General features: G+C 45.3%; 1 protein-coding gene across 1 annotated transcript; it reads left to right on the top strand.

Annotated features, from left to right (window-relative positions):
- Nucleotides 1-5169: 5169 nt before the first annotated feature.
- On the top strand, nucleotides 5170-58809 carry fam131ab (family with sequence similarity 131 member Ab). The gene is made up of 5 exons (XM_056610465.1): nucleotides 5170-9942; nucleotides 33606-33699; nucleotides 33975-34157; nucleotides 50011-50142; nucleotides 55365-58809. Exons 2-5 carry the CDS (start codon nucleotides 33630-33632, stop codon nucleotides 55946-55948), a joined length of 969 nt encoding a protein of 322 aa, XP_056466440.1. The 5' UTR covers nucleotides 5170-9942; nucleotides 33606-33629; the 3' UTR covers nucleotides 55949-58809.
- Nucleotides 58810-72089: the final 13280 nt, after the last annotated feature.

The raw sequence follows: 72089 nt of genomic DNA on the forward strand, positions 1-72089 counted from the left end.
CGTTGGCGTGGAGTATCCAATATTTACGACGGAGAGTGGAAAGCATGTGATTCCGCCCACTGTGGCCGACCATTTCATGTATGTGACGAAGAATGATCTTAGAAACATGGCTGGATTTGGGCAGTATGGCTGGGTGCTTTGTTTCTTCTGGAAGAGCTGTTCTGCTCAGCCTCCCACCAACTCTCAAGACACCATCTACTACAACTGGGTCAAGTTGGACCAAAGAACTTGTCTTTTTGACTGTGCCTTTTACCAATGAAGCCAGTTCTTCTGGGAAGCTTTGTTTTTGCACAAAGCATATAATGGCCTTTTCTGCCTCAGCCATGTCTTCAATAGCAAGCCTTTGTGTCTTAAGGCTGGCTTTGAACTGCTGCATGTGTTTGGCTACTATGTCATCTTGTTTGCTGGAGCCTTGGTGCATGGCAAGCGCCTTGGCTCGTTCCTGACGCAGTTGCTTAAGCAGGTCTTTATATTTGAGGATCCATCCCACTGCTCTTTTTAAGTCAATCCAGCTTGAGAAGTAACTTAGGAGGATAGCAGTGGGAGATTCACTGGGCTGTAGCACTGCTGCATAAACCGGTACCACATTCCTTACTTCTGGATCCTCTACAGAGATCACCCCGATCAGCTTGTTGGTCAAGTCTGGCCCTTGCAGCAATTCTCTATTCAGAGAGGTTCCATGAAACGTCGAAGCACAGTCAAACACCACACGTAACTTCTTTTTGCGTGGGTGGTAGACCCCATGATGTGGTATGTACCACACATTGCCACTTTTTGTTTGCAACTCATCTTGGGGTATGACCTCCGCATATCCTTTTATCAGCACATCCTGCATGAAATCCTTATATTCTTCAAAGAATGTTTGGTCTTTGTTAAACCTCTTAAGCAGCTGTTGTGCTCTTTGTAGGGCGCTGTGCCTGTTATTGGGCATGTTGACACCTGGCTCACGAAATGGCAGCTTGAGGTAGTAATGTCCATCCTCTAGAACTGCTGAGTCTGAGACTATGTTCATGAACTGCTTGTCCTCCACAGACATTTCTTGCTTTTCATAATGTTGCTCAGCAAAATCTTGATTGTACTGCTGGTTTAGAATATCTTCCAAACTGGAAATGTGTATCCTGTTGACCAATACAGGATGACAGTCGCTCGTGCAGTCCTTGTGACCAAGTGGGCCATTTATTACCCATCCTAGGAGGGTTTCGACAGCAAACGGTCCATTACCTTTGCTGTTAATGACTCTCCATGGTTCCAACACTTTAGGAGCGTTTGCACCAATCAGTAGCCCGATGCTGGCTTCGATTGGCTCCAGTTCAACATCCTTCAGGTAAGGCCATTCTTTGAGGTCCTCTTCTGTAGGTATGTTGTCTTTGCATACAGGGATTGACTCTTGTGAGAAAACATCTGGCAGCTGAATGAATGTGTTACCTTTGAGCCCAGCCACTTCCATTCCAGGGATCTTATAACTGGTCACAGGCTTCTCCTGGCCCATAGTTTTGAGCAGAACCTTCACTTTCTTTCCTCTGGCATTTAGCTCTGTCATTAATTCTTCTGTGCAAAAGGTGGCGGTGCTTCCTGGGTCAAGGAAAGCGTATGTCTGCACAACCTTTGTTCCTTTGCACAGCTTTACTCGAACAGGAACAATAGACAGCTTACATGCATCGTTACCGGCCCCAATAAGGCTGCCAGCATCCAAAGAGACAAGGCTTGATGTGACCTTCGCTGATTCCCCAAAATCTCTTTTGGTAATCTGAGATTCCACCTTCTCTTTCAAGTTGAAGTGCAGAATGCTTGGGTGGTTTTGGTAGCAAACTTGACATGTCATTCTGTTTTTGCAATATCTGCTCATGTGCCCTCTTCCCAAACATCCAAAGCACAGACCTTCACTTTTCATAAACTCCACCTTTTCATTATTGTGTTTACTTTTTAGGACATCACAAAACTCCAAAGAGTGGTCTTTGCTACAGTACAGGCAGGGCTTCTCAAGAGTGGTTGAGGTTTCTTGTTTTTTCTCCTTTTGGTTGAATTTGGGTTGGTTTGGTTTACTTTCCTTTTGCTCTGAACGCTCTGACATGGTTGCAACAGTTGTAGCAAAACTACTCCCCCTACTAGCTGGTTTATAAGGTTTTTTTTGTGCTGGCCTTTTTGTCTTTAGCACACATTTGTTATCAGTCACATCATGTATGTCACCAAAAAAAGGATCCAGAACGACTCTGGACTGTCTTTCCACAAATTCAACAAGGTCTTTAAACTTGGCTCGCCTTTTGCTCCTTTCCTGAACATCGCAGCTTATTGTTCTCCATCTATCTCGGAGTTTAAAGGGTAATTTGGATACCATTGCCCTCAAGTGAGATGGTGTCTCCAGCTCTTCCATAAAATGAACTTCTTTCATTATATTGAAGCAGCTTCGCAGAAACAGCGCATACGACCTTAACGCTGGTCCATCCTCTGCTTTTATTGGAGGCCAACTCAGGACCTTATCCATGTGTGCTGATGTCAGCTTCATTACATTGCCGAAGTGCCATTCAAGTTGCTCTTTTGCTTCTCTGAGCCCCCTTTCTGGGTCCATGTGGAGGAAGCTACGAACCAGCAGGTTGGGTTCTCCCTTTGTGTATTGCTCCAAGTAAAATAATTTGTCCTGTGCATTGTCCACCTTGCGCTCTATTCCTTGTTCAAATGCCATAATGAACGATCTGTATTGTAGGGCATCACCATAAAATGTAGGAATTTCTCTGGAAGGAAGTAAAGCTGCTTGGTGTTGCTTTACGAGCAATTCAGTTATTTCATTTTTTTTTCTCATGACGTCGGTGAGACCATTCTCATTGCTTTTATATGAGTTTCCATCTCCTTGGTCATGATCTAGGTTTTTGCTTTTAAATTTTGCTTTAAAAGGAGGAGCTTGGTGAGAAATGTTTGATTTCACAGAGTATTGAGGTTTGGGAGGTTTTTGGTTTGTTACTGGAATCAGGTATTCGGTACATGCTCCAGACATTTCCAACTGATGTATTGGTGATATGCTTTCTGATTTTAATTGCTTTGATGTTGATGGTTTGTGATTTCTTTGTGTGGTTATTGATGGTTGGGGTGCTTGTCCAGCAGCCAATGACTCACTCTCCATGTAAACATTAACTTTTGCTTCTGCAGCAGCCAATACAGCCTCTATAGCAAGCCTTTCCCCCTTTGCTATTATTTGAGCTTGTTGCATATCCAGAGCATGTTTCATCGTCAATGCTTGCACTTTAGCCATCAGAGCAGCACGTTCTGCCTTAGCCTTTAAACAAGCAGAGGACGCTCCGGAGGCGGAGCTGGAGGAGCTGGCTTTCCTTGGGGCTTTATTTGTTTGAGATACGCTGTCCTCTGGTCCCACAGCTTTATCTTTATGCCCCTCATCCACCACGCCTTTCATTTCAGCATCATCATCGTAGTCATCATCATTATTTTCCTCTTCGTCCTCAACCTCCTCGGTTATTTCCACACCATCCATCCATTTGTTAATGCCGTTTATAAACTCTCTGAAATGGCCGATCTTTGGCTCAAAGCAGTCCGTATTATCTGCCTCCTTTTCCTCTTCATTTGAAAGGAGGTTTTGCACGGTGTTTTGCGCCTCAATAAATTCTTCCACATATTTATTGAAAACCTCTGCGTGTTTGCGAACATTTTCGTTACTTTCCCCAAACTCCAATGAAGCATTGATTTCATTATTTTTACGCGTTAAAACGCTGAGCTTTCCCCTGCGCGATGCGATTGCCTTTATCAAAAGCGTTTCATCTGCTTTTCCAGTGACAGACATTGCAACACAGGTTGTGGTATTTGATTCACTTTGAATTCACTTTTAGACCAAGGCACACAAGAGACATCCAACACTTTTATTCGGCGCCGTTTCCTTGTTACTGACAGTAACACTCATTGCGAGAATCCATCTACTCACGAACTGCAGAAACTCCTTCCATTGTCTCCGCTGCTTGTGTGGTCCTTTTCTTTTGAAGACAACTTATTTTTCTTCAATTCAAAAAGTCTTTCGACTTAAATGTCTCGGCTGTTCTTCGTTTAGCCGTGGGTACAGAAGGCGAGGTAGCTCGACGCGCTTCCAAACAATTCCAAGCACTCGCGATTTCAAAAAATGATTATATTTATTTTACAGCTCCAAAAAAGAACAAAACTTTCTTCTAAATAAAGGAAAACTTACTGGCAAACGAATAAATCATTGAAAGCAACGAGTGAACTTATATAAGCGGTCGAAAGACTTTTTTAACCCACCGCCTCTTTTCCCTTGACACTTAGTTTATTCATCCGAACCAAACACACACCTGGCCTAAGTACCTGAGCAGTGCGTAAAGCCCGCCCACAGACATCTACAGCAGGTATCGGAAAACAAAGCAGCCATAAATAGTATTAATAATATGCTAAATAAACTATTCAAAATTTAGCTTTCATTTCACAATTTCTATTTCCATAAACAATAAACAAGTCAGACATAAGAGTGAATAGAAAATCAATAGACTCGTTAAAACGGCTGCGATCCGATACGATCCGAGTCTTTATCGATGCCACTATCGATGCTTTTCTATCAATTGGTGGAAATACAACGCGTTTTTATTAGTGCTGTCAGTTAAACGCGTTATTAACGGCGTTAACGCAAACCAATTGTAACAACGTTAATTTTTTTATCGCGCGATTAAGTAAATTTTTTTATAAAAAAATAAATAATAACATATATATATTTTTTCTTTGGCTCAAAACAAAGAAGCAGTAGCCTGACTGCTATGTTCAAGGCAGTATGTTTGTATGTTCCTCGTTTAATTGCACTATAGGCTTTTTTTTTTGTATCGTCCTGTTTTGATCAGTATATGCCAATGTTGTTATCAATAAAAAAACATTTGCACAAGGCAAGCCGATGCACTTCTCCACGTTGATAAGAGCATTAAAATTAGAACAATTACTGGGACAAACAAATCAAGGGATATTTAGCATAGAAAAAACATTTCTGATTAATCGCGTTTGTTCGCGATTAATCGTGAGTTAACTATGACATTAATGCGATTAATCGCGATTAATTATTTTAATCGCTTGACAGCATTAGTTTTTATTGATGAGGATAATATTTAGGAAATAAATAAATTATATATATAATAAATATGTAATTCTTAATAAATATTGACATCAGTGGTTTTAATTATATATAGTATAGTAGATTTTATTTGGACATGGACATGACAATGTCATTGGACGAACCAGATGCATTGTTTACAGTGTATTAGCATAAATGCTAGTTTACAACACCTGTCCACAGGAGGCTTTTTGAAAACAACAAAAGAAACTAAACAAGACAGAAACAAGATCAAATACTGATAAAATACTGATAGAGATAATTAAAAAGAGTAAAAATGCAGTATACAGTAGAGTACAGAGCAGCAATATAATGAGTCGAATATATATATAGGCTACGTAGAGAACAAAGGCAGCATGATCAAACAATAACCAGTTGTAAATTATTTGTGTGAGCACTGTTGATTTGATTTGAGCCGTTGTTTAAGTTCTCTGTTAAAAGTGTTGCTGTTAGTCTCTAGTTTTAGACTAGTGGGCAAGAGGTTCCATAGTTTTGCCCCCTTTGCAGAGAAGACAGACTGACCGAAAGATGTCCTGTGCATGGGAACAAGACAATCACCATTGATGGAGGCTCGTGTATTTGCCCGACGAGAGCTCTGACGTCTGATGGCCAATTCAGACAACAGTGGTGACACATGGTTATTTAAACACTTGAAAAACAATTGAAGATTACTAAAATTAATAAAGTTATCAAAGGTGAAAAGGTTGTGTTTTTTTAGAATGCCGCAGTGATGCCATCTCATGGGTTTCCGGTCCATGACTTTTATTGTCTGTTTGTACATTGAAAAGATAGGTTTTAGTGCAGTAGAAGAAGCTTGTGACCATGATGTAATACAGTATGACAAATGAGAAAATATCATAGCGTGCATAAATAATTTGGCCGTTTGACATGACAAGTCCCTTCTTATGAAACGGAAACAGTTTAGATTTAGTTTTGCCTTTTTTGCAACATACTTAATTTGCGTAACAAATTTTAAATTCTGATCCAGGATGATGCCCAGATATTTTACTTCATTTACTGATTCAATTAATTCATTTTTGATCCGTACCTCGAAAACATCAGTGATAGGCCTATTACGGATGGAGAAGCACATAGAGACGGTTTTCTTCACATTAATGGTCAACTGAGACAGCTCAAGCCATTTTGAAATGCTGAGTAATGCTTGTGTCAGGTGCTCACCTGCTAAGCTGGGTGTTTTACTGGACACATGGATAACAGTGTCATCAGCATACATTTGACAGTTGGACCCCGGACAGCAGTTTGGTAGGTCATTGACAGTGTTGGGGGTAACGCGTTAGAACTAACGCGTTAGAGTACTCTTATTCGTTTTTTTCAGTAACGAGTAACCTAACGCGTTAGTTTTGCGAATTCAGTAATCAGTAACTCGTTAATTTCCAAAATAACCACTCGTTACTCCGTTACTTTAAGATTTTCCCTCGATAAGGAAAGTAAAGTCCCGGGTTTTCTGCATTTAGTCAGATGCTGCTGCCCTGCTCCTTGCATCTCTCTCTCTCGCTCTCTGTGTGTGTGTGCGCGCGCACCTGTGTGTGTAAGCTACGTGTGTTACCGCGGCAAGATGGACGAGAAGATAGCCTTAGATTCCTGGAGGTACGCTCATTATTTTGAGTTACAGAGCGAAAAGGACAAGAACAACATAGTGGTCGTTTTGAGCACCTTCTTCTCCTACGTTTCAACCATTACTTTGGTGATAAATAGGCTAAAGGTAGCCTACGTGATTGTTATGAATGTAGGGCTATAGGGTCACACGAACATTTTCAGTTCTTCAATGTTTTTTTAGTGCCATGCACTGTTCTTTTGTGCAACGCATACGGTTAAATTGAGTTAAATTTCCAATTCTAAAAGGTTGCGTGCCTACCTGTTAAGCACTTTGTTAGGCGCCTGCACTTGTAAAGTGGATAAGCTATGTGTGACGCACTGTTCTTTTGTGCGCAGCCAATACGGTAAGCTACATTCTGTTAAAATAACTGCCTGTTACCGGAGTATGTTATTCATGGAAGCTGTTCAAATGATCAAAGGATGAATGCCTGTTAAATAAAACGTGCAATATGATGACTGTCTTTCCTGTCATTATGCTATAGGTTCATGATTGATTCATAAACAGTCAGCACTGTTGGTGCATCTAAAGGAGGATGTGTGTTGTTGTTGCGCTAGGCGGACACGCACGCACCCCAAACGCATTTTAATTGTTGGTAACGCACGAGTACTCTAACGCGTTTCTTTTATTTATAGGTAACGTAGTAACGTGACGGATTACTTTTAATTGATAGTAACAAAGTAACCTAACTGATTACTTTCAAAAGTAACGATACCCAACACTGGTCATTGATATACATAGAAAACAACAGTGGACCAAGTACAGACCCTTGCGGTACACCCATGCTGTTGGCACGCAGATGGGACCTGACTCCATTGACCCTGACACATTGCTCTCTCCCCTCCAGGTAAGATGCAAACCACTGCAGAGCTTCTGATGACATTTTGAACGATTTTAACTTGTTCATTAGAGTACTGTGGTTTACCATGTCAAAGGCCTTTTTTAGGTCTAGGAACACTGCCCCAACAACATTTCCTTTATCCATGGAAGCTTTTATGTTTTCAAGCAAATAACAATTAGCTGTTTCAGTTGAGTATTTCTGTCTAAACCCAAACTGCTGTGGATGAAGCAGCTGGTTAGACTCTAGATGTTCCATTAGTTGCTCAGCTATGATTTTCTCCAGAACCTTTGAGACAACAGGGAGGATAGCAATAGGCCTATAATTACTCGCTATGTCCTTGTCTCCTGATTTATAAACAGGGGTAATTATTGCAGTTTTCCAGCTTTCTGGGAATATTTTGGTTTGTATAGACAGGTTAACTAAGTAAGTGATTGGCTCTAACAAGTAGCTCTGATGTTTCTTGATTAATGCAGCATGAAGATTATGAATATCTTTTGACTTGGAGTTACTCATGTTTGTGATCACCTTTTCAACTTTATCATTAGATACCAATTTAATATAAAAGGAGTCAGACTGAGCATTGTCAAATTCTTTGGTAGATGATTCCGTAGCTTTAAAATTACTCGCCAGCTCTTGTACAGACTCAATAAAAAAGCTATTAAAAACATTTGCAATGGACTCATTACTATGGATAAGAGTATCACCTACTTTCAGACTGGTTATTTTGGGGTGTTTATGCTTGCTGGAGTTGGTTAGTTTGTTTATATGTTGCCACAGTTTTGAACTATTACCATTGACCTCTTCAATGAGTTTGGAGAAGTAATTGGTCTTGGCCTTTCGTAATTCAGACACTACTTTGTTCCTCAGGCCTGTAAAGACAAGGTGGTCAGTGTTGTGTTTTGTTATTAAAGACCTTTTAAGAGCAAGATCTCGCTTTTTAATGATCTGAAGGATATCACTGTTGACCCATGGAAGAGATAATTTCTTGGGTCTGCTTTTCCAGGTTTGTGTGTATTTATCAATTAGATCACAAAGGGTTGAAACAAAGTTGTTGGCACTGTGGTTTAGATCTTGCTCTTTAATTACCTTTTCCCAATTAATTTCACTCAAGTCATGTTCAAAGTCACCAACTTTTGACTTGGGAATTGCAGTTGTTAGAAATAGATTTTCTGTTTTGTTGTGGTGTACTAGGCGTTTTTTTGTTAGCTTTCGTACCATCTTGTCATATTATGATCTGAAAGGCCAGTTATTAGATTATATGTTTTTGTAACCCTCTCTGGCCTGTTTGTAAAAATCATATCAATAAGGGTTTCACTTTTCCTAGTGATTCGAGTAGCTCTACTGATCAGCTGTTTGTATTTAAATTTCTCCATTGTTGATTTTATTTTTGATTTACCCCTTTTATCCAGCCAGTTGATGTTAAAATCCCCAAACAACATACATTCATGACAGTTATCGACAACAGAGAGAAGATTCTTCAGTTCATTGTAGACATTTGCATCATGTGATGGCGGATTATAAAGTACAACGATATTAAATTTCATTTTAGGGGATAGCATTACATTCAATCCCAGGCACTCTAAATTCAGGTCCAGTTTAAGCTCTACACATTTAAAATGTTCCCTAATATAAATTAAAACACCCCCTCCCCTTCCCTTGGCCCTATCTCTCCTATGGCATGTGTATCCTGATATGTCAATTAGGTCAGTAGGAACATTAGGATTTAACCAGCTCTCAGAAAGGCACAAAAAGTCCAAATTCGAGTCATGAAGTACATTCCGGATCTGGTCTATTTTAGGCAGTATGCTTCTGATATTGATATGTCCTCCCAATATACCTTTAGGTTTACATTCAGAAATCCAGATGATTTGGGCATGATTCGCAGTTTGAAAAAGTCTTAACTGCCGTTGTTTCTGGACTGCGCGATTAGTGAAGTGTTTTTTGGCCCTTTCGGGCGTCCGTCTTTGTTGACATTCATCAGCTGTCACAAACAGTTCACCGAGAGAATGACAGTCTATTGCTGGAGCACCACACGAATCAACACCAGGCGCCGAACTCACCCGAATGTTAGTGCCGCTGGTGGTCCCGGGCTGGCCAAGTACCATTGCCGCTGATGAAGCAGCAAAAAGTGCGGGATTATACAACTCCGCGCTTCCATCCGAGCCCGAAGGGTATGGCTGTAACCGCCGCACTAGCCCGACAGGCTCTCCTAGCGCGATATCTCGAACATCGATAAGTGGACTAGCTCGTCCACCCATCCATGCCTCCCCAGTGGAACCGCAGCGATAAGAATCCCCTCCGGCCAGCCGATTCCCAAGGCCCACGACCTCCGTGGCCCCGCTAGGACAGACGCTATCCGGCATCAGAATCTGCGGAGTCTGGGTGAGTTGCAGCGGGGTTGTGATAATAACCGGTTGGAATGGATGAGTGACTTCAGACGATTCCGACTGCATCTAGATGATATTTTGCTCGGTTGAAATAGCTGCTGAGTGAAATAGGGGTCCAGGATTTAGATGAACATCTCCGCTGGTGCCGCGGAAGTAATATAAGTAATATTTTGACAGAAGACTGGCTGTCCTTCCGTCTAATTGTAGTTGTGAGTACTGGCGTGAGCAGCTGGGCCCGGCCGTCCTTGAGAAGCCTCGTGTAGGCTGCGACATATCCAAAACCAAAGAATTTCAACTGTGATTTTGCTGATAAAATGCCCAGTAGATCAGCGGTTGTAGGCCTGTGGGGATGGTTGTCCTTTGCGGCCAGAGTCTCTGGTGCATCGCAGGTGACCAAAACCGGCAACAGTAGTAGGAAGCCACAGGTGAGGAGGTACAGCCCGGCATTGCTTTGTTCATGCTGGCCTTTGTTCTTTCTGAACAGTTTCAAAATACCATGCAGAATATAGTTTGAAGGCCAGATAATCTTAAAAAGTAGGTAGAAAAGATTAAAAACAGAGATGTTAGAAGATATTTGCACCTGAGTGGAGCCTGCCAAACCACCCAGAGCAGCTGCTGCCATCTTGGCAAAAAATAAATGAAAAAATCTAAAATGTACTATAAAATGTAATATACTAAAATGATTAGAGCACTATACAACTGTATTAGAAATACAGAAACACAAGTATTACAGTATTACTCATGTTTCTCACCAAAACTAAATTTACCGTTTCTTTATGATACATTTGAACGCATCATGAACCTAACAGTCGTTTCACTGAGCCAACCTCAACACATCATCACGCAGCGCATCTGAAACTTTATTTACTTTTTAAAGAGCCCATGCCATTAAAATCACATTTTTCCTGTTGTTTGTTAAATAACATGGTCTGAATAAGTTTGTGAGCTGTGGTAAGTTTGAAATCTATGCAGTTTGTCTGCTGAATGCAATAGGCAATGAAAGGAAAAAGGCAGAAGAAATGAGCCAATCTGGATAAGGTGACACTGTGACGTAGCGTTGTCAAACTATTATTCATGGCCCTGCCCACTTGGTTGGTTCGTAACCACCCACAAGAATTCTGAAGGAGTCGTGATTGAGCTAGTGCTAAATGCTAATACGTGTATGGTAGTTGCTTAGTTCGTAGTAACAGGCTAGTTACAGAATTTTGAATGCAATGGCAGAACGACATCGAAGTACATGAACTGCGACATGCTGCCTGCTGCCGGTTGCCGCGAGGCACCACCGCCCGGCAGCGGGCAGCCGGGCGGTGGTGCCTTGCACCGGCAGCAGGCAGCAGGCAGCGCGCGGTTCTGTCTACTACAGATTGATGTGGAAGTGGAAGAACCAGAGACGTCGGAGAACCCGACGAAGTCCTTTGTGATTCATTATATCGTCTGGACGTGCACACAGCTTTTGGCCGTGATAATATGTATTATTTGATATAGATATCTATGTATTATATGATATTATTTAGATATAGAGCTCCAGGACTGTAACGCAAGTGTTGTACACTTCCTTGTTATTTGGATAACCGTTCTGCTGTTGGTGTGATGGCGCATAACACGTCGGACTCTCGTCTCTGGTATTTCTACAACGAGACTCGTAGTGGGGGTTATCTCAGCCATGGTTGAGAATGAATTGGGGGAAAGGAACATTGGCTTTGACTCCCTGAAGTAGGCATGAACCACAACATGGAGGAGAAAGGGATTGTTGACCGCGGTCGTCTCCCGCCGGAGCCTTGCTGCCGATGGACCACCGCCTCGGCTTCAGGAGGCGGTGATTAGCGCTGACCGCTGCCGAGGCGGCGGGAAGCAGGGCTCAAGCGGGATACATTCGCGGCCAACAATCCCTTTCTCCTCCATGTCGTGGTTCATGTACTTCAGGGAGTCAAAGCCAAAGTTCCTTTCCCCCAATTCATTCTCAACCATGGCTGAGATATCCCCCACTACGAGCCTCGTTGTAGAAATACCAGAGACGAGAGTCCGACGTGTTATGCGCCATCACACCAACAGCAGAACGGTTATCCAAATAACAAGGAAGTGTACAACACTTGCGTTACAGTCCTGGGGCTCTACATCTAAATAATATCATATAATACATAGATATCTACCGTATTTTCCGGACTATAAGTCGCGGTTTTTTTGTAGTTTGGCTTGCCCTGCGACTTATATTTCGAAGCGACTTATATGCCAAAATTGTGCGTACATAATCTTCGGCCGCAAGATGGCACCGTCATTCATTAGGCCTACAACTGAACGCTGCAAGCCTACTGCACCACCGAATAAATTATATTCTCGTCGTCATCGTCCTCAATGTCCTCCGGTTCAACCAAAGCTACCCCAGCCTTAGCTGCAATGTTGTGCAACATAGCTGTCACACATATCACAGCGCATAACTTGGCCGGCGAAAACTGGAGCCCTCCGCTGGACTTCCACCCCCCGATCGTGCGCTCAGGTTTAGGACCCTGGCGCATACGCGTCCGGTGGAATCCCGGTGTCACTGAATTCGGTATACTCTCAGAACTACGAGTGGGACCGACACACCTATATTGCTATTGCAATTTTATTCAGTCTCTCCAGACTAAACGTTCTTGTTTAAATGTTTAAAAATAAATGCGACTTATACACCGATGCGACGTATATATGTTTTTTCCCTCGTCATGGAGCATTTTTTGACTGATGCGACTAATACTCGGGAGCGACGTATAGTCCGGAAAATACGGTATATCAAATAATACATATTATCACGGCCAAAACCTGTGTGCACCTCCAGACGATATAATGAATCGCAAAGGACTTTGTCGGGTTCTCCGACGTCTCTGGTTCTTCCACTTCCACATCAATCTGAAGAAGACGCGGTCGTTTGATCGTCTGGAGGCTCACACAGCTTTTGGCCGGGATAATATATATTATGATATAGATATCTATGTATAAAATGGGTTTCTAAGAGCCATTGCGATACAACCACCGTAAACAGAGCGCATGGTACCATGGCTACAAGCTGCTCAGGGCCAGGTGATAATATATATTATAGATTATATGATATAGATATCTATGTATAATATGGGTTTATAAGAGCCATTGCGATACATCCACCGTAAACAGAGCGCATGCAGGGCCAGGTGATAATATACATCATATATTATATTATATTATATAGATATCTATGTATAATATGGGTTTCTACGAGCCATTGCGATACATCCACCGTCAACAGAGCGGCGAGCGCATGGTACTGTGGCTACAAGCTGCTCAGGGCCACACCCCCACCCCCCTCCTTGACCTGCCTTGACACGCCCACCGTAACCAGAGCGCATTGTACTGTGGCTACAAGCTGCTCAGGGCCACACCCCCCTCCTTGACCTGCCTTGACACGCCCACCGAAACAGCGAGTTTGGGGGAAGCTCAATGTGCGACTGGTTTGGAGTGGCTGTAACTCTGCACCACGGCTGAATTTCGGGGACGTCTTTGAATACTGTGTTTGTAGCCCACTAATACCTATATTAAAGCATCCATAAATAGCATGGCATGGGATCTTTAAGATAACTAGCTTGTATTCTTATGATTACAACACCGATTTCACAATTGGATTACTATTTTCAACTGACGGGACTAGCGACAATGTCTGTGTGTGCGATAACCGCTCGTACTTTGAGTGGATGATTAAGACAGGCCCGTCTGTGGTGCGACAGGAGAAGGAGGATTCTTTTCAACTCGGAGACAGTCGAAGGTCGGCATTTGGCCTTTATTTTATGCACAATGCTAATGTGCTTGGCCATTGAGGTTGTGTTCCCCCCTTTACAATAAATGATTTTCGCCATTTTCGCCTGCTCAGCCATCCTCGCGAGCAAGGTGCCAGACTTCACTTGTTTTACTTGTAATACCTGTTTGCTTACAATTCCATTCAAAAACATTGGTGGACACGCTGCAGTGATTGGATTGATTTGATTTAAATGCCGTGACGCAACTCGAGGGCACAACATTACGTTACAGGACCTACGGGGCAAAAATAATAATAAATGAACGATGGGACTCGATAGTGGTATCGATAAGCCCAAACGCTAATGATTTTCGGGTTTTGAAAAAAGTGGAACCGGGTCCTTGATAGAACCGGGTTTCGATCCCCATCCCTACAGCTCAGGGATGACGAGAAGGGCACAGGTCCCGGAACGTAGCCTATACAGAAAACATGCTGAAAACAACATGAAAATGCCCACTTGCCAAGCCGTGGGACTTACATGCCTCAATTTCAAATATTATCCATTGTATAAATGTTATGAGGATAATTTACAAATATTTTAGGTTATACTCAACACAGCACAGGCAAATGCACACGTCACCACAGGTGGGACTTACAGTCAGCAATTAATTTCTCAGGTCTAATGTGTAAAAAAAAAAAAAGCTTTAAAGTGCGTATTGGAAGTTAATGTTTTTAAAAATATTTATACATAACATTCTCTGAAAATTGCTCTTTAAAATTAAAATGCAGGATTTTATCAGTTTAAAAAAGTATATCGGCAAAAAATCCAGTTTTAAAGTGACTATTTTGAGCAAGGCTTCAAAAACCGTTGTTTTTTTATGTGATACGTCAAACGCGTCATATTACGTAGGAATTGGTAGACGCGGTCGCTGTTGCTGCCTCAGCTCTATGCGTAGTTGTGAGTAGTTACCGCGGTGAGGGGTCTTGTATTCCCCCCCCCTGTGGTTTTTGGGTTTTTCTAATCGACGAGATGAGGTTTTGTATCTGTGGGGGTTGTTCCAACTCCGACCTCCTGTCCGACCATCTCCGATTTCACAGTTTCCCCGATCGGAGAAAGGATGGAGCAGGCTTTCGAGCCTGCAAACCCTCACGTTAGTTGCATCACTCGTTCTCCAGTAGGGGCATACACACGACCTCTTTGACGCCAGGGTTGTTGGCCTTTTCACTGGAGCAGCGCTGAAGGTCCCAGGTGGCCAGGCGCACCGCGGCCCAGCCGTCCCGCGGGGCCGCAGGGACACCATCTGCGTGGGTCCTCCCGGCGGGAGGTCGAGGTCGTCTCTCCGGAGGCTGAACGAGGTTGGGCTCGGATGGGACCGACCCGTGTAGGTCAGCCCGCCGTTGGTATTGGTGGACGGAGTTCTTGAGCGCTCCACAAACACCTGGAAACGGATCTTGTCCAGTAGGGAGCAGTTTATGTGATCGACCCGAACCAGGTCCTCGATGCTCTTGAACGGACCGTGTTGGGTCCGATAGGCGACAATGTTCCGGGCGATTTTCTCCGTGATGCCGCGGATGCTCATGAGCTGCGGCGGGGTGGCGGTGTTGATGTTCATGCCGCTGCAGGAGGACATATGCTCCGGGTCTCTCCGCAGGGAGGACGGGGAGTGCTGCGACGAACTGGTCCTACTCGACACGCAGATCTCCACTTTAATAATCTCCAGTTTGGTGGCGCCTATCCCACTCACCAGCGCTAGGTCCTCCACCTTCTTGAAGCCCCCGATGCAGTCCCGGTACTCCACGATGCTCCGCGCCACGGGGCGGTTGACACCGGGCAGGGTCATGAGCTCTTCCTCCTTGGCCGTGTTGATGTTCAGCCGCTCCTGGTTCACCACAACTCTATCTCCCTCCTATTGCCATGGTGTCTCCCCCTTTTAGGTGGTTGCTGTTCTCCCTCACGGCTAGCTGGCTCAAAATTGTACGGAAGTGGTCCGAAACTGTTATCCATTGTTGTTATGTTGCCTATGCAGTCTATGATGATTAGAACGTCCGTCTACCAATTCCTACGTCACGCTCGAAAACGAGCGTTTGAGATGCGGAAGTAAAATTGTATCACAAAAACGGCTCAAGATGCCACTTGTAGTGTCGATTTATTAATAAAAACTAAATAATCGTGTATTCGAATTTTTTTCCTATATGATTCTTCACTGCAGTATCTAACTTCCAATACGCACTTTAAATAAATCACACATATCTTCTATTATTATTATTCAAAGATTGGCACGGCGTCCTATTAATAGACAGTACGCTCACCATATTTAGTAAGTAAGTAAGTAAGTAAGTTTTATTTATAGAGCACATATACACACAGCATACACTGACCAAAGTGCTGTACAATAAGATAAAAATAATAATGATAATTAAAAATAACAATAATAATAATTATAATTATAATAATAAATAAAGATAAAAAAGTGAATAAAATACAACAACACAACAATATATAGAGGTCATAGTAATACAAAGGGGGAACATTCATTTCCAGGGCATACCACACAGACATGAACAGGAGGTAGGCTAAAAGGTCAAGGGGCAAGGAAGGCCATGGAGTAGAGGTGGGTTTTTAGCCTAGATTTGAAGGCAGAAATGGAGGGGGCGGATCTAATGTCCAGGGGGAGCTGGTTCCACAGACGTGGAGCAGCAATGGCAAAGGCTCTATCACCTCTCTGCTTGAGCCGTGAGTGTGGCACAAACAGAAGCCCTTTGTTAGAGGATCTGAGGGACCTTTGGGCAGAGTGGGGCTGAACAAGCTCAGTGATATAGGCCGGGGCCAGCCCATTGAGTGCCTTATAAACAAATACATTTTTTTAAATTGGATCCTAAAAATAACTGGGAGCCAGTGCAAGGAGGCCAGAATGGGTGTGATGTGCTCGTGCCTCCTGGTGCCAGTTAAAAGACGCGCAGCTGCATTTTGGACCAGCTGCAGACGTCTGAGTGAGGATTGGGGGAGGCCAAGGTAGAGGGAATTGCAATAATCCAGCCGTGAAGTAATAAAGGCATGGATAACTATCTCAAGGTCGTTGTGGGATAGGAAGGATTTGAGGCGGGAGATCACTCTGAGCTGGTAAAAACTATTTTTGACTGTGCTGATCTGTTTGTCAAGACAAAGTTCAGAGTCGAGGATGACACCAAGGTTTCTGGCATGGGGTTTGACAAGAGGCGTGAGGTGACCTAAGTTTGACAGTGCAGTGTGTCTTGCCTTGGAGGGACCAAAAATGATGACTTCAGTCTTGTCACCATTTAGCTGGAGGAAGTTGTTAGCCATCCAGTTTCTGATGTCTTCAAGACAGACCAGGAGAGATTGGATGGAGTCCCTAGATTTTAAGGGCAAGTACAGCTGCGAATCATCGGCATAGAGGTGAAAAGAGATCTTATGCTTTCTAATAATGTCACCCAGTGGGAGCATATACAGGCTGAAAAGCATGGGACCCAGTATGGACCCCTGGGGGACCCCATATGAGACAGGGGCGGATGACGATGAGAACTGACCAATAGAGACAGAGAAAGTCCTATGTTTAAGGTAAGAGCTGAACCAGAGTAGTGCAGTCTCCCTAATGCCCACCTGCTGGTCCAGGCGAGTGAGGAGGATGTTGTGATCGACAGTATCAAAAGCAGCACTGAGGTCAAGTAGTATTAAGATGGCATTATCACCAGAGTCGAGAGTGAGGAGGAGATCATTGGTTACTTTGAGCAGGGCTGTTTCGGTGCTGTGAAGGGATCTAAAACCTGATTGAAGAGGTTCAAGTATGTTGTGGGTGGTCAGAAAGGGAGTCAACTGAGAGAGAACAGCTTTTTCTAGGACTTTGGAGATAAACGGAAGCTTAGAGATGGGACGGTAATTTTTCAGGCATTTAGCATCAAGGTTGTGTTTCTTTAACAGGGGTTGGACAACCGCATGTTTAAAACATGAGGGGACAGTGCCAAATGTAAGGCATGAGTTTAGAATTATTTGAATTGAAGGGCCAACTGCATCAAAAACATCCTTAATGATAGAGGAGGGAATGGCATCATGGGGGAATGCAGTGGGTTTCATGTGCAATACTAATTCCTGCAGTTCAGAGAGAGAAATGGGCTGAAATTGGTTAAAAATAACTGGTGTACCAAAGTAATCAGGTGGAGTGGGTGATGAGGAGGGGGTAAACAATGATCTGATGTTCTCTATTTTGATAATGAAAAACTTAAGGAATTCCTCACAGGTAGCAGTAGACACATCAGCAGCTGGGGAGTTAACAGGGTTGATAACAGAGTTAATAGTGCTAAATAAAATGTTTGGTCTGTTTGAGTGTTTACTGATCAAATCAGAGAGGTGCTTTGCCCTGGCTTTTTTTGCTGCAGCCTGGAAAGCAGCTAAGGCAGTTTTAAAAATTTCAAAGGAGACAGTAAGGTGATCCTTTTTCCATTTTCTTTCAGCTTTACGACAGGCCTGCCTGAGAGAGCGGGTGGCCTCATCCAACCTATATCGAGATTTTAGTTTGGGGCGGATGTATGTGAGAGGAGCTACAGAGTCAAGTATGGAGGAGCAGGAAGAGTGGAAAAGGCTGACTAAATCATCTGGGCTGGAAGAGGATGATGCTGCTGTTGCAATGGTAGAAGCAACAGTTTGACTGAGAAAGCTATCAGAAAACTGGGCTGCAGTAAGAGAGTTTATATGGCGAGAGTAATGGCCTTGAGCTCTAGTAGCTGGCAGATGATTGGAGAGGGTAACATCAAACATAATAGGTCTGTGATCAGAGAAAGTGGCATCCTCAATTACAATATTATCAACAGAAAAACCATATGATAAAATAAGGTCAAGTGTATGTCCCAGTAAATGTGTAGCTTTGTTTATATGTTGAGTGAGACCAAAGGCATCTATTAAACCACAGAATTCATTGACCATGGGTCTGTCTGGACAGCAGACATGGATATTAAAGTCACCAAGTATGAGCAGACGATCGTACAATGACACAAAATGGGACAAAAAGTCAGAGAATTCTGTTATAAAGTCTTTGTCAGGCTTAGGGGGTCTATAGATCAGAACACGAACCAGTGGGGACGTGGCAGATTCTACAATAATGCATTGCAGTTCGAAAGTGGAAAAACTGCCTACAGAGAGTGACCGTACTTTAAAATCATTCTTGAAAACGAGAGCTACTCCGCCTCCTCTTCCAACGCACCTTGGCGTGCTAATGAACGAGCAGTTGGTGGGGCAAAGTTCGCTGAAAACAGAAGACTGACCAACTCCAGCGCATATCCAAGTCTCGGTTAAAAATAGGAAGTCCAGATTGTGACGAGAGAAAAAGTCATTTAAAACGAAAGTTTTGTTCGACACAGACCTGCTGTTGACCAGGGCGGCTTTTGCTGTGGAGTGAATCACAGTCTGAGGGTGACGGCAGTATTCCAGAGGGCGGATGTTCAGGGGATTCACCCCACCGCTACGGATCCGCAATCTCGGACGAGCAGAGCTGACAGGTGTTTGGGGTATGTGCGGGGTGAAGGATAGGCCTACATGGCAGGAGAACCTCGGATCCCACGAACAACTAGCCAGGGAGAGATCATTCCGGCCTGTTAAGTGTTGATGGAGGACTTCCTTGCGGGGTGCAGAGTTGCCTACAGGAGAGGATCGTCCAGGAGAGCCGCGCCGAGACTGGATAGTCGGTATGGCATCCTCCGTTGCTCGATTGTAGATCTTGAAGGAGCGACGAGACCCTCTGTGTATGTAGCGCTTCCTCCGACGGATCCCCGTAACCTGGCAAAGCTGGAGTACATCTTCATCGATAGAACTGATGGCATAGGAGGCAAGCTGTTGGAGCTGCTCCGCGGTGTAGATATATCCCATGTTGGATGGACGCCGGACGCCGACAGATGTTGGATGGACGCCGACAGGATGAAGGAGAGGGAGAGAGACATCGAGTAGCCCAAAAACAGCAGCGGTGGAGCAGTTGGAGCGGTTGGAGCAGTTGGAGCGGTGGAGCACTGGCAACCAGCTTCAGATCGACCGAGGCGTTAGATATCCAAAATCAAGCTCAGGATGGGGTAAAGTGCAAGAAAAATTGCGACAAAAGAAGGCCAAATCGAAGTTAAAACGTATGACAAACTTTGTCATAAAAATAAAATAGATTAAATTGCGAAAACATGAACAACTTAAATAAAAACAAGGCAGACGGAGCGGCGTCAGTGTCGCCAGCGTCCCCGTAACCACAACACAATATTTAGTTGTCAAAACTACTTTCTGTAGGCAGTTTTGGGAAAGTTCACTTTCTACGTGAAGTATTTCAAAGTTCAGTTCACAAATTATAAAATTAACTCGTTCAGTTAAACGTAAATAATTAAACATTTTCTTGCCAAAAATTGAACTAGTTCATAGTTCTTTTTTTCAATAAACTGTGAGCTATTATTTTTTTCCGGTATTTTGAATATTGAGCCTCCTTTGTGATTCGTCTAGGACAGGGATGGGCAAAAAATAAAAAAATAATAATAATTGATCGAGTTACAGAAAACTCGGTCAAGAAAGATGAGAAGAATTCATAGAATTCGAAGGCAAACCCATGCGTCTAGTTTGCTTAGAAGCGATATCAGTCATTAAAGATATCCACTTAAGTCGCCACTACAACTACTACAACTGCTTGTTGGGTTTGAGTTCATTGAGTTGTTGCACTTAATGTTGGGCCACTGTTTTTCAGTTTTTTGACTTCATTGAATGATGATGTATGTGAGCCCTTTGCACTGATAAAAATACTGACCATTCATGTGGCTGTTTGAGCATGGAAAACATGAAATGAATGTATGTTGGTTCAATTAACATACCGTACATAGGTTATGATTCTGGATGATTTTTTAGGTAGTGGCCATCCCCAAAATGCACCAGAATACAGGAAATCATATCTACCAAATTCAAAATTGTGTAGCTTCTCTCAGCTCACGTTTAGTTGAAGCGTGCAGTCATGTGGCCCTCCGATGGTTATGATGAAAAATGTGGCCCTCTTTATCATGAAAGTTGCCCATCCCTGGTCTAGGATGAAATAGAGTGGTCGAATCAAGTATCGTAGCGAATTGAACATTTAGCGCATTTTGTAAATCCCATTGATTTCTGTTGTAAGACTCTGCTCGTTGGCCGGAAACGGAAAGCGGTGGGGGGGGGGGGGTTGTTCACGTTTGTATTGCAGAGTTCTTCAAGGAAAGTGATCAAATCCAAAGGATAGCTTTTAACAGTTACTTTAATTGGTAAAGTAATTCGGTATGGTAAACTGACTATGAAGCAAAAGGAGGTTGAAGCGTGTCTTTGCACGTGCAGAGCGTCTCCCAGCTGACCAAAGCTATATTAACCCTATCCTATGGGCTGCCAAGAGATTCTGGCTTGCTCTGGCTCCAACCGTCTGTTATGGTATGGATCCGCAAGGCCCGGAAGTAGTGGGAGGAGCCGGTGTGACGTATTACCCTCGGCCTCCTCACCTGTCTGTGGTGCTGCCCTCTGTGGATGGAGCTGTTATTGCAGCCTTCAGTAAGGTCCTGCTCCCCTTGTGGCTATGTATAATATTTACAGCTTATATGTTTGGCTTTCTAGGGTCTATGTGTGGGCAGCTTATGTTCTTAAAATATGTAACATTTTGTTGTAGTCTTTTCGCTTGGTTCTAGCCCTACTGTTGAGATGAAGAACCGAGCGAAAAGACTACAACTAAACGTCAACAGCCCCCCTTTCTGTTTCCGGCCAACAAGCTATGATTCTAGGAGGTATTCTAGTCTGCTGAGCTATGAGCCAGAGAGCTAACGTTATGGTTTGTACATATTTATAATTCGAAATTCGTCTCAGCATTTATGCCACAGATATTCTAGGGTCTATAGCAAGCATGTAACTGCGTTGTCTGATTACAGTTTAATACATTTTTCACAATTTAACAGCTCTCGTTTTAAAGAATAATCACTGCGCCATTAGTTTCAATGGGAATCGCGACGGTATATACTTTCAACGTAAAGTGTATAATTTGAAATTCGTCCCAGACTTTATACGACAGATACAATAGGGTCTATAGCAGGGGCCTCAAACTCAACTTACCTGGGGCCGCCGGAGGTAGAGTGTGGGTCAGGCTGGGCCGCATCAATTATTCCACAGAAAAAAGGAGCACAACTGACCCAATCTAAGTTAATGATCGGGCTATAATTAGATCAAGTTGGCTATGTAATCGCTGACAACAGGGGGAATTTCATAGTGGTTGGTGGAAACCGGGACATTTTAGCGTCCTTTGGGACTGTCCCCGCAAAACCGGGACATCTGGTCACCCTATCACAAGTGATAAAAAAGCGTGGCAAGCCCTCCGCATAAATGTGCGTTTGACAACAACGCGCGGGCCGCACTAACACTAAACTTTGATGTCAAGTAGGGGGCTACAAAATATCATCCCGCGGGCCTCAATTGGCCCCTAGGCCGCGAGTTTGAGACCCCTGGTCTATAGCGTATGTCCAATAATGTAACAGTAAGCTGACAACACCGCAACTGCAAATTAAACACACGGATATAACCATGGCAACTGGTCAAACAACACAGCGTTCTGCGCGCGCATCCGTCGTGTTGATAAACAAATAACCCCCCTATTGATCGAAGTTAAACCGAGTGAGCGTGCCGTTCACAGACCCCAGAATGAACGAGTTCATGAACTATCGTTCAATGAAAGCGTTCAGGCACAACACTGTCTGTAGGCCGGTATGACTGCGCACGAGTTGGCAATGTTGAAGCGCTGACACAGTGACTCAACCTCAGTCTCTCCATACAGCGCACCTGAGTCCTCGGGCCAGTACTGTGCGTAAAGCACCTTAAGCTCCTCAATTAACTTGTTATATCCATGTTCCATGTTCAAATACTTTTTTTCTGAGTGCGCGTTGCTGTTTTTTAATATCTTGAGCAGATGAGTTTACTGTGCATGAAACCCACTCTTTTTTGATCTTTAAATTAATATATGCATATTATTATTTTATTTTAAACATTTTTTTATTTTTTTATGAGAGGTACCGGATCTGCCCAAATAAGTACCGCAACACAGAGAGGCAAAAATTAGGATCCGGCTCAAATTAACCACTGCACATAAAATAAAACCTGTCAATATTCAGGGGGGGGTACCCATCCCCAGATTGTTGCGCAATACCAATCAAAATTTTCTCAATATGCAGTAGGCTATAGCATTACAATATTTCATGGATGCAAGCAATCAGTCTATAGCCTACATGACAACACATGTAGGCTATCGATAATCCGATATGCTATAGTAGCCTATTCGTAAGGCAACACTTTAGCCAATGCAGCCTCCTATGTCAGTACTGACATAGAAGGAGGCATTGGCTAAAGTTGTTTGGATCCAGGTTGTTTTAAAACAAGGAGAGGCAAAGTTGTGCATTACAATGCAAACACAACGTAATTGTTTTTAAGTCACGGTATGGTACGGTACGGTTAGTAGTTAAGGGGAAAAAAATAAAAAACTGCTTGTTTCTCAACCCGCGGATCGAAGCAAAGAAAACACCAATAAACTTGGTTATGGCATTTGCATTTCTGAATACCCAGACAGGGGTTTTGAAATAGTGTTGTGAGCTGGTGTAGCACACTTATGGTTGGATTAATCAGACGTTGGGATGACTTTACGTGGCATTTATTGTCGTCGGTCTGCAACACATTAAAAATACGGTCGGATAACCACACTTCTTCGTATACAGCTCTCTAGTTAACTTTCTCCCCAGTCATGCTTTCCTCAGGACCACTACAATACATGCAAAATAATGACTGGAAAGGAATACACAGTAAATTAGGCTCACCTGCAACACATTAAACATACGGTCGGATAACCACACTTCTTCATATACAGGGGGTGTAGATGTTTCCAGGCACAGTGCACCTTTTCCCATAATGTCCAATACTTTAGCCTAAATGAACTAGAGTCCCACACTCTCCCCTACAAAATAAACGTTGTCTCGACATTACACAGTCCCAGAATATTTGTCTTAAACTCAAGAGCCATGGAAACAGGAACGAGAGTCAGTCTCAATTCTAACTCTGCTTTGCAGGCCTAGGGTGGTGTAAGTAAACATCTTAGATGGCTTCCTGCATCTGAAAGGATATTTTCTGGAGAGTGGCTGCGACTCCTCATCTCTTTGTCCTTCATCAGATGATGCTGCCGCTGCTCCCGCTCTTCCTCTTGTGAATCATCATCCTGTCTAGGATGCTCTTCTGTGTCTCAGAGCTCTTGGTGTCTAGGGGCTGGTTGTAGATAAAACTCTTCTGCACCTGCACTCAGCCGGCTCCTGGCTGAGGCGGACCGTGTTGGTGATGCTGTGATGATCGCTCTCCATTCGCCTTCATCCTCTGAACTGCTGTTTATCGCATCGTCCCTATTTCTGTTTGTTCCTTTTCTTTTCCTTTTGGGGTATCTATTAACGTGACATCCTCCTCCACTGGCAAAAAGTCACAAGGCAATAGTAAGTTACTGTGGAGGACTCAAGTCTTTCCTGGGCCTCTCTCAGGCTGTATCACATACACTGGACTGTCTTGTTTCTTGTCAAGGACTACATGCACCTTTTCTTCCCAGTACGACCAGAGTTTACCAGGGGCTCCTCTCTCTGTCAAGTTGCGAACCAACAGCCTGCAGCTCACCTCCGTACGTCTTTTTGTCATAATAATTTTTTGCTCTGGCCTGTCCTTTCTGGTCCTCCTTTGAGGTTGGTTGGTATGCCTCAGCCATGCGCTTCCTCCATTTTTCGGCGTACTCGCTGTGAGAACGACTCTCCTCCTCATTAGGCTTCAGGCCTAACATGATGTCTACTGGAAGCTGTGGACACCTACCAAAGAGAAGGTAATAGGGGGAAAAGCCGGTTACTTAATTCCGAGTACAATTGTACGCATGCACCACTTTGTTCAAAGAACTTTTCCAGTCACTCTTAGCTTGTTCTGGCAGAGATCTCAGCATGGAAATAAGGGTTCGGTTAAATCTCTCTACCTGACCATTTCCAGCTGGGTGATATGGTGTTGTGTGTGAGTCTTGAATGCCGCAATATTCTTTGAGTTTGTAGAACAGCTTGTTCTCAAATTCTCTGCCTTGATCGTGATGGAGCTTGGCAGGAAAGCCAAATTTCAGCACAAAATCTCCGAACACTTTTTCAGCTGCAGTCTTGGCAGATTTGTTGGTGCATGCGTACGCCTGAGCGAATCTGGTGAAGTGGTCCATTACTACTAGTATATACTCGTAGCCCCCCTTGCAACTTTCAAGATGTAGGAAATCTATGGACACCATTTCAAATGGATGTGTTGTTACTATGTTGATGAGGGGTGCTCTTGTGGGCCGATTTGGGTTTTTGCGTTTTACGCAACTACTGTGTCACATAGTGGTCAACATCCCTTTGCATACGAGGCCAGTAAAACCTCCACGGATCAGAGTGAGCGTCCGCTCCCCTCCCAGGTGTCCCACTTCCTCATGTAGTTCCTTATGCCCCGTTTAAACCATCCCGCTAATGGCCGCTAATGGCCGATGGACCACCGATGTGGAAGTCGGGGTGATTCGGGTGACATCGGGCTAAAAATTTATGATCAGGTCAATTTATCGGGGTAGCATTTACACATACCCGATGTTATAACGATAACATAACGATTTATGCCAGGGAAGACACCCGAAGTGCGTTTGGCGTCATTTGACGTCATTTCGAATGACGCCAAACACGTCAAATGACGCGTTTGACGTCATTTGGCGTCATTTCAGGAGAAGGCAAAGGGGAGACTGGTTTAGACTGATATTTATTTATATATTTATTTATATTACAATAGCGATTTTATAATAATAGAACGCCGGTTCTAAATGGGCGAAGTACCCTGTAATTATAAAAGTAGGACATCCATCCATCACCCCCTATTTATACCCAAGTGGCAGATTGAGGGTCTTCCTTAACACAATCTGGTCATTCACAATCGTTATTTGTCTAGGGTTCTCGAGGGTCTTTTGTGTGTTGAGGTTGCCGATATAAAGACGATAAAACACGATAAAGCGCGGAAGATTAACGAATATAGCCGAATATAGCCGAAAATTCCCGAACGATTTGCGATGTCTTACGTTATACTCCCGTTCTATTCCCGATTATAGCCGATTAGCCCATAGCAACACCTTTTAACCGATTCTACCCCGATAGACCCAAAATTAACAAACATGTTCATTCTTTGCCGATGTTACCCGATCATTGAGCATTTCTTCCCATTTCTTCCCGTTGTCTAACGATGTTCCCGGGAAGAGTAACGGTGTTTCCCGATGCAACCACGCTATTTGCCGATGTTATAACGATAGCTGCTGATTTAGCCATCGGGCACCATCGGGGCCCACTATCGGGTAGGTGTAAACAGGGAATTAAAGACGAGTGGCTGGAATTTCTTGGGCAGCAACAACTGAGCTCTGGTTGCTGTCTTTCGGATGTTCCCGCATGATCGCATGATCCCGCTGTTGTCCACATACAGTCGTTTCCTTTCCTTCAGAAGCACAGTGAAATCATCACGACGGTCTCTACTTTTACTCCGGGGCCATCGCTTTGTGATGATAAACTCTCTCACCTTCCCGAGGACTGGGTCCTCCTCCTGTGCTCTCCTCAGGTCATGCTCTGGTATGGTGGCTACTGCTGAAGTTTCCTGTTCACTTTCCGCTTCTGCGCAGGCAGTGGCAATAGTGAGGGGACACATCCAGGGCTCGCGTTTCGGAAACTCGAGAGTGTATGGCTTGGCTTAAAGTGGCTAGGATGTCTGGCTCCACTCCTTTTGAGCAGGCCTGCATATACTGCTCCATTTCAAGTGGCATTTGCGACAACCCGTCTGCGTCTCCTTTTGCCCTCCCCGGCCGGTATTTTATGGCAAACTCAAAATCTGCGAGCTCTGCCACCCACCTGTGCATTGTGGCGTTGTGCTTAGCTGAAGACAAAACATAGGTTAGGGGATAATTGTCAGTATAAACGACAAAGGATGGAGTATAATAAAGATATTCCCTAAACCGTTCACAAATTGCCCACTTCATAGCTAAAAACTCCAAGATGATAGTTCTTTTCTGCAGGGGTTAATGTTCGGGAGCCATAGCCTATAACCACAAGCTTACTGTGTTGTCTCTGGTACAACACTGCACCAAGTCCCTCCTGTGAGGCGTCGCAATGAAGCACAAATTACTTCTCAAAGTCGGGGTAGCCAAGTATTGGTGGGTGCAGCAAATGGTCAACGAGCTGGCATACTACACCCTGATGATGTTCAGTCTAGGGCTGCAACAACGATTCGATAAAATCGATTACTAAAAGCGTTGGCAATGAATTTGGTCATCGATTCGTTGGGTCGCGCGATTAATAAGTTACTCGTAGGTGCAGCACTGTTTACAGCCAGCCGCCAACAGGTTGGTTCATAGTTCATGCACGCCCACAGCGAGCTTTAGTGTGAGCGACCACAGCTTGTATTTTGGTCATATCTTAACACTGGACTGTAGGCCTACATAAAAGTGTTGTACCTTCACTGTCTTTGGGTTAAAAAAACTCCTTCAATTCAGTATCCGTCTAGTCCAACCGAAAACTCTGTCAGCTGCTGCTGCTGCAGACGTTGTGCAGACGGGCTCGGAGTTAATTAATGAAAAATGTCATTTTTCGTCTTTAGACAAACTTGAAAGTTAGAGTTATACCAACTAAAATGTTATATTTTACAAAACTCAAAAAAGTAAGTCAGGGTTGATAACTTAATATTTCAAATTAAGGTTAATATTATTTAAAAAAAATAGCATTTCAAAGAATGCAAAACTAGTTTTAAGTTCACTTTATTAAAATTAATATTTCGAAACTTCCATTTTACATGTCTGAATGCCAGACAGCAATAGAACAAGCAAGTCTCGGTAACGGTGGCGGCAACACTACACACAAAAAAAACCACACAAACAATAAAGACCCCAAACCCGTTAACCCCACTTAACCTAACAGAAACAAATTGACAAAAGGCAATAAACCCCTTTTCCCCAACCGGCATCACGAATACCCAGACTCCCCGGGGGATAGTCGAAAAGTGTCGAAATGCGCATGTGCACCGTAGTTGGCCCAGCCTCAGACAGAGGCTGTGTCCCAATTCATAGGACGCATCCTTCGTAGACCGCATCCTTCGAAGGATGCGGCCTTCGTAGACCGCAAAGGACACACCGAAGGCCGAAGAAATGGGACGGTCTACCCTACGGAGCATTTCCGGTTTACGTAACAAACCGTTACCGCCCTTTATCTTGCGTGACCATGGGCTGCTCCTGTCACCTAGCAACCCTGACAGCTGACCTGTTAGTAAACAGAAGTTAAACCGGACAGCGCGAAAAAAATAACTAAGAAACCAACAACAATTAATATTGATCGTTATGTTTTTGTATATACTAGTTTTATAATAATTGTTGTAAATAGTCACATGAATGTTTTTTGTTGTAAATAGTTGTATTGTTGTATATATGTTTTATATACGAATACATTAGTCAATACAAAAAAGTTAGTAAGAGTTTTAATAAATAGTTAATCAAAAAAGTTAGTTAAATAGTTAGTTAAATAAGTTAGTTTCAATAAATATGTAAATAATAATAAACAATGTGTTAAATATAACAGAACATAAGTTATTTGTCCACCGAACGCTCCAAAATTGAGAAAAAACTATCAATTCTTTCCCTGCTCTCCTGGGCTCTTCTCTCCTCTGCCTCCCTTTGTAGCCTCATGTCCTCTTTTATTAACTGGAACATTTACATTTGACATTTACATTTAGGGCATTTAGCAGACGCTTTTATCCAAAGCGACTTACAATAAGTACATTTGTCATAAGAAGTGCATCAATATATCGCTGTCAATACCAGGGGCGTTTCTAGGTTTTTGAAACATCCGGGGCTTAGCCCAAGAGGGAATAGGACAGTGCGCGTGCGGCAAATTTTGTTGTATACTTTATTGCGCATGCATTTTTTTTCATAATGCTTTACCTAAATAAACAAAATAGGCAGGTAATTATAGCTTTGAATAGCTACCTGACTGCTGCTTATCCCCAGACATCTAAAGTTCCATTCAAGTTATTTCAGAGTAAAATTAATAAGAAGTGAGACAGACCTTACATTACCTATATCAGGTGTGTCAAACTCATTTTCACCACTCTATGATGAAATGATAATCATACTAAGGGCCGACATGGAGTTTGCTGACATGCTTTCTTTTTAATCCAAAAAGTAGAAACAACATATCTATGGATATATTGTATACAACCTGCGTACAGGGTCATATAGGCTAGGTTTCATTTCAACATTTTGGGGGACAAATTATAGGTGGGGGGTATGGGGGTGCTCCCCCAGAAATGTTTGAGCGTCAAACACTTAATTTCCTGCATTCTGGTGGATTTTTATTCATCTATCTGTGCCTTTTCTGCATCATTTTATAGTGGAAATATTTTTTTTTCTGTGAAGGAAAAGACAACATTCAGTGTTCCTAAAGAAATAACTATTATGGAATATAATGCAGTAAGGCTCTCAGGCATCCTGGATTTTTCAAAACTTTCTGCAAATTGAAAACATATCACATGTTTTGGGTATTTATTTTATAGAGAATCATGAATCAGCACCCGTGTTAACTATTTATGACACTTAACATTGGTAATGAAATGACAGCCAGCATTGGAATTGAAAGGGCAGCAGCTAGTTAGTTAGCTAAATTGTAACTTAAGGCAAAAGTTGGAAACAAATCATGTTAGCATTCACCCTTAGACACTTGACACAATCAGTCATCAATATTGGCATGCTATTTAGCCTCATAGATTGGCCTATTTACAGACCACAAAAAACTGATATATTTTCTTCAATGAAAGTTCATAAATACATGGCTTAAAATCTTGAGCAGCAGAACAGAAATTCCTAGCAGTAAGCTACGCAAGAGTCCTAACAAATGGGGGCATGTGCGACGTGTGGATATAGCACAGGCTCTGCATGTAGCAAAAAAAAAAAATATATATATATTCTTTTTCTTTTTTTAACAAAAAAGATTCGGGGCTATTCAAATTAGATCCGGGGCTTTAGCCCCGAATAAAACAGCCTAGTTTTATTCGGGTCGGTACAGAAAGGATCTTCATAGAACCAACTGGTCGGTACAGAAAGGATGTTCATAGAACCAAGTGCAAGTACCACAATCGCTAGGCTAATCAATTCCCCGTGTTACAGCCATGATAGCAGCTACTGCAGTTGCTACACAGTTAAGTACTATAATACAATACAATACAACACAGTGTACAATGGTTGCCAGAAGGGGGAGGGTGGCTATGCAGTCGAGGTGGACTCTGAACAGGTGAGTCTTGAGTCCTTTTCGGAAGATGGTGAGCGACTCTGGAACATGTCTTCCTCTCTGTCCCTCTTTCTGGACCTTGGCCTTCGCTGTCTTTCCTCCTCCTGATCCTTGTCCTCCACCTCCTGATCCACCACTGCTATACTTGCTGTACTTGGCCCTGGTGTGTTCTCAGGGATGGAGGCAATTAGGACAGGGGGGTTGGTGGAATGCCTCTGTCCCAAATTACCTCATCCATGGGGACAAACCAGGGCCAAGTGGCAGCACCGGGTTTCCCACCTACCCCCTCTCCTGACCCTGGATACTTGCAATCCTAAGGCAGAGGAAATCAATCATGGCAGTTAACAACAGCAGTATTAAAACAAATTTCAGCAAAAGTGTTTATTAACTTGCATGGTTAAAACAAATAATGTATATTTAAAATGACATGTACATACTTTATATATATATTTTTAAATTGTCCCATTTTTTCTTTGCCTGCAGGGGAGTCACCTTCCCCTGAAGGCCTATTTTCTCCAGAATTGTCCTAAACACAGAGACATTATTAAATCAGAGAAACAAGGGACACATTTATCAATCATGTTAATAGCCCATGTTAACAATAGGCCATTTATAATATATATTTGACCATCTTGTAAAGGTTACATCTAAATTAGCCCTCATCCTATATGAAGCCCATAATAATAAGACAAGCAGTAGAAGTCAAAACACCCTTTTTCTTTGTGTGTTTTTCTAGTGCTGTCTAGTACTGATGCGAGCTGTGACTTTTTTTTGTCTTTCTTTCTTTAATAACCCAAAATAGGACATCGTAGTAAACGATTTCTGGGGATGTTGTATCTGTCCTGCTGTTTGATGAGGGCTAATTGAACTAACCTTTACAAGATGGTCAAATGTAGATAGATAAAATGCCTATAATAATTTTTATAAACTAACTTACGATATAAATAAACGATTGTTTCTTTACCCCCAAGCCACACTTGCTGAGTAGCCTACTTCACCCCGGTGAACAGCTCATCGTTCTCCCCCCTCAATAGAATAAATCGAGCAGTATGCTGCTGGCCCCCTAAAACAAAACTAAATGTTAGAATTAGTTTTGCTTTACACTACCAAACAAAAGCAGCTTAAATAGCAAAATAACCAAGTTAACTGCAATCAATCCCAACGTCTGTAACGTTACGGTCTGAAAACCAGGGTACACAACCTGTGTTCGCGTTGGTCCATTTATCTAACGTTACAGAATAGCAAATTATCTATATAATCGCCACAATTTCGGTAAGTATAACCATTTTAACCTCTTAAATTTGAAACTATAGGGCTTAACGGGTGTTCTTAGTTAACGTTACAGCGTCACTAACTGTAACGTTACCTTACTTATATTGCCTATTACTTTAAAGGGACTCTTACCTTTGTTGCATTTTTACACTTTTTTGGGATAAGGTTAAATTGGTATTAATAAGGTAATAACACTCTAATATGCAAGACAGACCCACCAGGAGTAAAAACAAACAATTATTTTACTCTCATAATATTTAGTGAAAACTTCAACCAATAAGATTCTTCGGACCGAATGACCTTATTGGCCGACAGACCTGTCTGTTTGCTGCATGGATATATAAGGTTTTCCGTCTGCTTCTTGTGGCGCATTCGGGCCCGCGTCATCAAGGCGCGTCCTCAACTAGAGGGTTTGTTTTGATTCCACGGCAGACAGTAGCGAGTAGCGACCGTAGCGACTGACGATGGCAGACCAAAGTGGTCCACGGCGTACTGTAATTCTCAAATGCAACAAAGGTCAGAGTCCCTTTAATGAAAAAAGTTTTAAGGGCCCTAGTATTTTTAACATTTGTATCGTTAAATACTCGAGTGACTAGAAACCAAATACTTACATTTAAATGCAGAACTTAAATCGCCATTCTCCGCCATCTCCATTGACTGAATGCGCAATGAATCTTGGGAGGGATACGTTGGGCCGTGAAGGAGCTTGGGATACGTTGGGCCGTGAATGATACAGCATACAGCCGATGCATCCTTCAAATCCGGGAAAAGAAGGCTGCATTCGTAGGCCGCATTTGAAGGACCCTTGGAATTGGGACAGCACTTGGCGCGACGCTGTGACGCAATCGGCGTCGACGCATCCTTCGAATGCAGCCTTCGAAGGATGCGTCCTAGGAATTGGGACACAGCCAGAGTCTGACTTAAACCCGTGTGTCTTGCTAACAAAGATACTACACTGAGCCCAACTCTTGACCCAAAACTCAACATTGTTGGTTGGACTAAATTGCATTGCACAGTTGACATGAATACTTAATGTTTTATATTCATTTTACTCAGAAATCATAATGAGACCAACAATTTTAAGTTTTAGTTTTTACAGTGTACAAGAGTAGCGTCTTACTATTCAAGAGATTGCAGCATTAGCACGGTCCTCACTACATGGTATGTATCATACGTTAACCTTAACGTATATTCAGGAAGACGCCAGGACGATCTTTTTTCTCCCCAAAATCTTTATTTGATGCCGGCCAAACGTGTGTGGATTCAACTCCATACTATGCGACTTGCCGCCCCTTTGTCACGGAATCGTACGACACGGAGAAAAGCTAGTTTGGGAGATTAAATTGAACAAAATGAGCGGCCAACAGGTGAGTCCAATGGAAGTGTCGCCACTCTGTTTTGGAATCAAATAAAGATTTTGGGGAGAAAAAAGATCGTCCTGGCGGCCTTAAACTGACTCAACACGGCCACCTGCTGTTGTGTAGTGTGAATAACAGGACATTTATTTGTCACGTGACTTTTGGCACTAATTCTCCGCCTTGCTGTTCCTCACACAAATGCAATCCGATCCGTGCGCAAATGCATTCCGATCCACGCGCAGCTTTCGTGTTCCGTACTTGTAGAATTGTTTTGTGTACTTGAAGGATTTTTTTTTGTACTTTGTGTAAAACATACTGTATTTGTTTCTGAAGGAAAATGCTTTAGTTTGTGAATGATGTTTTGCATTTGCAAACCACACTGAGCGTGTGTGTGAATCATTTTGCGTGAGTAAAACACGTTTTGTGTGCGTGTGAATCGTTATGCGTGAGCAAAACACGTTTTGCGTGTGTGAGGGGTTTTGGCATGAATCTAACTCCATAGAAGGGGTCCATCTTTTGTCTCCTGTCTGGTTCTTTTTACAGGCCATGCTGGGTCTGTGTGTGTGTGTGTGTGTGTGTGTGTGTGTGTGTGTGTGTGTGTGTGTGTGTGTGTGTGTGTGTGTGTGTGTGTGTGTGTGTGTGTGTGTGTGTGTGTGTGTGTGTGTGTGTGGGGGGGGCAGAGGGTTGTATTGACATTATATGAATGTAACATTTCTGGTCGTCGTTACACTGGAAGCGTTTGGTTGTGAGGATTACTAGCAGTCAACAGAATGGCAGATTCAATTTTCAAGGTCTTGGCTAGTATTTTGCTCTGCTTCGAAAAACTTCAAAAATACAAATTGATTTGCCTCTGAGTCATAATACGAGAGTGAGAACATGCACCAAAGCTGCTCGCTGCCACGTGAACCTTGAAGTCTAATCTTCCTCTCTCTCTTTCAGGTGAATGTTGATGACACCATTGAAATGTTACCTAAATCAAGAAGAGCTCTTACTATTCAAGAGATTGCAGCATTAGCACGGTCCTCACTACATGGTATGTATCATACGTTAACCTTAACGTATATTCAGGAAGACAAAGGAAATATGAACAAATACTATACTACATAGTACATAGGCATACATGTCTGCTTAATACACTCACTCACTCACTCACACACACACACACACACACACACACACACACACACACACACACACACACACACACACACACACACACACACACACACACACACACTAAATGCCATATACGAGCCATTCCGACATTGAAACCCTTGTCTGTGTCATGTTCCCACCCGTTCTCTTCAGGTATCTCCCAGGTGGTGAAGGACCATGTGACCAAGCCCACAGCCATGGCCCAGGGTCGGCTAGCCCACCTGATAGAGTGGAAGGGCTGGTGTAAGCCCATGGAGACCCCGGCCGCCCTGGAGTCGGACTTCAACTCCTACTCAGACCTCAGCGAGGGCGAACAGGAGGCGCGCTTTGCTGCAGGTTGGATTCCCTGATTCCCCGTGCCCTTGAGTACAAACATGACTGTGTTGTTCCAGAGGAGCTCGTATGCTTGGTGGGGAGCCCCTACTGTGTGTCGGTGCCTTGTAGTAACCTATCCCTCAAGCCTTTTATTTTAGAGGAACAGGGATGCAGTGGGTTGAATCAGGCTATGGATTGATCCTGAAATTGCCAACGTTTTAAAAACGTAAGTAAGGATGTAAATGTAGCAGGGTTTCTGCGGGGTTGTTAAAGGTATTAAAAGGTAGTACATGAAATTAGCCCAAATTAAGGCCATTAAAAAGTATTAAAAAGTAATAAACGTAATCTGACGAGGTATTACATTTTTTAACCCCCATCCAACTAGGCCGATTAGTTTTTCAATTTGTGTAACTTACGTGCAGGCCTATCTCTTATTACTAAAACTTGCGTAGATTTATTTTTATGTTGCGAGTAGGACCTGAGTGATATCAACGATGTCACGCGGTGTTTGTTCAAACAAACCTCGCCCCTGCGCTGAAACAAACTGGGTACCTGACTGGCTTGCTGCCTATCCTCTTCGCGAGCTCGCCTCTGTTAGTATAAGTCATTTGAAAGACATGTGGAAATGCACATTTTCCCATAAAATGGCTTGTCGTGCCGCTTGACAGGACGCTGCACTTCCTCTCTGCCCACTCGCCTCGCCATTGAGAATGCATTAGCAGGCGCGACAAACGCCTCCCGTGTGAAAAGCCCCCATCTAATGTGTCTAATTTCCATCAGGTGCGGGTCGGGCGTCGATATCAATTTATAGCGGGTCTGGTCGGGTGCGGAATGTAATCCGCGCTATTGACCGATCACGGGTCGGATGTGGTTTTAAGTATTGCGGGTGCGGGTTTGCAAAATAAGACCTGTGCAGGACTCTGACTGGCACTTAAACACGGCTAGTGTGCCAGTGCCAGTCAGAGTCCAGGTCGCACATGCGCGACCAGCTGTAAAATTCAGTCGCACACTCAAATTTTGGTCGCAAAATGCGACAATTTGGTCGCAGTCTGGAGCCCTGCCTATGTAAGGACATGCTTCCCTTTCAAAATGTCGACAGAAAGGCCTTTAAAGAGATGGTCCAGCACTCAATCCAAGGTACGCTTTACCTGCCCTACACACGACAAGAAGAACTTGAGAAATTATTTTGCATTTTCCTGTGCAATTTTTGCCCCTTCTGAAGCATTTATATTGAAATTAGAAGATACAATTAACATACCGTGATATAATAGTGTCTATGCCTCAAATCATACCGTGATATACATTTAGTCCATACTGTACAGCCCTACATAGGGTACATAGTTTGCATCTGAACATTTTCATGGATTTGTGATCATTTTATCTATTAAGCCTACTGTTGATTATCTGTTACAGTAGCTATAATATTGGAAAATGTATCTTATTAAAAAGGGCCGTATCAGCCAACAAAGCTTGTAGTAACTTTAAATGGAAGTTGGAGTACACTACCTGTAAATATTAATTCAGGATCAATAGCTCCAATCTAGGCCACAAGCAGATAGGCCATGGGGTCATGCTCAAGCTCTCAAATTGGCTCAATATTTAGGCTGGTGGTTCTCAAACTTTTCACAATGAGTACCACCTCAGAAAATATTTGGCTCTTCAAGTACTGTACCACCATTGTGACTAACATGGACCCACAGTCACATGGCTTGTGAAGGGCAAAGTGTTATGTCTTACTGTTACTGTTCCACACTTTCCGCTGCTACAGTTGCAGCTTGAAGTCGTGCTGGTATTAAAAAATATGGTGAAGCTATTAAAAAAGGTAATAAAAGGTAGACTAGTAAATTCAACTTAAGGGTTTCTGTATAAACCCTGATGTAGACTCACATTTGTTGACCTGTTATTGGAGATTCTGAGTTACTATAATGTACCTTAAACAACTCACTCCACTGCAGCGTTCTGTGGCATTGGTGGCCCCTTCCATCTGTCCAAACCGAAACCAGGGCTCGTACAAACACATGTTTTTCATGTTTACAAATAGAGGGTTGGTGATGCGATCCGTGGAGCCCATATAAGGGCACACAGACGGGCCTGATGGCCACAAGGCTCCTCACAGAGCCCTAGGTAATGGAGCTCACAACGGAGTGGCATCAGCTGGTACCAATTAAAACCAATCAGAGACCACAATAACCATAACCTGTTGCGGTCCCTCTGGTTCAATGATTAGGTTTGGTTTCACTTACAACCACGGCGGCAACACCGCACCACAGAATTACCTTTAATTAGGATCACTTTCTAAATCATCTAAGCTTTATCTATCTAGCCTTTGTCTGGTGCCAACTCTCAGCTCCTCCCTCACCCCCTCTCTCTTACTACCCTAAATAGTGTGAGGTGATGAAGAGATGAGAGCAGTGCCAGTAGTAGCAGGGGGGATCACACTTTAGGTTACTTTCTGCCCCTAGCTTCCTCCCTGGCATGCCTCCCCTTTGCCTCCTGCAATGCAGAAGCTCAAGGTTAATTTGCACAGCAAGGTTCTGCTCCTGGCCATTGTCATGCCATCATCATTCTTATTTTCTTTGACTTAAAGTGGAACCGTTGCGCTAGCTATTTCTCCCTTTCCCCTCTGTTTTGTGTAGCTAATTGTGTAGCATCTGCAGTAGCTGCTATCATTGCTGAACACGGGTAATTAGTTAGCCTAGCGATTGTTAGTACTTGCACTTGGTTCTATGAACATCTTTACTGTACTGACAGCGATATATTGTTTCACTTCTTATGGCAAATGTACTTATTGTAATTCACTTTTGATAAAAGCGTCTGCTAAATGCCCTAAATGTAAAATTTAAATGTAAAGCACTGCATCATGGGTGTGTTGTGAAAGAGTTGTGGTCTGCAACATCAAAACGGTTTCCTCAAAAAGATCAACCAATTTTTGATCATTTCAACATTTTCATGGACGCAGAGGGGAGATTTTGCCGGGATCCTTCAAACATGTGTATGCAGGAGTGTATGTGTATGCAGGAGCTAGGACAACCCATCCAAAGACCCTGCCCTCCCTTCCCCATGCACTGCGCTGGGTGAACTGCGACTCCTCTCCTGGCCCCAGACTGGCCCAGGGGCCGAACCTCTCCTTCCCTCTGGCCCAGGGGCTGACTCCTCTCTTTGCCACAGACTGGCCCAGGGGCCGACTCCTCTCCTGGCACCGGACTGGCCCAGGGGCAGACTCCTCTCCTGGGTCCGTCTGGCCCAGGGGCCGACTCCTCTCCTGGCCCCGGTCTGGCCCAGGGGCGGACTCCTCTCCTGGGCCCGTCTGGGCCAGGGGTGGACTCCTCTCCTGTCCCTCAGTTGCGGGCCCTGTGTGCTCAGGGGCCTCTGGAGGGCTGGCATGAAATGCATCGGTTTGTGTTGTGCGGCACTCAGTTGGCCCATGCTGGAATGTTTGTGTATGAAAGAGGGCGAGAGCAGAGGACGGCTGCATGCACGTGTGAACGTGTCCATGTGTGCAAGTCAGAGGTCTTTGGCGAGCTCATGAGAAGCACATGGAGGAGATGGAATGAGATGCAGGGTGGTTGAGGTGGGGGGAGGGGGGGAGGGTGTCCTATTGATAGTCTGGCTCCTGCCAAAAGATAGACACTATAACTTGTGACACACACACACACACATACCCTCCTCCCCCACACACGCACAAACACCCTCCTTTACAAGGCTGTCAGCCAAAGCCATGGTGACCGGAAAGAATTATCTGCAAAGTGTGTGTGCGTGTGTGTGGGAGAGTGTGTGTGATAGAGAGGGTGTGTGTGTGTGTGTGTGTTTGTGTGTGTGTTTGTGTTATAGAGAGAGTGTGTGTGTGTGTGTGTGTGTGTGTGTGTGTGTGTGTGTGTGTGTGTGTGTGTGTGTGTGTGTGTGTGTGTGTGTGTGTGTGTGTGTGTGTGTGTGTGTGTGTGTGCAACCCGGTATCACGCCAAGGCGTAAAATAGATACGTCTGTCCACATCGCAAGGCGTGTTCAGGCTCACGCTTTGCCTGACCAAAGCGTCACCCTGAACACGCGTCCTTCTCCATTAGAAATGAATGGGGGAATAGCACCAACAGGGGGCGATACGTTCTCCTAGCATTTGGTGAAATTGTTACGTAGCCATATTGATCGTTATTATCTGAATGGAAAATGCAATATTTTAGGACAAATACACCATTAAACGTGTTTCTAATGACATTTCTAGCGAGAAATGTACATTTTCCTTGCATAATCTTCAGTCAGTGAATGTGTATGATCTTTATTAATCTTTATGATCTGAATGGGAAATGCAATATTTTAGGATCGATTCACCGTTAAACGTGTTTCTAATAACATTTCTAGCGAGAAATATACTTTTTACTTGCATAATCTTCAGTCAGTGATTGTGTCTGATCTTTAGTTTTATAGTTATTAGGAAGATTTAATCGGCTCGCTCGCATGTTTCAACGACGTCAGGTTGCTAGGGACGCTGCTTTCGCTAAACTAGCAGCTCACGTGTTTCCTGCGTTTGTGTTATTAAACCGTTACTTTATGTAACTTTTAATGATATTGTAATAACCACAGGCGAGGTATTGAGCGAAGTAAGCTTGATAGCAGGTTTATTGGATTCCACAATCGGATAGGCAGGCACAGCTCCACCGGAAAACTACAACAACCAAAACTCCCGTCCGGAAGGAAACCCCCGGAACCCCCTCTCAGAAGGCCCGCCCCTTCCTCCCAAACCCTGTGACGCTACAATATCATCTTGTTAGAAACATAGATATATAGAACACTGTTCTATATATATCTATGGTTAGAAACACGTTTATCTGAGAGCCAACCCAGTCGCCAAAAGCATACGTTGACAGTGTACGTTTTCGTGAACACTGGATTACGTTGCATTTCAACATAAAATAGCGTGCTAAGCACACATACACACACACACACGCACGCACGCACGCACCCCAACACACACACACACACACACACACACACACACACACACACACACACACACACACACACACACACACACACACACACACACACACACACACATTTCGCTGCTAAAACAACAACTTGGGCTGCTTCTAGGACATTTTGGGTGGATTTTGAACGGTATGTGGGCAGGACGTTTTTTGCAGGCAGGACCTGGCAACCCTGCGCTGTTGCCCGAGGTGCAGAAATGCTCCGGAACAGATCTGGATCCACCATGGCCAAAATAATTGTCATGAATAGCATGAATAGATTCATGCATTATCATTCAACTTGAACATGTGTTTTTACAGTATAGAGTGGTGGAGGGATGACGTATGTTGGCCAACCCGGAAGTGAGCGTCGACCTGGGTTTCCATGGTTTCCCTTGACAAAAAGCCAACGGGTTTTTCCATTGGCTCTAAAAACCACGCGGCAAAGGAGCTGCCGTAAATTGTGTTGTTTTTGTCGTAAACTGGGGACCGACGGTTAAAAAATAGACAGATATTCCGAGGTATCCTTAAAAGGCAGCTTGGATGTTTTTATTTTCTGCAGTTTAGACTTCTTCTATAACCTATTTTTGAAAGCAAAACACCAAGCTCAATGATTTAACGAGGCAGGGTTACAGGGGGGACCTCACTAACCACCACCAGTGTGTAGCACCCACTTGGGTGATGCACGGCAAGTGATGCAATAGGTGACTGAGGGTCAACATTTGAGAACCCCTTTTATCAAAGGGGGTCTCAAAGGACTCATACGCTTCAACCTGAGTGACCCATCACACCCCGGCCATGGCTTCTTCCAACTCCTCCCTTCGGGTAGGAGATACAGGTCCCTTGGGAGCCGGACAAACAGGCTGAGGAATACCTTCTACCCCTGGGCAATTCGTCTACTTAACGCCTGACCCCCCCCCCCCAATGGACATGTGAAATCCTCTACCATATTTATTTATTTTACTTATATGTTATGTCTGCATATTTATATTTATTGTGCCTATTGCTGTTGTTTGTGTTTGTATTTTTGCTTTTTGCACTGCTTTATTTATTTTGCACTATGGGTAGTGAGCACCACCCCAATTTCATTGTACAAGTTTGCACAATGACAATAAAGTCTGAATCTGTGGCTCTAGCCCTACAGGAAATGACTCGGCAAGTGCTCCATCTCGTTGCACCTGCACCCAGCGGCTCGCTTGCAAGATTTTGGCCTGAAGTTCTTCCCAGACCTACACCCTAGCCATCGAACACGCATATCTGAGAATCAGGCTTCTCTTTAATAATGACAAAAAGTTACGAGAGAAATACACATTAACTTTTTGTTATCTCATAAGCGGCGTTGTGCCGGCTCCTTTTGACCTTTTGACCCCAGACTTCAAAAACGTGGCCACAGGCCAGCTGTGTCTACACACCTTAAGCCACAAATGTACACCTCCATCCCACAAAAAATGGGGACTAGAAACTAACCTCTGTCTAATGTACATTTACTGTACTGTTGGAGGTCACGCCCCTTTTCCGGCCTTTTCGAGATAGCTAGGGAGGCTAAAATGTTTACACACATTTCCCGGGGCCCCGAGAACGACATATCCGAGATTTGGAGTTCTAGCCCTTAGAGAAAAAAAGTTTTCCCAAATGGACTGTCATTTGGACAAAGCCCCTCAGAAGTGTTACCTGCAAGACCTAATGGTTCAGAATGTGGTGGAAAAAACAGTTTTTGAGATAGGAACGTCCTACCGCCCTGAAATTTGAATACCTTATTCTAAGGCCTAACTGGGACCCCCGCACCGAAACTTGGCCCGGTCGGACCCCGAGGGCAGGAAGGGGTGGCCCTTCCTGCCCGAAACTTGGCCCGGACCCCGAGTGCAGGAAGGGGGGGCCTGGACTTTCATAGGTGCCATGCCGTAATTCCGACGCCTCATTGTTCCGACGTCTCAATGTTCCGAAATATTTCCCATTAGATCGACATGCCACTATTCCGACGGTTCAATGTTCCGAAAACGAAACCCATTGGTCAGAAGGTCCGTTAGTCCGACTTTTCAAAAAGGAGGCGAATTAGGCCGACGGTTCAATATGCCGAATAGAAAAAATAGTTTTATACCTCGCTCGCTCCCTCTCTCTCTCACTCTCACTCTCTCTCTGTCTCCAAAATACAACCTAGGCCTACATATCACGTTCACGATGAATTTTGGAGAGCAAAAAGACAACGCTTCACTTCATTTCGACACGGTGTTGCAGCCCCATGGACAGAGAGCGGAGGTCTAATTCTCAACACGGGCACGAACACACACACACACACACACACACACACACACACACACACACACACACACACACACACACACAGTGAGAGTGAGAGTGAGAGTGAGAGAGGGAGAGGGAGAGGGAGAGGGAGAGAGAGGGAGCGAGCGAGGTATAAAACTATTTTTCCTATTCAGCATATTGAACCGTCGGCCTAATGCTCCTCCTTTTTGAAAAGTCGGACAAACGGACCTTCGGACCAATGGGTTTCGTTTTTCGGAACATTAAACCGTCGGAAGAGTGGCATGTTGATCTAATGGGAAATATTTCGGAACATTGAGACGTCGGAACAATGAGGCGTCGGAATTACGGGCAGGCCCCCTTTCATAATCCTCGCTCAGTGACTGTAAAGGATGTTTGGTCGGATGTTATGACGAAGAATCATAATGTGAATGGGAATATTCTATAAATGTCTTGATATCATCTTTCGTCTCAGCACTTCTGCTGCAGCCGCTTAAAGTCTCAATCCGAGAACCTTAAAATATGAATCAATCCATTAGAAGTATGAAAATATCTTCCCGGTGACGTAACGGGTTAAACAAGGTGTCCTTTGACATCTACGTTTCGAGGCGATTGCAACAGTGCCACACATGATCATATTTGAATATGTTTCGGGGTAGTAATTAGCTGTCGATTTTGGAGGCCTTTATCAATAATGACCAGCTATAGATTTGCTTCCCGATGGGGATTTTTGACAAATTACATGTTATTTAGCATCTACACGTTAACCTGAATCCAATGAGATCAAGCTCGCCCTCTTGCTACACCGAGATCATGTCCTAGACCTAGGTGTACCATGTAAAATACATGTTACCATTTGCTAGAGTGTCATGCTGGGTGTCATTGGACTCAGCTCAACGTGTAGATGCTAAATAACATGTCATTTGTCACAAATTTCTATCGGGAAGCAAATCAATAGCTGCTCATTATTGATTAAGGCCTCCAATTTCGACAGCTAATTACTACGTAATTAACATGTGTGGCACTGTTGCAATCGCCTCGAAACGTAGATGTCAAAGGACACCTTGTTTGCCCCGTTACGCCACCGGGAAGATATTTTCATGCTTCTGATTGACTAATGAATTGATTCAGCTATTCCCCCAGAAGTCTGGGGTCAAAAGGTCAAAAGGAGCCGGCACCACCAGTGAATGTGTATTTCTCTCATAACTTTTTGTCATTATTAAAGAGAGGCCTGATTCTCAGATATGCAGGTTAGATGGCTACGGTGTAGGTCTGGACAGAACTTCAGGCCCAAATCTTGCAAGCGAGCCGCTGGGTGCAGGTGCAACGAGATGGAGCACTTGCCGAGTCATTTCCTGTAGGGCTGGAGCCACAGGTAGAAGCGTATGCGTCCTTTGAGACCCCCTTTGATATATAAGAGACCTCAAAGTACAGCTTACTTGAATGTTGTCGACCCAGTCACCTAACAGTGACATGAGACCTGGTGGCCTGGGCTGTGGCAGAGTGTCAGAGAGGGAACGTGTGCTTGCATCTGCATGTGCACGTGTGTGTGTGTGTGTGTGTGTGTGTGTGTGTGTGTGTGTGTGTGTGTGTGTGTGTGTGTGTGTGTGTGTGTGTGTGTGTGTGTGTGTGTGTGTGTGTGTGTGTGTGTGTGTGTGCAACCCGGTATCACGCCAAGGCGTAAAATAGATACGTCTGTCCACATCGCAAGGCATGTTCAGGGTCACCTATTGCATCCTTTAGGGCTTCGGCCTCCTAATTGATCATTGTAGTATTGAATGCCCTCTTTCATATATATGATACCTCCACCACTGGGATGTGGCAACAATTCTCCAAATCCATATGGGGAGGGGGGGGGGTGATGCTTGTGGACAGTGTTGTACACTAGACATAAATAGGAAGCAAACTCAGGAGAAGGAATGACCTCTCACAAATATATATTTAATAAATTGTTTCAAATAACCCTGCCTCGTTAAATCATTGAGCTTGGTGTTTTGCTTTCAAAAATAGGTTATAGAAGAAGTCTAAACTGCAGAAAATAAAAACATCCAAGCTGCCTTTTAAGGATACCTCGGAATATCTGTCTATTTTTTAACCGTCGGACCCCAGTTTACGACAAAAACAACACAATTTACGGCTGCTCCTTTGCCGCGTGGTTTTTAGAGCTAATGGAAAAACCCGTTGGCTTTTTGTCAAGGGAAACCATGGAAACCCAGGTCGATGCTCACTTCCGGGTTGGCCAACATACGTCATCCCTCCACCACTCTATACTGTAAAAACACACGTTCAAGTTGAATGATAATAATAATATAATAATAATAATACATTTAATTTAGAGGCGCCTTTCAAAACACCCAAGGTCACCTGGTAATGCATGAATCTATTCATGCTATTCATGACAATTATTTTGGCCATGGTGGATCCAGATCTGTTCCGGAGCATTTCTGCACCTCGGGCAACAGCGCAGGGTTGCCAGGTCCTGCCTGCAAAAAACGTCCTGCCCACATACCGTTCAAAATCCACCCAAAATGTCCTAGAAGCAGCCCAAGTTGTTGTTTTAGCAGCGAAATGCATTGTGTGTGTGTGTGTGTGTGTGTGTGTGTGTGTGTGTGTGTGTGTGTGTGTGTGTGTGTGTGTGTGTGTGTGTGTGTGTGTGTGTGTGTGTGTGTGTGTGTGTGTGTGTGTGTGTGTGCTTAGCACGCTATTTTATGTTGAAATGCGACGTAATCCAGTGTTCACGAAAACGTACACTGTCAACGTATGCTTTTGGCGACTGGGTTGGCTCTCAGATAAACGTGTTTCTAACCATAGATATATATAGAACAGTGTTCTATATATATCTATGTTTCTAACAAGATGATATTGTAGCGTCACAGGGTTTGGGAGGAAGGGGCGGGCCTTCTGAGAGGGGGTTCCGGGGGTTTCCTTCCGGACGGGAGTTTTGGTTGTTGTAGTTTTCCGGTGGAGCTGTGCCTGCCCATCCGATTGTGGAATCCAATAAACCTGCTATCAAGCTTACTTCGCTCAATACCTCGCCTGTGGTTATTACAATATCATTAAAAGTTACATAAAGTAACGGTTAAATAACACAAACGCAGGAAACACGTGAGCTGCTAGTTTAGCGAAAGCAGCGTCCCTAGCCACCTGACGTCGTTGAAACATGCGAGCGAGCCGATTAAATCTTCCTAATAACTATAAAACTAAAGATCAGACACAATCACTGACTGAAGATTATACAAGTAAAAAGTATATTTCTCGCTAGAAATGTTATTAGAAACACGTTTAACGGTGAATCGATCCTAAAATATTGTATTTCCCATTAAAATCATAAAGATTAATAAAGATCATACACATTCACTGATTGAAGATTATGCAAGGAAAATGTAAATTTCTCGCTAGAAATGTCATTAGAAACACGTTTAATGGTGTATCTGTCCTAAAATATTGCATTTCCCAATCAGATAATAACGATTAATATGGCTACGTAACAATTTCACCAAATGCTAGGAGAACGTATCGCCCCCTGTTGGTGCTATTCCCCCATTCATTTCGAATGGAGAAGGACGCGTGTTCAGGGTGACGCTTTGGTCAGGCAAAGCGTGAGCCTGAACACGCCTTGCGATGTGGACAGACGTATCTATTTTACGCCTTGGCGTGATACCGGGTTGGTGTGTGTGTGTGTGTGTGTGTGTGTGTGTGTGTGTGTGTGTGTGTGTGTTTGTGTGATAGAGAGTGGTTGTGTGTGTGTGTGTGTGTGTGTGTGTGTGTGTGTCTCCTCACAAACCAGCCTCCATGTTGTCCCAAAATCACAGGGGCTGGTTGAAGCTCCTGTGTTACAAGCAGAAATAAAACTATAGCTCTGCTATTTAAACTAAATAGTGTCTATCACATTGATCACTGGCATATACACAATCATTATTGGACAGTATTTGTTCTAACTTTAAAAAGAAACATGCTCATCAAAGCGGCTGTATTACAGAGTTGGTAAACTGACCGGCAACAAAGACAAATCAACAAAGCTAGTGAGATCACAATGGAACCCACCAGCGAGGGGAAGGAAATACGACAATCCCCTGGTGTTTGACCCAGACCTGTGAAGGGTGCACTACAGAGCAGGAGCAGCAGTGCAGCTGGTGGACGCTCTGCTGTCTGGGAAGAGGATGAACTCAGCGCTCAGATGAATGGGACCATCGATCCGGCTCCATGAGAGACCACACTTGAATGCAGAAGAGAGAGATTGAGAGTGGGAACGTGAGAGAGTGAGAGAGATAAGGAGTGAAAGAGTGAACATGTGATGCAGAGGAAACAGCAAGGGTATGGAATTGCCTGAATAAGTTTTTTCTAGGGAAATCATTGGGGACGGGATGGGGATGAATTGGCCTAAATACAAAACACGGTTCTCCTGGAACCGTCACCTTATCGTGGTGGAGAGGTTTGCGTGTCCCTGTGAACCTGAGGGCTGTGTTGTCTGGAGCCTTGTGCTCCTGGTAGGGTCTCTCATGGCAGAGTGGTCTCAGGCGAGGGGCCAGACTAAGAATGGTTCAAAAATCCTCAATGAATATCGAAAAAAGAGGAGATGTGACCCGGCCCGGAGGAAGCCCGGGGCCCCCGTCTGGAGCTAGGCCCAGGCGGAGGGCTCGATGGCGAGCGCCTGGTGGCCGGGTTTGCCACGGAGCCCGGTCGGGCACAGCCCGAACAAACTACGTGGCACCCCCCCTCTCTTCATCTCATGGGCCCACCACCTGTGGGAAGACCCGTTGGGGTCGGGTGCGCAGCCACATGGGTGGCAGCGAAGGTCAGGGGTCTCGACGGACCAGACCCGGGCGGCAGAAGCTAGCTCTGGGGACGTGGAACGTCACCTCGCTGTGGGGAAAGGAACCAGAGCTTGTGAGGGAGGTGGAGCGCTATCAGTTAGATCTGGTGGGGCTTACCTCCACGCACAGTCTCAGCTCTGGTACCGTACTCCTGGATAAGGGTTGGACTCTATTCTTCTCCGGAGTTGCCAAGGGCGTGAGGCGCCGGGCGGGTGTGGGGATACTCATAAATCCCCGGCTGAGCGCCGCGGTGTTGGAGTTTACCCCGGTAGACGAGAGGGTCGCCTCCCTGCGCCTAAGGGTTGTAGGGGGGAAAACTCTGACTGTTGTTTGTGCGTATGCACCAAACAGCAGTTCAGAGTACTCGGCCTTCTTGGAGACCCTGAATGGAGTCCTGTATGGGGCTCCAGTAGGGGACTCCGTAGTTCTGCTGGGTGACTTCAACGCCCACGTGGGCAACGATGGAGACACCTGGAGAGGCGTGGTGGGGAGGAACGGCCTCCCTGATCTAAACCCGAACGGTCGTTTGTTATTGGACTTCTGTGCTAGTCATGGATTATCCATAACAAACACCATGTTCGAACATAAGGGTGCTCATAAGTGTACCTGGTACCAGAGTACCCTAGGCCGAAGATCAATGATCGATTTTGTGATCGTGTCATCTGATCTGAGGCCGCATGTTTTGGACACTCGGGTAAAGAGAGGGGCGGAACTGTCAACCGACCACCATCTGGTTGTGAGTTGGATCAGGGAATGGGGGAAATTTCCGGATAGACCTGGTAAGCCCAAACGCGTAGTGCGGGTGAACTGGGAACGTCTGGAGGAGGCCCCCGTCCTAGGTATCTTCAACTCACACCTCCGGCGGAGTTTTTCTAGCATTCCTGTGGAGGTTGGGGACATTGAGCCGGAGTGGGCTGTGTTCAAAGCCTCCATTGCTGAAGCTGCGGTGGCTAGCTGTGGCCTCAGGGTCTTAGGCTCCTCAAGGGGCGGTAACCCTCGGACACCGTGGTGGACACCGGTGGTCAGGGAAGCCGTCCGATTGAAGAAGGAGGCCTTCCGGGATATGATATCCGGGAGGACTCCTGACTCGGTTGCAGGGTACCGACAGGCCCGAAGGGCTGCAGCTGCTGCCGTGTCGGAGGCTAAGCAGCGGGTGTGGGAGAAGTTCGGAGAGGCCATGGAGAAGGACTTTCGGTCGGCACCAAAGTGTTTCTGGAAGACTATCCGGCACCTCAGGAGGGGGAAACGGGGAACCGTCCAAGCTGTGTACAGTAAGGAGGGGACTCTGTTGACCTCAACTGAGGAGGTCGTCGGACGTTGGAAGGAACACTTTGAGGAACTCCTGAACCCGAATAACACGCCCTCTATGTTGGAGGCAGAGCTCGAGGTTGATGGTGTTTCGTCGTCAATTTCCCTGGTGGAGGTCACTGAGGTAGTCAAACATCTCCGCAGTGGCAAAGCCCCAGGGATTGATGAGATCCAGCCAGAAATGCTAAAGGCTCTGGGTGTTGAGGGGCTGTCATGGTTGACACGCCTATTCAACATCGCGTGGGAGTCGGGTACAGTGCCAAAGGAGTGGCAAACCGGGGTGGTGGTTCCCCTGTTCAAAAAGGGGGACCAGAGAGTGTGTGCCAATTACCGGGGTATCACACTTCTCAGCCTCCCTGGTAAAGTCTACTCCAAGGTACTGGAAAGGAGGGTTCGGCCGATCGTCGAACCTCAGATTGAAGAGGAACAATGCGGTTTTCGCCCCGGACGTGGAACTACGGACCAGCTCTTCACTCTCGCAAGGATCCTGGAGGGGGCCTGGGAGTATGCCCATCCGGTCTACATGTGTTTTGTGGATCTGGAGAAGGCGTATGACCGGGTCCCCCGGGAGAAACTGTGGGAGGTGCTGCGGGAGTATGGGGTAAAGGGGTCTATCCTCAGGGCCATCCAATCCCTGTACTCCCAAAGCGAGAGCTGTGTTCGCGTCCTCGGCAGCCAGTCAGTTTCGTTCTCGGTGGGTGCTGGGCTCCGCCAGGGCTGCGCCTTGTCACCAATCCTGTTTGTGATATACATGGACAGGATATCGAGGCGTAGTCGTGGTGGGGAGGGGTTGCAGTTCGGTGGTCTGAGGATCTCGTCACTGCTTTTTGCGGATGATGTGGTCCTCATGGGATCATCGGCCTGTGACCTTCAGCACTCACTGGATCGGCTGGCGGCCGAGTGTGAAGCGGCTGGGATGAGGATCAGCACCGCTAAATCTGAGGCCATGACTCTTAGCAGGAAACCGATGGATTGCTTACTCCGGGTAGGAAATGAGTCCTTAGCCCAAGTGAAGGAGTTCAAGTACCTCGGGGTCTTGTTCGCGAGTGAGGGTACTATGGAACGTGAGATTGGCCGGAGAATCGGAGCAGCGGGGGCGGTATTGCGTTCGCTTTGCCGCACCGTTGTGACGAAAAGAGAGCTGAGCCGCAAGGCAAAGCTCTCGATCTACCGGTCGATTTTCGTTCCTATCCTCACCTATGGTCATGAGGGCTGGGTGATGACCGAAAGGACGAGATCGCGGGTACAAGCGGCCGAGATGAGTTTTCTCAGAAGGGTGGTTGGCGTCTCCCTTAGGGATAGGGTGAGAAGCTCAGCCATCCGTGAGGAACTCGGATTAGAGCCGCTGCTCCTTTACTTAGAAAGGAGTCAGCTGAGGTGGTTCGGGCATCTGGTAAGGATGCCCACTGGGCGCCTTCCTTGGGAGGTGTTTCAGGCACGTCCAGTGGGGAGGAGACCTCGGGGAAGACCCAGGACTAGGTGGAGAGATTATATCTCAACACTGGCCTGGGAACGCCTCGGGATCCCCCCGTCAGAGTTGGTCAATGTGGCCCGGGAAAGGGAAGTCTGGGGCCCCCTGCTTGAGCTGCTCCCCCCGCGACCCGACCCCGGATAAGCGGAAGAAAATGAGATGAGATGAGACAAAACAGAAGGATTAATCGAGCGAGATGTAGGAGGGAGTTCAGAGTCCTAGCTCTCTGTGATAGGCTACCTCCTGCTGGTGATGGAAGGTGAATGTTCAATATAACTCTTTGCACATGCTGAGTCACCTCCAAAGTCACACACACACACGGTTGCCTGTGTGCATTGGTTTTTCAGTGTTTCTTTTGTGAATTTTACATAATGCATGTTTTAATTTCCAGAGGTAAATATGTTATGATGAAGCATTCAGCACTCAGCATAGGTGAGCTTGGGGCATTTATTTATCATTGAGTAATCACCAGTTTAAACTATACAGGTAGCAGTCCTCTTCACTATGGAGCCCATTCTGTGGCAGCTTACCTCCTCATTAGATCCCAGGATGTCTCCAGAAAAGGGTTTCTAGAGTTGATTCATCGCCACTAACTACCGGAGTCATGGACCTGTAGAAATGTCATCTGGTAAAATGCTGCTTTAAAAGGTAATTGCCACAAAGACAGAGAGCATGGGTCTGCAGCGGGCGCTTAGCGGAAGCCATATTAGCCGGGCCGGTCATGTGACAACATGAGAAATACTGATTGGATATATCGGCTGCGCCGATGCAACGTCACACGCACCACGGTTCCCTCGTGGGAATTGGTCAATCGGAAAGTATTTGTGACACTACGTGGAAATGCGATTGACAGGTACTGAGCGGGTTACCATGACAACCACTTATCACCTTGTCTACATCTATATGCGTGGCACTGTGTGTTTGCGTTACAAAGCGGGCGTCGGAAATGGTGAATCCTGCATTGATCCATGCAGCATATATCGTGTGTGTGTGTGTGTGTGTGTGTGTGTGTGTGTGTGTGTGTGTGTGTGTGTGTGTGTGTGTGTGTGTGTGTGTGTGTGCAGGCGTGGCAGAGCAGTTTGCCATAGCGGAGGCTAAGCTCAGGGCCTGGTCCTCTGTGGACGGAGACGACTCCACTGATGACTCATACGATGAAGACTTTCTGCCTGCCAACGAGCCCGCCACACAGAGCACAGGTAACACACACACACACACACACACACACACACACACACACACACACACACACACACACACACACACACACACACACACTTAAAAACAGTACTACACACACACACACACCCACACACATACAGTTAAACGCAGTGCGCACACACACACACATACACCCACACACACACACAGTTAAACACAGTACACACACACACAGTGAAACACAGTGCACACACACATACACACACACACACACACACACACACACACACACACACACACACACACACACACACACACACACACACACACACACACACACACACACACACACACACACACACAACACACACAGTTAAACATAGTACACCCACTTGGGATCACAGATTACCTTAAAACAAATTATGTATTAAACTTCAAGGAAGGTGATTTCTTGTGGTAACTGCTGCATAACTTCACATCCGACGTCATGTGCCTCAATGGAAGGTCACACAAACAGCCTTGAATGTCAACAAAAGCAGGTTGGCACATCAGTAATGTCAGGAGCACAAAATGGCAGTGGCTAAGCCATGCCTCCAGACCCCGGTTTGCATGCCTGACATCACACCACTGTATCACCGGTGGAACGAGGGTAAACCAGCCCAGACATACTGGTGTTCAAAGGGTGATACTGCCACAGGATTCTAATAGTGTGAATAGAATTGACCTTCTCTCAAAAAAGTCATTGAATGTCTTTTGTTCTACTACAACAAGATTCTGCTATAGCGTGTAACGGTAACCCATAAAAGTACAGCTGGCCATACGTTTACGTGTGAACAGAAGTGACACCTTCAGACCTTATTCTGTTAAAGGAGACGTATTATACCACCAGGAGTGAGTGTGATTACCCTTACAAGCCGTTTCGAAAATCTGCCCAATATGACATCACTAGTGGGCGTGTCCACCTAGATGTGTGCTGGATAGATCAGTCTACCAGCCTACCCAGTTGACTGAAGTAAACGTTGCTCATCTATCCAGCACAGATCTAGGTGGACACGCCCACTAGTGATGTCATATGGGGCAGATTTTCAAAACGGCTTGTAAGGCTAATCACACTCACACCTGGTGGTATAATATGTGTCCTTTCACGTATCGAACTCAACTATTACCCCATGACCTTGTGTCGTACCACATCCGGAGTTTGTGATTGGTTAGACCTCTAATATATAAACTTCTTTCTATATTGTGATTCCAACTTATCAGGACAATTGTAAAAGTTGGCCCTTGCCTCTCAAGGCCCTATTAAATATAAATTATTCATTCTCTCTCTCTCTCTCTGTGTCTCTCTGACTCTCTCCTTCCCCCCTGTGGTCCAGATCGGTCTGTCATGGATCTTATTGTCCCAGTGCCCTAGTTTTCATGCACTTCCAACATATTTTTTGTTCCCTCACGCAATTTGATATCCCTCTTGCAATTGAATATAATTCCCCTCACTGCAGACGGTCTCTGGCTGTGCGCTGTACCAGGGCTCTATGAACTCTCTGGATACATGCCTGTGTGCACGCTCAAATGACCGGAAGGGGGTCATTCATGCAACTTAGGAAATCCCATTGGATGGAAGCACCAGCACCCTCCGTATACCAACAAATAAACACATCAGCTCCACGTTAATGTCTCCCATCTCCCCGTCGATGACTGCATACTTTCTGTTGGGTAAATGCCATGATGTCTGTGGGCTGGAAGAGCAAGTGTGCATTCTTTTTAAATATTGAATCCACATATTGCCTGTTTGCACCATGGAATGTCTTTACCCGAAGACATTGAATCACCAATTACCCGTTCAACATTTCAAAGAGTGTGGTTCCCTGATATGGTAATCTGATATGCTGCACTTTAACATCTCCCGGTCTTCACGTTGCTCTCTGCAGACCAACAAGGCACATATTAACATCAGCAGGCCAGCGAGCTGAAACCTGATCTGAATCCAGTGCTGAGAGCCCAAAGTGCTTACTGAATGCTCTCTCCTGGATGTAAAGGCAGTTCCTTGGCTGGGATACAGTGGGTGCTCAGGCCTCAACAGTACTCTGAGCATCCTCTATAGGCTTCGGCAGTCAGGTGGTCACTCTGATACCCTCTTGGTTTGCCTATGAACTTAAAATGGCGTTTTCAAAGAATGTCTGATATTTGAGGGAGTACAGTTCAGTGTAATTTAACTAAATTTGAATTGAGAAAACTAGGAAAAAAAAGACGTCACACTCAGAGCTCTACAAAAACTTTTTTTTTCAGGAGCACTCGTGCCCCTAAGTTAAAAAATTTAGGAGCACAGGAAAAAAAAATGGGGGCACAATAGGTTTTTGTTTAGAACATTTATTAGCGTGCAGAAATTGCACACACCAACAGCACCAATTTACTATAGCAAGATTAAGACAAATAAATAGACAAGATTACATTTAGGCTACACAAAACAGCACCAATTTCGGCTTCCACCGTACCAGGGTTATTGGGCTGGGACTGGGTGCGATTTATATATAAATTGGGACAGCGAGAATGCCTAGTGGACTCGATGTGTTTCATCACAGCATTGTGTATCAGATTAGGGTTCCCCGTTCTAAACAGAGAGGAGCCTGCCATTGCCGATGGGGCTTCCTTACAAAATGTACAGACTTAGCATCATAATCTAGCCACCTGAACTCCTTCAACCAGTCGGGGGTTGAATTTGTAGACTTTATCGACTACAGTAACAGCATTAACTTTCTCCACGCAGTCTATTCATAATATTGTAATGACCACGGAAAAGGCAGTAAATGAAGTATTGATTAGACAGATTTAGATACCTAATAAACCGTTGGAACACACAAGACTGGTAACCATAGCAACGTAGGTAAACAAACCCGCTAAACCCTCCCGTAGCGCTCCCCGCGCTACGGCGATCCGGGGGCGCACAGAGCTTTTGGCCGTGATATTATCTATACAATACAGTTATATTATATTATATACTATAATATATAGAGCTCGGGGAGTCGTAAACGGCAACAATCACTTTCTCCTCCATGCTGCGGTTCACCCCGGACTGCACTGCAGGGAACGGTTGGCCGGTTGAAAACTGATTGGCTGTTACGTTACGCACGTCACTCAGTGGCCACGCTGTTGAACGCTGATTGGCTGTCATCACGCGAATGTCGCGGCAAAGTTTAATATTTCAACTCGAGCAAAAGTGGCGTGCTGCAAATCCACCTGAAATCCACGTGAACGCGCTCGCCCGTGCCGGGCAAAAGTGTTGCGATGCAAATGGAATCTCTGCTTTGTATGGAATCGTTTTGCCCCTTCGCGTTTGGTGTGAACGCACAGTATAGTGCGCTGTGGAGAAGTCACTCGCACACGTGCTCCTGTTTTGTTTTTCTCGTTCGCACGCCGAAATATTCACTCGCAAATGCGAGTGAAATGGGCACACTGTAGAGCCCTGGCCACACTATTAGGGAAGTAAAGTTTGAGCGTAAACAAGCTGTTTCAAGCCCTTATTGAGGTCTCAGGTCTCCCTGGCTCAGACTTAGATTTTTCTAGCTTAGCTCACCTAAAACATGTACACATACGTAGGGTCTAAAGCATGTCTACATCTAAAGCAAAGGGAAAAGTCGAAAAAGCATGATATCACCCCTTTAATACCGGACTGTACCGCTTCATTGTAAATTGTTTTGCTCTCTTTTGATTGGTTGACAATCACCAAGGCTTATTGGTAGTTTAGTAGACGTTATGGAACCGAGTAAAATTAAAAATACAAAGTCCATGTTCCCCATGAAGCGGAGGTGTCTTGCCTCGCCCTAAAGGGGCTTATTTTTTGATAATGACCAGCAACGTTCTAAACATTATCCCGCTTATTATACGGCTACTTGCCAAAACGAAAAAAATTACTTCACACCGTGTGTCTTTTTGATCAGCAGAGAAATAATCCTCCAAGACGCTGATGGCGCTTAGCAACCGAATGCGCTGGGGTTGATAAGTTACCGGACTACTTGCGGAGTGTTACCAAAGGCGTCAATCAGGAGCAATAAATCCACTTTTCTTGACAGCGGTCATTATATGCTTAGCAACAAGTCAATTATCGTAAAATAATTAACCAGGGGAAGTCTAGAATTCTCATGCAAGTCAACGGAGCATTCCGCAGCATTGAGAAGAGCCTTGTAAAAAATATATAGAATGTTCATGGTTTAAAATGGGGCTTCCTTTAACGTGTCTGTAAATAAAGCAAACAAGTCACATTGTTGTATGCAGCCTATATACAATCGGAGTGTTTCCTTCATGGTCTTTGTCTTGTTTCATTCATGGTCTTTGTCAAGTGGTTTCGTTCATGGTCTCTGTCTGGTTGTTGGTCTTTGTCTGGTTGTTTAATTTATTGTCTTTGTCTGTTTGTTTCATTCATGGTCTTTGTCTGGTTGTTTCATTGACAGACTTTGTCTGGTTGTTTCATTGACAGACTGTCTAGTTGTTTTATTCATGGTCTTTGTGTGGTTGTTTCATTGACAGACTTTGTCTGGTTGTTTCATTCATGGTCTCTGTCTGGTTGTTTCATTCATGGTCTGTATCTGGTTGTTTCAGTCACAGCCTTTGTCTGGTTGTTTCAGTCAAAGCCTTTGTCTGGTTGTTTCATTCATGGTCTTTGTCTGGTTGTTTCATTGACAGACTTTGTCTGGTTGTTTCATTCATGGTCTCTGTCGCGTTGTTTCATTCATGGTCTCTGTCTGGTTGTTTCATTCATGGTCTGTGGTTGTTTCCTTCATGGTCCTTGTCTGGTTGTTTCATTCACAGTCTTTGTCTGGTTGTTTCATTCACGGTCTCTGTCTGGTTGTTTCATTCATGGTTTTTGTCTGGTTGTTTCATTCATGTTCATCGTCTGTTTGTTTCCTTCATGGTCTGTGTCTGGTTGTTTCATTCATGGTCTTTGTCTGGATGTTGGTCTTTGTCTGGTTGTTTCATGGTCACTGGTTGTTGGTCTTTGTCTGGTTGTTTCATGGTCTCTGTCTGGTTGTTGGTCTTTGTCTGGTTGTGTCATGGTCTCTGTCTGGTTGTTGGTCATTGTCTGGTTGTGTCATGGTCTCTGTCTGGTTGTTGGTCATTGTCTGATTCGATTCATTCATTGTCTCTGTCTGATTGTTGTACTTTGTCTGGTTGTTTCATGGTCTGTCTGGTTGTTTCATTCATGGTCTCTGTCTGGTTGTTGGTCTTTGTCTGGTTGTTTCATGTTCTTTGTCTGGTTGTTTTGTTCCAGAGGTCTCGTCGCCGTTCCCTCCTTACCTGAAGGACCTGATTCACAGCCAGATGTGCCAGAACCTGAGCCTCAGGGGTCTCTGCTGTGAGGGGCCCGGTGGCGGGGGCGGGGCAGAACCCTCCCCCACCTCCGACTCCCCGGACACGCTGTGCTCCAGCCTGTGCAGCCTGGACGAGCTACACCCATTGCTACGTGACCTAGGCACCTCCGGCAAACCCCATCGCCATCCCCACGGCAACGCCACCGAACTGGCCGCCAAGATCCTGTCTGTGCTGCAGGGGGGCGAGGAGCTGCTGCTGGCCCGCCTGCAGCGTGCTGCCGCCGGCCCTCCCTCGCCCGCCGGGGGCAGCGGTGGGGGGCAGGACTCCCCCTGCTACTCGGCCTCCTACTCTGAGACCTACCTGTCGCCGGGAGAGGAGGAGGAGGGTGACGATGGGCCCTGCAAGGGCTACAAGACAACCGTGTGCCAGGTGGGGGAGGAGCACCAACCCTGCCGGAGGGTGTCGGACGTGGCCTCCTCTGGGGTGGTCTCCCTGGACGAGGAAGAAGAGGAGGGCCAGGAGAGGCAGGCCAACAGCCAGTGACTCCTGGTGTCAGCTGGGAGCGACAGCTGGCCCTCACCGCTCCTCCCACTCATCTCTGTTCTTTGGTTTTCCATGACTCGCTCCACTTCCCCCATGAATCTTGAAAACGGTCCATATTGCCTTATTTGTACAACAATTTAAAATCTCATCTTTCCAATTCTCCTGAGTTGTTCGACCCATAACTCACTGACCCTCCTCCCCTCCAGAGCTCAAATTCTGTCCTTTGATCTTCTATCCAAAAGCTTTTTGTTTTGAGGCGTCCAAACAATCTTTTCTATGTGTGATAAAGAGCAGTGGCCTGGCTATGAAGGCCTTCAGTGAACCTGTGCACTGGACCCTGCTGATTGGCTGGCTGTTCGGGTGTACCCAGGGCTGCTGATTGGTTGGTAGGGATTGTACCTGGGGAGGAGAAATGCACTCTGGAAAGTACTTTTTTGGATTACAAGTGGACCAAGTCCAAACACTTGAATTTTGCATGTGTCTTTTGCAAGTGCTATAACCAATGGGCTTAGCCAGAGCACAGTTTGTAACCTTCTAGGCTGTTCTGTGTGACCTTCTCAGCCCTGCTCGTGGATGAAGCCTGTCCAACGGGCGGGCAGGTCCACACCGCATCCTGGGACCTGCCTGCCTTCCCTTTGACCCCCTTTCTTTCTTTTATTGCCAGAGACCGATAGCATCCTTAAATGGGCATGGCTTGCTGCGTATGCCAAACTATTATATTATCCCAGTCACAACCATTATGAGCAAATGCTGGAATGTTTTCATAAGTGACGGGACATTAGTATGTATGTCTGTATTTCAACAAAATTTAAACTATGGGGGGAGAAAGACGACAAGGCTGTGTGACAAATGACTTGAGCCGAGATGATTTGCTTTTATTGTGCTAGGTTCAAGTCATCCTGTGGTGGTGGTGGGGTTACCCAGGAGCGATGGGACCACCAGGTTCCCTAACATGGGGGTGAACTCTGTGTTGAAGACATTCAAATGGAAGCTAAACACACAACAGCTGTGACCCCATAACCAAGCAAACTGAAACATCGCTGAGAGGAGGTTCCTGACCCTTTGGTGGATGAACAGGAAGAGAAAGAAACGCTTGAGGGCCCAGAGGTCCCTAGCCCCAGAGCAGAGGCCGGTGGTCGCATCGGAGGTTTTCTATATTTTTGTATGCGTTGTCTTGCTTTGATCTCTTTGCCTAATGCGATGTGCCAGTGTATGTGTTTTTTGCACGAAGCTAGCGTGGTGGCTGTAGTCTTCTCCTCTTTCTTCGTTATCACTGTGTGATATAGTCTACTGGGAAAAAAGAAAACAAACAAAAACTAAATGTGAAAAAGATTTTTTTTCAAAAGCAGATACTGTGATTTGGTTGGTTATTGTCATTGTCATCCCGCCCTCCTCCATCCTACTGAGAGTGTCTGGTTTCAACTCTGATTACCACTTCCTGTCATACTGAGTACTGATGAGCTTTGCCTTTTATTTGATACTCCCTCTTTTCTAAGACAAGGTTCCTAGGTTTCTAGACGTCTAGGTGTTCCTTAGTGTATCTTCTTGGAGGAGGCGGTGGGCGTTAAAGGGCATACTTAAAGATACAGTACATTCACGCCTCCATACTGCGCTGCCAGGAGTCCCGCCCACGAGTCCACTCCCACATCCCCTAGAGGGACTGTCATTCATGCAACTCAGGAAATCCCATTGGAGGGTCTCCCGTCTCCCCGTCGTGACTGCATACTTTCTGTTGGGTAAACGCTGCGATGTCCATTAGCTGGAAGAGAAGGCAAGTGTGCATTTAAAAAAAAGAATCACATTGTGTCTTCATATCCTGCGTTGACCCCGTTTTGTTTGTTTGGCAAAAAAAAGCCTCAATCTTTTGTGAGTGTGACTGTGTGTGCGTGCACAACTGATTCTGGTTGTTTTTTGTAAGTGCACGCGTCCTGTGCGTTTCCTACAATGTCAGCAGGCTGGTTAAGCATGCGATGTCCGCTCCTAACCCCTGTCGCAGCAGTTCCCTTTAAACTGTATGGGGTGGATAGAAATCTCATTGAGCTTTAAGCAGTGCCGTTAAGCAGTAATTAGAGATGGAAATAAGGGAAAATAAGAATGGCTAACCATCTGACCTAAGCCACAGAGGATGAAGAGGATTTCTCCCCCCCCCCCCCCCCTTTTTTGTAGCAAATAAAAGTTGAGCAGCTCAAGTGTTTACATTAAGGTCAGCACCTAGCAGGGTCTACATCAGGAAGAGACGAGCAGTGGAGAGAGTGGGTCGTAAACTCAGGGGGAAACCATAACGCTGTGCCTTCCATTCCTTCTGCCCTTGCATCATGCAGTTCTCTCCCTCACACATCCACCCGTCACCCCACCCATGTTTCATGAGCACGGCAGTCACATCAGAACATGGGAGAAATCCTCACAGCCATCTGCAGTCCAGGGTCGTAGCTGGTCATAGCGCCAAACACAAAGAGAAACAGAAAGAGAGAGACGGAGAGAAACGGAGAGAGATACACGGACAGAGACGGAGAGAGACAGAGAAACAGACAGACGGCGAGAGAGAGAGAGAGAGAGACAGAAACAGAGAGAGACGGCGAGAAAGTGAGACAGAGAAACATAGAGAGATAGAGAGAGAAAGAGACAGAGAGAGATAGACGAACAGAGACAGAGAATCAGAGAGACAGAAACAGAGAGAGAGAAACAGACAGAACCAGAGAGAGAGAGAGACAGAAACAGAGGGTCACAGAAACAGAGGGAGAGCCCACATTGGCACCTGAGCCCTGGGTGCTGCAGTATCCCATGATGTCCTTTTCATTTTGGGGTATGATCTGCGTCACTGTCCTCTGAGTGGACAGTAAATGGCGGGCCGTGCGTGGGGAATGGAGGATGAGGTCACACGCCCCCTTGCTTCACCTGACTCGCTGCTTTGTGTTGGTCGGCCCGCTCCATCTGGTGCTTTTACCCATCTCTCTCTCTCTCCCCCCCCCCCCTCTCTCTCTCTCCCTCCCCCTCTCCCTCTCTCTCTCCCTCCCCCTCTCTCTCACTCTCTCCCTCCCCCTCTCCCTCTCACTCTCTCCCTCCCCCTCTCTCTCTCTCTCTCTCTCTCTCTCTCTCTCTCTCTATCTCCCTCCCTCCGCGCTTTGTGTGCGTTCTGAGAGAGAAAGACGGGCACCTTGCTGTTATGGCTTTTCATTCCCGCAGCTTGTCACATATTAACTCAAACACACACATACACACACACAGCCTGGTGCTGCCTGTGGCTCGCTGTCCATCAGCACGTCACCTGTTCCAAAACGCCCCCTCCTCTCAACCTTCTGTCCTCTCAGCCCTCCCCTGTGTGCATCTCTCCCTCCTGTCTCCGAATCACCAGAGGGAGACGCTGGTCTCTCTCAACCTCTACTGACCCAGGTGTCTTCTCCTAGGACCCCCCCCCCCCCCCCCCCCTCGTCAGATTAAGTTGCCGTAGGCAATATTCCACAGTTGGGAAAGAGAGAGCAGAAAGAGTGTAGGAGCAAGATTTTGAAACTAAATAACCCAAAAAAACTCCCTACCTTTCTCCAACATTGAGAAATGTTGCAATTCACGCTACTATAACTGACAGTCAAGATGGATTCCCTGAAAACAAATCGGAGGAGATAAATATGAATGGGCTTCATGAAGAGGCCGGCCAGTCAATTTGAAAAGGATGTTTCACTGAGAGGCACATTGTATTCACTGAGAGCTGACTGGCTATTTCAAAGATCCCACTCAGATCTCACCTCTTAAATCTTCCCAGCATCTATACTGGGAGGGGGTCCATACGTTGAGTCATGGGTCGAGAGGCTCCATGGTCATGGGCCAGATGGTATGGAAGAAATTAGCCATTACTTTTTATGGTAAACTATGAGTATTATCAGGCCTATATATCATATAGATACATTAATATTGGAAAGCAGCTAAATCACCTCTCCATAGGAGAGACTCGACACGGCGCCAGAGAGTCTGGGGTCAAGGCGTACTGACGTCAACTCAAAGTTTAGACGAGCTGCAGATGTTGATAATATATCTTTAATGAATGCATGGCTGACCGGCCTTACCATTAAAGGAGAACTAGTATGCATTCTGTGGGCGGGCATACCCTATGGGGAATAGCTTGGTGTGAGAGAATAAAAATACAGGGATCTTATGATCGGCAGTGCTTTGTAAACTACTCTGCCTTATTGTTGCCTGTTCAACAATAAAGTCTTCTGTCATACTTGCTCCGGACTCCTCGATTCCTCATACTCTCTTATTTAGTTGAAGTGAACTCTGCTTATTTTCTACCACAATGGCTGCTCATAGGCTGAGGCGTGTGTATCCGCTTATGTGTGTTCACACTGGAGTTGTAAGGCAGCAAAAGCGACCAACTTCCCCGTTCTGCTCCAGCTTCTCGTGTGTGTGATTCTAGATCCTGTGCTGTTAAAAGAGATCAGAAACAAATCGGAACACAGCGGCCTGCCGGCAGGCAACATGCATTTTGCCTAGTTGAGGGTGTGGCCCCCCTCCTTCAGCCTAGTTACTGCTTTAGAAGGCAGGCCCAGGGGTCGCCTAGCCTGGCTCCGCCCGCCTAAGTACTTCCGCTCAATTTAAATTTCCCTTCAGTACTAGGTCTGGGACTGTGGTATGTTAGGGTGTTTACTCCGTCCAAATTTTCTGCATCCAATCAGCGAACAGAGGGAGTGGCTGAGAACAATGACATTAAAGTCAGCTTTCGTTGACATACATCTTCACGCACGGTGTTTTGTTTGTTTACAGCCTGCGCGCAACGTGATTCCCGGCCAAACATTAGGCATTGGTTAAGGCAGAACCAGAGTGGCACTGGGCAGATCCAAAAGTTTTAAACTTCAACAGACACCCGTCTTCAAGTGAGTTAACGTTGTCAATTCAGTAGGTCCAGACTCTCTGTGCAAATGAAATTAAGTAAAAGAGTCCGGTAGGACCAGCTAGGGGCCGCCTACTGCTCTCTGTGCAGTACAGGGCCCTGATGCCCCCGCAACCGCATCCAGTGCCAGGCCTCCTGTCGAAGGTCCCCCTTCACACCGGGCCACAGGGAATGAGAGCTGATCTCGGTTTAATGCTCGCTAGGCCACCACCACTGCGGTCATCGCTAATAAAAAAGCTTTGGGGGGCTGATTGGGTTTAGATGCATAAAAAGGGCAGTTACACCTTGGTACTCTAAAACACACACACACGCACCTGCACGCACACACATATATACACACACACAGGGCCGACGGACTGCGGGGGAAAGTGAGGCAGTCGTGGGGGGGCCCATGGCAATAAAAATAAATAAATAAATAAAGTGTTAGGAGTCGCACACGGCCTCGTCTCTCCCCCCCCCCCCCCCGTCAACAATTGTTCTCTACCCCCCCCCCCCGTCAACAATGCAGCGCAGGGGGCTGGTAGGGGGAATTACGGCGGGGGGGGGGGGGGGGGGGGGGGGGGGGCCATCAGTACCTCTTGTATAGGGGCCCAGGATTTGGTGCAAACGCCCTGCACACACACAGACAGACCCCCACATGCACGCACACACACACACAGACACACCCCACACACACGCACACACACACACACACACACACACACACACACACACACACACACACAACACACACACACACACACACAAGGAGGTACAAATAAGTGAGCAAAACCATAAGTTAAACAATACACTCCCTCCCCATCTAATCCGTCAGACAGAGGTAACGAATAGGAACTGGATGTAATGGAGCCTAATGAATGTACCATGGTCCATCTCACCAGCCCATCACATCACCAATGGATTCCCTACATTGTCAACCTTGACCGCATTCACGCATCACACTTGGGCCCTTGGAGATTTTTCCCAGTTTTTTTTATTTATTTTTTATCATAACTTTTGCCAACTTGGATTTTGAATTATTTTGGATATTCGTTTGCTGCATCTGAGATTATTTTGAGTTAATTAAAATATTGTTAATGTTCTTTGTAAAAAAATGTTCTGTGGGTCTTTCTTTGGTCGTTTCACAGAGGTGGTCATAAAACAGGAGGGAGGGTATATGAAGGGGCTGATCTCAGAGAGCTACCCATTAATCTCCCTGCGTTCCACGAAGATGTCGGTTATTATGATGACATAACATACCGTCACATTAGCTCACCTCATTTAGCGCCATTAGAAGCTCGTTCAGAGATCACTCCATGGTCACCTTCCAACCTCTCCATGGAAACCGGAGACCCGCCAAGTCTCGCTCACACACCATTGACACATACGCAAAAAACATGCATGCCTACACAAGACAAATACAAGACACCACATGATAATGGTCTATGAGCTGCACCTAATATCAAATATATATTTAGCAACCTCATCTTTGTGGTATACATTTATATATAAGCTGTTCTTATATCTGTAATATATACCATCCATAACATATATGGTACACATCGTTAATACATAATGTATTTAGTATTTTTGTAAAATTGTCAATAGTATACTTCCGCTTGATAAATTATCTCATGAACCATTATGTCGTTATTATAATTCATAGCTTATTTTTAATTTTTACTCAGGAGTGTTCAGGTCGAACCATGATTTATAAACTAGGAAAATGCATTTCCTGCAGAAAATGCAGTGAGTGCTGTAGTGTCAGAGTGAGGTTGAAAATATGTTTGATAAAGCTACACAGTTTGAGTTGTGAAAAAGTTAACACAATTTGAACAGAGTTCCAAAGGTTAAAGTCTGAACGCAGTAAGCGCTATCATGTAAAAATTCATATAGATAATCTGAAGTCTAGAAAAAAAGAGAGTTTTAGTTTATTGCCGCCGCCTTGTAGGGGTAACACAGTTCTCAGTCGGAGAGGACTGAGTGGGACAGATCTAGGTCCCCCACACCCAATGCCGATGCTTCAATGTTCCAGGTGAGTGAACACGTTGTGCTCTGTTTAGCCGTTTAGATCAACGGTAGCTTACTAGACAGGGTAAAGTAGCATTCAGGATGTCCTGAGGGACCGCCTAAAGTGTGTGCAGTGTTTGCGACCTGACACCACCCCCCTACTTTACTAAGATTGGGCTTAACAGGTGAAGCCCCCCTACCCCCAGGTAAGTAGCCCAATACAAAATAAATAAAAAAGAAAATGTCTGTCCTTTATCTCTGATGTTTACTCAACATGAAACACAGCTTATATTTCAGAGAAATGGTTCAAAAGACGTTTGCCAACGTTTAACACAGTATACATACATTTGTTCCAATCAACAGTAACATTTAAACCGGAAAAACATAAAACCATTCTTCCATGCTAAATCACCAGATTGCGTTTAACGTTCGGATCACTATCCCAATCCAATTATATCTATATTATAACACTAATAACACCTATAACACTCGGACAAGAAGACACTTTTCCTTCAGTCCTGACAGTTATTCGTGTGAACCAGCGCCGCTACTGTACAATTCCAGTTCAATGGTTGTTTGTGTGGGGTATATGCACGAATGCACAGCGGTGGCAATATCCCTCCAGTGGCAGTGCGTGTGGATGTGTGTTTGTTGTGTGTTGTGTGTGTGTGTGTGTGTGTGTGTGTGTGTGTGTGTACTGGCACAGCGTTAGTTCGTTGAGTCACAGTTCTGTTCGGGCTGCGCATGATGAGTGCATCCTCTGTTTCAGTGTAAATGGTTAGGTTAGTGCACGGAAGTATGCGGAGATGGAATGAGTCTCAGGGCATGTTCCAAGATATGCCTCGTCAGCGTCTTTCCCGAAGGACGAAGGGAGGAGTCCAGAAGGATGTACGCTATCTTGGATGAGCAAAGCAACCGTTCCTCGGCGACGTCAGAGTTCTTCAGCATCTTCAACGTGGCGTGTAGTCCATCGCCATACACACTCAGGACATGTTCAGGTCTTAAGTAGACAGCTTGCAGAAAGGCCCGTGGTTACGTTGTGGAGTTAGCCGATGAGAAGGCCAATTTCCCTCTTCCCACACTCCTCGAATGCAACCAAATCCCAAACAACCGTACGGAGATCCCAACCCCCAATGCTGCTCGACACCACGGACACCTGAGACGCATCGCAGACGAGATCCCACCCCTGGTTCTAGATGCACACATACTCCTGTTGCTCGGTAGAGACATTCTTAGAGTAAACAAAGTAAGAAGCCAAATAAACGGTCCACATGACGCCCCATTCTCCCAAAAGCTGGACCTTGGATGGGTCGTCGTCGGCGACGTGTGCCTCGGGGGAGCGCACAAGCCACCCCACGTCGGAACATTCAAAACCTCCATTCTGGAAACTGGACGGCCCAGTTTTCTCAGCCCATGCAGCAGCAAAATCCATGCGAAAGATGTTCGCCCACGGCTACTCAGCATTGGACACCACAGACAGCACAGAGACGCTCAATGGAGAAAACCTGGGTCAGTCAGTCTTCCTTCACACAGCCAATAACAACAAGCTCGCTCCTTCAATGGATGACCTGAGATTCCTGCAGATCACGGAGGTCGATTATCGCAAAAGTTGGTTCGCACCTCTTCCTTTCCAGACCCCACGAAAACAACTGCCAGACAACAGGTAGTACGCCAAAAGCCGCCTCAACTCTCTCCAATGCACTCTAAGCAAGCAGCCTCAGATGAAAGCCCACTACCTAGACTTTGTCGAGAAGATGCTTACCAACAAACATGCAGAGATTGCTCCACCTTTACAGGAAGGCCAAGAGTGTTGGTATCTCCCATCATTTGAAGTATATCACCTAAAGAAGCCAGGACAGATCTGTGTGGTGTTCGACTCCAGTGCACCTTACAAATAGTCAGGTGGCTTAACGAAAATACCGATACCGACTGGACAAAAGCACCAAACTTTGCATGGGTCTTCCTTAGGGCTTAGTAGTCAAATTTAGCCTAGGAGCCACCCCTCCCCCCTCCCTACCTGGCTAATTTCTACCTGTCCCATGGTTTAGCCGTCATTACCAACACACTCTGCATAAAGGCACTTTACTACTGTTTTTTATCAAATGTTTATTTGGTTGCCATGGTAACTTAATATCATAGTGGAGCTTCTGTACTTCAAGCTGTAAGACTGATGCCTTGATGTCCAGAAAAGTAAGTAAATCTACTCTTTATTCTTTGTGTGGGGCATATACACTTATTATGCGTCATTACCATATGTGTTCTATTTCTGTATTTTCGATTTTTTTAAAAACATTTTTATGACTTTAATAGTTTAAATGGTGTTCATTACATGTAGAAAGCTAGCTTCACTTGATTAGCCATCCTCTTTGCTAGTAAGGCTAGTTTTTTGGCAAACATGTCATTACCAGCACAGTCATTACCAGCACATTACAGCTTGTTACAATAGGTTACGATAAGTGATTTGTCATCACCGCAACCTATGTATAAATTACAAAACATCCAACAATTATTTATTTTGGACAATGTTGGACAGTCTAAATGATCCCTGTATAAAACAAAAGTTGAGACATATGGCATTTACTTGGCATTTACTTTACTACTTGACTATATTCGATGATGTGAGGGTAATGACACATTTACTTGACATAGTTAAGAAAGTGGCAAAAAATCTGAAATTCCCTTATCTTTTGGTCTCAACCCAGCTCATAACGTTGCTTCTGACTGAAGGACAATTAATATTAGGATAATTTAATGTATACCAATTAGTCAAATTTGGAATTTTAATTTTCAAAATTTCAGCAACCCAATTTGGCCCTTAATCTGAGAAATGCCCTTATATTGATTTTTAAATTAAAAAATGTAATTAATGTAAACTTTTCTATCGTTTCAGATTGTGAGACTTGAAAATGGATCTAAACTGGGATCTCTGTGTTAAGAGTTTCGGGCCATTGATGATCTTCCAGTCAAACTCTGTTTTGGGAGTGATGAAACGGCTGATAGTTTTGCTTCACATTCTGCTTCCTGGCACAAATCTTGCCACCTGAAATTTAACAATTCCAAGCTGTCCAGAGCAATTAGAAAGAAAGATGGCCAATCAGATGAACCTGAACAGAGGCGGCCCACAAAGCGTCAAGCATTGGACTTGCAAAAGTGCTTATTCTGTGGAGAAGAAGGAAAAGAAAGCGATGTGCTCCATGCAGTGTCAACATTTGATGCTGACAAGAATATCCGGGCCATGATTACAGAACTAAAAGATGCCCAGCTCATGAAGAGAATAGTTGGAGGAGATCTAATGGCAATGGAAGCAAAATACCATCTAACATGCCTGACCAAGCTTCGAAATCGCTACCGTAGTCACACTCGGAAAACAAACCATACACCTGAACTCACAGATCAGAGGATGAATGAGTCAAGAGCATTTGTAGAACTGACCAGCTATATAGAACATTCTGTGGACTCTGGAACTCTCCTTTTTAAGCTCTCTGAAATCCACTCCATGTATGTGAATCGTCTTGGGGAACTCGGCATCAATAAATCAGTTAATAAAACCAGTCTGAAAGATCATTTGCTCGAACACTTCCCAGAAGCACAAGATCAGTTTGATGGGAGAAACACTATCATTTTCAAGGAAGGAATGAGAGACATGTTGAATGAAGCACTGAAGAATCGAGACTTCAATGAAGATGCTGCTATCCTGGCGAAAGCTGCTATAATAGTAAGAAAATACATATTCTGCCACAAAGGTTTTAAATTTACTGGTTCCTTCCCAGCAGAATGCCAAGAACACTCTCTGCCCTCAAGCCTCAAGTCCCTTGTCTCCATGATCTTGAATGGCCCGAACATCAAAGATCAGGACAAGCATGAGTCCCAAGCTAGTCTCACCATCGGGCAGGGCATAATTTACAACACAAAGAAGATAACCTCTCAGACTTCTGTTAAGAGCAGACACACCCTGGAGCGCGAGCCACCCCTTCCCATCTATATTGGCATCAATATACATGCACTGGCTAGGAGCAAGAAACTCATACAGCAGTTATATCATATGGGAATCAGCATTTCGTATGACAGGGTTATGCAGATTGAGGACTGGATAACAAATTCTGCTTGTGAACGCTTTGATGATGATGGAGTGGTGGCTCCAGCCTGTCTCCGGAGAAGTCTCTTTACTGTTGGTGCCCTTGACAACTTGGACCATGACCCCAGCTCAACCACTTCCCAGACCTCGTTCCATGGGACTGGAATCAGCCTTTTCCAGTTGCCGACCAAGAGTGAACCTGGTGAGAGCAGACCTCCTCTTACAATACCACCTTCAGGAAGTGGAAAGAATTATCTTCCTGATAATTACGCCACAGTCCCTGCCGTATCTCTGAAGACCACTGCTGTTGATGTGCCGGAGTGTAAGGTGTTCCCAGTGCGGAGCAACTTGGAAGAGGCTGTATCAAAGGAGGACAGCTGGGTCAAGTATGCACTGCCATTTTTAGAGAGGGGAGAGCTCATTAAGGGAGATTCCATCGCATGGGCTGCCTATCACTCCTCTATGCAGCCTCCGGACGAAGACCTTCCAGCACACTGCGCCCTCCTTCCTTTGTTCCATGAGAAATCTGCCACGTCTGCTATGATAAAGCATGGCATGGACGTCGTGAGGCAGGCGGTCGAATATCTGAACCCAGGACAAGTCCCAGTCACTACTTTTGACCAGCCCCTGTTTGCCCTGGCCAAATGTGTACAGTGGAAATGGCCAGACACACATGGCGAGAGAGTGCATGTAGTTATGCTAGGTGGTCTGCACACAGAAATGGCCCTCTGGAATACCCTGGGAGATGTTTTGGAAGGTTCTGGATGGACATCAGCCCTTACAGAGGCAGAAATAGCATCTTCTGGCACAGCTAACTCATTTTTAAAAGTTGCACATCTTGCTCGAACAAGGCATGCTCACCAAGTCACACTCCTGACCCTGCATAAACTCCAGCGGGAGGCATTCCTCCTGAGTGACGGCCCCAAAGATGAAGACTCTTTCAGGATTTGGACAAACTGTATGAAGGAGAAGAGTCCCACTTTCATGTATTGGGACTTGATCATGAGGTATGAAACCCTGATTCTCATCTTTGTCAGGGCTCACAGAGAGAAGAATTTCCCGTTGTATGTAAGAGTCTTGGAGGAACTCACACCACTGTTCTTTGCATTGGATCATGTGAACTACTCCAGATGGATGCCCGTTCATATCAGAGATATGAAGTCCCTGCCTACTGCAATCAAAGAGGAGTTCAAGGAGCGTTCTCACTGGGTGCTCTCCAAGACCACCAATACATTCTCTTCAATTTATTTCGACCAAGCACATGAACAAGAAAACAAGATTGTCAAAGGTTCAGGTGGTGCTGTTGGGCTTACAGAGAATCCTGCTGCCTTCAGACGGTGGATGCTCTCTGGACCAGAATTAGCCAGACTAGTGAAGCAGTTTGAAGGAGTATACCTCCCTGATGAGGAAACAGAGATCTCCACGAACTTCCAGCACCATGAGCAGGGTCTCTCGACACAAAAGACTTTCCAGAGACAAGTTTCCAGCCTTTCAGAAACCATCAAGCGAATGGGCAATCCCTTCTTGGATGACTTCCCTGATTTAGTAACTCTTGACAATCGCAACTGCACAGATGAATCAGTAATAGCCAGAGTGCGCACTTTGGAGTCCACAGGCAAGGAAAAGTACCAAGACTTTGTCAAGAAGGTGCTTGATGACCGCACCCACTCTATCCATGACCCAATCAAGAGAAATTCTCTGCCGCTCTTCAGAAAATGTCATCACAAGCAAACATCTAAGCAGGGAAAGAAGATCAAAGTGCTTCAGAATAATGTAGCCCTCTTTGGCAGGCTGTACATTTCAATGCAAAGCCGGGATGGAAACTTGGATGATTTCTTTGCACATGAGATACAATCCTTCCCACCTTCTCTGTCAGACCTTACCAAACACAAACCTGCTCCAATGTCTTGACCAGCCTGGGCAAGCAGAGCCACCTTCAACCTACAACTGCAAAGTCCTAGATGGTGCCGTCATCGTCCACTGCTTGCCCACAACCAGAGTAAGCACATTTGATGAGTATGCAGATGCAATATTCATCCCTTACCTAGAGAGTCAGCTTCGGGATGCAAAAAGATTGGATCTTGTTTGGGACACTTACACCACAGACAGTTTGAAAGAGTCTACGCGAGAAAAGCGAGGCACAGGTGTACGAAGGAAAGTATCAAGTCATACCAAGCTTCCTGGCAATTGGATGGACTTCCTTCGGGACTCAATGAACAAGGAGGAACTGTTTGGTTTTTTGACTTCCAAGATTAAAGAGTTTAGCTGGCCACAAGACAAGGCTGTCTACGCCACATCAGGGCCAGCTGTGGTATCCATTGGTTCCAGCAGCCCCATGAACAACTGCAATCAGGAGGAAGCAGACACGAGGCTTGTAGTCCACATTCTTCATGCACTGGAACAAGGGGAGATGAAGTTCCTGGTACGTACAGTGGATACAGATGTCATTGTCATACTTGTTGGCACCTTCCATGACATGCTTGCGACTCAACCTTTGGTCGACATCTGGGTTGCTTTTGGTATGGGCAAGAATTACAGGTTTTACCACATCAACACCATCTGTGCAAGCCTCGGGGAGTCACGATCAAAAGGCCTACCTGTGTTCCATGCATACTCTGGCTGTGACACGACCTCTGCATTCAATGGAAAAGGCAAGAAGTCAGTATGGCAAGCCTGGCAGTCTTATGAAGATGTTACAGAGACATTTGTATTTCTGGCCAACCATCCCTTCCAGCAGCTCGAACTGGATGATGAATCATTCCAGAAGCTCGAGAGACTGACTGTTATTCTGTATGACAAAACCAGCCCTTTGACCTCAGTCAATGAAGCAAGAAAGGAACTTTTCTGCAAGAAGAATCTGGCAATGGACAAATTGCCACCCACCCAGGATGCACTGCTCCAGCAACTGAGACGAGCAGTGTATCAAGCAGGAATCTGGACTACCAGCACACAAACACAGCAGGTGGTTCCTTCTCCACAACAGTATGCCTGGAACAAGGTATCCAACTTATGGGTGCCTGTTTGGATGACAACTCCAGAAGTTTCAAGAGCGTGCAGGGAGCTCATTAAATGTTCCTGCAAAGGAGACTGTTCCAACTGCAGCTGTGGCAAAGCAAACCTGGACTGTTCACCACTTTGCAAATGTAAATGTGTTCTGGACTTCTGAGAGTGTTAACTGTTTTTTGAATAAATTCTGAGTTCTTTCCTGCATTGGGTCTGCGTTTGAGTCCCTTCCTGCAATTCTTAACACAGGCTGGACAAAAGCACCAAACATGCCCTGCTGCCCCCTCCCCCGAACTCCCCCTCCCCCACAGACTCTCCCCCACCCTCTGGTGATAAATAATGTTTGAGATATGGCACGACATGTGAAAACTATGGTGGCGGACAACACCAAAACAAAGATATTGTACCACTAAACACCAATAAAATGTGTTAAATCATTAGTAAGAGCAACCATAAAAAAAGTCTAGACTTGTTTTTGTTTATACTAATTAATGGATCTAAAATGTATTAGATGTAATTCATTTTTAATATAATTACACCCTGTCTGTGGACAGAAATGGGCCGAATTCTGAAAAATGGGCCCGAATTCTGAAAAATACCCTTAAATATTAAATAGGGAGGGGGGAGGGGTGGCTCCTAGGCTAAAAGTGACTACCAAGCCCTAAGGAAGCCTCATGCAAAATTTGGTGCTTTTGTCCGCCCGGTAACGGTAATGTCGAAAATACTCGTTAAGCCACCTGACTAAAAGGAGTCTCTCTCAACAACGTATTCTTCACAGGCCCTGATCTGAACAATACCCTTTTGGGGGTGCTCATGAGATTCCGGAAGGAACCTGTTGCCATCACCGCCGACATTCAGCACATGTTTCACTGCTTCATAGTGCGTGAAGACCACAGAGACTTCCTCCGCTTCCTGTGGTTCCACAACAACGACCCGGACAGTGACAATGTCTTCGGCAACAGCCCATCCCCCGCCCTCGCCATATACGGCCTGAGAAGAGCAGCCAAGGAAGAAGAAAATAACTTCGGCAGCAACATGAGAAGGTTCGTCGAACGAGAGTTCTGTGTAGACGATGCACTTAAGTCCTTCCCTACCAAAGCAGAGGCCATCAGTGTCCTCAGACGTGCACAAACGATGCTAGTGTCAAACCTCAGGCTGCATAAAATAGCCTCCAATAGACCTGCTGTGCTAGAAGCATTCCCTCTAAAAAGAACGTTCCAAGGATATCAAAGATCTCAACCTCCTCACCGATGACGACCCTCTACAACGCAGCCTTGGAGTGTCCTGGAACATTGCTTCGGACACTTTCACATTCCAGGCCATGGACGACAACAAACCTTTCACCCGTAGAGGAGTGTTGTCCACGGTGAACAGCCTGTATGACCCCCTCGGCTTCTTAGCCCCCGTCACAATGCAAGGCAGGCTGCTCCTCAGAGACCTCACCAAGCAAGCCAAGGACTGGGACACACCCCCCCCGGAAACAGGGAAGCTGAGTAGACCAGGTGGAGAGACTCATTAAAAGACCTACAGGAGCTTCAGATACCCTGCACCTACACGTCTTTCTCTCCCTCTAGTACTCTCCTCAAGGAGCTTTGTGTCTTCGCAGACGCCTCTACTACGGCCATCGAAGCAGTAGCTTATCTGAAAGCCACCACTGAAGAGGGACAGACTGAGGTCGGTTTCATCTTTGGAAAAGCCAAGCTGGTGCCTCAACCAGACCTCTCTATCCCTACACTGGAATTGTGCGCAGCTGTGCTTGCAGTCGAGATTGCAGAGTTGATCGTTGAAGAGATGGACCTGGAGGTCGACCGTATCACATACTACTCAGACAGCAAGGTAGTCCTTGGGTACATTCATAATCAAGCAAGGCGGTTCTTCATCTACGTGAACAACAGAGTTCAACGGATGCGACAGTCCACATCCCCAGACCAATGGAGGCATGTGCCTTTCGACCACAACCCAGCTGACCACGGGTCTAGGTCTATCCCAGCGGCCCTCTTAAGCAGCATAACATGGCTCTCCGGACCAGCCTCTCTTTGGAATCCATCTCCCCACCCTCTCAAAGCCCAACCTCCAAGTAGGAGACATTGTCCTAATGAAGGACAATCAAGCCAAGAGAAACCAGTGGCCTATGGCTATTCCAAGCCAGGACGGGGTCATGAGGAAAGTGGACATCAGAGTCGTCAAGGACG

Source organism: Gadus chalcogrammus, chromosome 16 (assembly GCF_026213295.1).
Source record: "Gadus chalcogrammus isolate NIFS_2021 chromosome 16, NIFS_Gcha_1.0, whole genome shotgun sequence".
Taxonomy (NCBI): domain Eukaryota; kingdom Metazoa; phylum Chordata; class Actinopteri; order Gadiformes; family Gadidae; genus Gadus; species Gadus chalcogrammus.

What these genes read in the sequence shown, in the direction of transcription:
- fam131ab (XM_056610465.1), top strand. Translation starts at nt 33,630, where the DNA reads ATGTTACCTAAATCAAGAAGAGCTCTTACTATTCAAGAGATTGCAGCA. An exon ending in AGCACGGTCCTCACTACATG is followed by an intron (nt 33,700 to 33,974) that starts GTATGTATCATA and finishes CGTTCTCTTCAG; the next exon opens with GTATCTCCCAGGTGGTGAAG. An exon ending in GCCCGCCACACAGAGCACAG is followed by an intron (nt 50,143 to 55,364) that starts GTAACACACACA and finishes GTTTTGTTCCAG; the next exon opens with AGGTCTCGTCGCCGTTCCCT.